Raw genomic sequence first — 63,907 nt, 5'->3', positions numbered from 1 at the left:
GGTTTTCTGGTTGGCATTTCACAAGGCAGAAAAGGCCAAGTCAATTTTCATAGTCGGTAGTCAGAAATTTTTTATGCCTTAAGAACAGTGTGATATGACTGGTAAATTTTAGTGTTTATACTTTGACTCACCAAAGGCCATATAAGGCTAATTTTTTGTAATATTCGTAAAAAATATGTGTTACACATCAAGTTATTGGCTTTAGTTGAGTTTTATTCTGTTATGAATTTTATTTTTAACTTTTTAGAAGATACAAAACGTCATTTTTTGTCTCAATTTTTTAAAATTTAAAAATGTCATTGACATTATATTTTTTTAATTATTAAAATAGAAAACGGCATTAATGTTTTATTTTTTTATTTTAAAAAAGAAAACGAAATCGCTATTTTGTTATTTTAACGAATTTAAAAATTAAAATTGCGGCGTTTCCACAATTTAGTACAACACACATAATGAATTATTTTAGGAGATAACATCATCTTAACCCAATATTTAAAAAAAAAATCTAAAAACTTCATAGTTATTTTGTTTTTCTTAACGTTGATTCATTACAAGTAGAATAACATGTCATATTTCTTCATTAAAAGTCAAACTTTATTTTATATGATATTATTTTTAACAAAAGTTTAACTTGCTCAAGTCATCTAGAATTAGATTTTTAAGGTAACAAACTGCAAACAAGCCTCAATAGTTATGTTGGAATGGATATGAATCCTCAACTGCATGTTATTCTGAATTCATATACACACTTCAACAATGACCTTGACCATGCTTCCCATTTTTGCTGTATGTATTAAAAAAAAAAACAATGTTCCTATGAATGGAAATCTTCCTTAATACGAATTGCATCAATGCACTATAACTAAAAAAAGTATATACAACTTCCTTCTGTTCAATGCTCATCATGACTATAACTATGAGTCCCATGTGTGCTTGTTTCATCTAAAAACACAAGCCAGAATGGTCAACAGGATTAGGATATCTCTCTATACATCTTCATTGAACTCGGTCTACACATCATATACAGGCATCCGTTCTTCGATGTTGACTCGGCATACGGGGCATCTCTTACATTTCTCACAGCAAGTACTGTCATTAACAAAAAATCAGTATGTCAATACATAGTAAGTATAAGATATTTTTGTTAAGTAACAACAACATGCAATTTAGTAAATAGATTCTTTATAAAAACAGCATCCTTTTACAAATTCAAAGGCAATATAGTTGTCAAGGAAATAAGTGAGAACATTATAAATTGGAACAGAGGGAATAATTGTTAGAGAAGATTGAGATGTCGTAATATTTCGAAGCAAAGACTATATTCCTTTTTGGTCGGGCTATGGTAAGAGAAAGTAATTAAATCAAAGGCAGTGATAGAAAGCATAAGAGAGGAGCGAGGACGAGTGATGACATTGCCAGGGATCTTACCTGCAAATAATGTGATGCCTGCAGGGAAGCAAGACAACATTAATCTGCTCTTCAAAGCAAACCCTACATAAGATCTTCTCCTGATAGATTTGTCAAATCAATTCAAAGTGAGATCCTGATATGGTTGAGAAATATTCAAGCATGCTGGAAAAAAATAACCTACTAAATGATAAAAACAATGCTCATCCATCAATATATAACTTCCTTTTAATCTTCAAAGGTTGATTCTGAACTAAACTACTTACACAACTAAGACATGGTGATTTAAATATTATAATGCAGAAAATAATAGATCAAGTTTGAGAGTGTTACATTTTGAAGTCTTTCATACTCCTCTTGGCTAAACTTTGTAACTTGTGTCTGCTCACCCAGTGCAGCTTGTAGCCTAAAAATCTGAGTTATAAAGAACTGTTATTACCGAGACGTATGAAAGGGATTCAAGCCTGCTTATATAATTGGTTTAACAAAAAATATAGCGGTTTAATTCATTCTTAAATGAGGAAAATATTGGCAAAAAGATAATGCTGTAAGCCTGTAACTACATATCAGATAAAGGGTTTTCACCTCCTCAACGAGATCTGTTCTAGGCATCTTCTTCACCGTATCAGGGGAGAAAGTATTGTACCTAAATAGTAAATTGAATCCCATATCATAAGAAAGAAATATCTTTAAGCATTTTATATACTACCACTCAAAAGAGTGAAGGTATAAGAATTAGGCACAAACACTTGAAGCATAAGAGCCGATTGACGGCACAAAAAGAATAGTACACACCTTATTGGAAGCACACACCAATAGTCAAAATAATATAGCTCTAGGTTCTTACCATCACTAATGAACATGAGTGAAACAATGTCTTAAGAACTATTTCAAACAGAACTGAGCAAGCTTGTAATTGAGGGGAAATTGGCACACAACCTAAAGATATGCTTTATAAACATGAAGCAGGGTAGTTTACTAACCCAGAAGTGCCGGAAAAATAAAGTCGAGCTTCTTCCTCCCTACTCCCTTCATCTATGGACCACCAACCCAGCAACCTGTTAGGAAATAAATCACAAAAAATAACAATTCTCCAAATCAGTTTGAGCAACATTTTTTTGTTGTTGTTCGGTAGAGATTAGAGAATTGGCGAAAGATGAAATTTTTTGTAGGCAAACAGATCAAAACCAATACCTTGCCCCACGATGGAAGAACCCGAAACAATCAAAGGCTTTTGATGCTACAGATGAGTAACTTCTAGGAATATCTCCAGTGTAGACTAAAAGAACTATCTTCTCTACTGATCTACACAATGCATATAAAACCCCAACACCTTGCAACAATAGAAGTGGGGAAAAAATGACCCTATTCGATATATCCCTTGCACTCGATGGTGTTCCCTAAAATTTAAATGAAATACATTGAGAAAAGGAATTAGAAGAGGGGGCAAACAATAAAAAAAGAAAAACGAAAGTGGAGGAAATCAACAAATGCTGAGAACATAATGACAAGGTTCGTGATAGAATCTACCATACCTCTAAATGCATGATAAGAAGAATTTGGAAAGCAATGAATGGAATTTTCATAATGTGACCACCAATGTTCTGCCGACTGCATAACCCGTATTGCTGGTCATCTTCATCACAGGAAACTACTAAGCCTCTTCTATTCCAATCCAGATATGTTATGGAACTGGAGGATGAACATGGTTCTGTAATATGGCAATCTCCATGGATTGTTGGATTATGCCATTTTGTACAAACAAGATAGGCAAAGCACTGTGCAACACTGCAAAAGGGTAAAAGGTTCTTATGAAGGGAAAGGCTCAATACTAAGGCCAATTGCAAAATACTAACACTAGTGCAAAATGTTGATTTTACCAGAAGTTAATAAATAAGTCCCACCAGCCTAAAGCAGCTACATCACCTGCAGGTAATTTAAAGATAGTTTTTAAAAAATAAAATAAAATTAAAAAAAAAGATAAACTTAAGTACTAAGTAGTATCAGTTGAACAGCGAGTTTTTTAAGGAGTGCAACAAATGCAACACAAAACAGTATCGATCTGAATATTAAGAACAGTCAACATAAAAAAATATATCAACAAGCTGTGGAAACTCCAAGATAACGGAAAACAAGCTAATTACACTATAAACAACAATTTTCAAGAGAAAATAAAAGACTTACCAGAAATCTTTAGAAGGGTGAACACTGTAGCAGCAATAAGGAAGACCATGGCTATTGAAATCCAGAAGTGCTAGAAAAACAGAAGTATACAATTCATTGTTGTCCGTTTTGGAAAATAAAAACAAAAGCAAGATCACATAATCTACTGAATAAAACACCTTTCTTTCATCACAGTCAAGTCTTATTAGATGAGAACAAAAGGTTTTGAACATTGAGTCTGTTCAATCATCCTTTTCCTTCCCTACACATCCATATGTGTCGGAGCTTGGAAGGAGAAAAGAAATACAGAGCAAGCATCATGCTTCCGCCAAAATATTTCTAGATCATCCCAATGCAAGGAACACACAATTCATACACATTACAGATGAGCATGATGAGGCCCTATGATAAAATAGGCCATTAATTGCATAATCTAGTAGTATCACAAGGGGACATTAATTTATTCTAGTTCAGAGCTTGCCACTAATAATATATCAACTAATGAATAGAATCTTACAGGAAGTGTTTCCCATACTGCTTCATCAGTCAAATTTTCGTCATCTCCAGGCATCAAAGCCCTACACATCCTATAAAAAAACATTTTTGTCATCCATGCATCCATTTGATAGATGATCATAAATCAGGTTAACATTTATTTGGGGGGATAGCGAAAGCAATTATTTCAAGAGAATGTACAAAAGTGGATAAGAAATCCTAAGATAGATACAACAAAGATTGCTAAGACCTGAATGGATAGATTATGTAGCAACTCACAAAGAAACAAACTAGTTATGAACTATAAATATTGGTAAACTCAAAAAGAGATAAGATAAAATACCTGATGTTATCAACCAAAATAGCTAGTTCAAAAGCTATCAGGGGCAAGAAGACAATCTTCAAATTTACAACTGCATCGTTTAAAAGCATAATTAATTATCTGATAAAATAATACCACAATTACCTTGATGTGAAGAACATAGTGATCAATAATATCCTTGATGGTTGTGCCACTACAAATGTTGCTTACCATAACTGCTCCCAAGATGTATACACAGAAGAATCTCAAATGCAACAAGTAATGGCGTTGCTACGACTGAATGAGAAGGAGCCCACTGTCCATACACAATTTTTATTAACATAAGTTACAAATACCTAGTACAGGCTGAGGTTTCCAATTTCCTACAAAACAAGTAATTTCCAATTTTTGAAAGACAAAAGGATATCTTACTTGGCGACCATGAGGCATTGAAGGAGCAGGCAAGGAAAACCTGCCTCGCGCTATCATGGCATGGAAAAGCCATAGAGGGGAAAATACAATCCTGCCAGAAAGAAACATAAAGATACCAACATGAATACACATGGCAACGCATATTTCCAAGTGTGACAAACTTGACAGTGCTGTTAGTTTGAACCAAATAGTAAAAAAGCTCAAGAGGAGATAATAAGTAAGAACTGAAGAATGCAATGTCACAATCTTCTCATTATGAGTTAAACTTTCTTCCAATAGCAAGCTGGTCAAAATCTAATTAAATTAGCTCACACATCATAAGAACATTCATTTTTCACATAATGATATCACTTAACCGGTGCAACTGAATCCAGATACGGAAGTAAGTGATTAGTTACAAAGGGCATCATGAAATATGACTCCTAATATGAACACATCATAAATGTAGCATAGTTTTAAGGTTGAAAGCCTTACAACTGTGTGACTAAGAAAGGAACACAAGGGAGAGCAAAATCAAATCTAAGCCAAGGAAAGAGTAATTGATACTCCTCCTTATATTAGCTGAACCAACAACACTCTTTCGACCAGAGTAAATGTTTTGACCATATTCACGGGATCTGGACTACAATCTGAGCACACATTATTATACCATACAATACATTGCATTTCACAATTTTGGTGAATAAACGTATTCAAGTTTCATTCCCCAATTAAAAAATCATGTATTCTACTACTGGTGGATTATCCTTCTCTTTAATTGGGACACAGGACATAGGAGTCCTCAACAACATCTAGGAGGAGGGGCCGGGGAGTGTGAGAAAAGGAGCCTCAATCTATAAATTCAACCAACAAAATTCTGTGCACCCAAAAAAAAAATTTTCTTTTTTTACATAAGAATCTCAATCAATGCCATATTCTTCCAGAATTACAACAAAAACGAAAATCCTCCATTCAAGCATTGCATAACAAAAGAGGGGAACAAATTAGCACAGAACCGTGAATAGTCTGAACGCAGAACAAAGTCAAACATTGAAATATGAAGCTAGACATGAAAATTAAAAAAAAATCTTAAAACAACAAAGCTGAAATCTTGTTGGCACCCTATAATTCGTTCCACAATTTTCTCAAATGGGTCATGGGAAAAAAAAAACAAATTTACCCAGCTTTAGAAAAGAAAAAGAAAAGACCCAAAAAGCGCAAAAATTGAGAATTGAAACTGACCACCATGAAGAGTGAAGAACATGGTCAAGCTTGAGAGCAAGCAGAAGAGAGAAGGTGAATAGCAAGGCATGCGCTAAGAGAGCTTTGAGGGACTTCGCCACCCTCCTCCAACTCATTACCCTCCTCCGAACCAGCATTTTTTCCGGCAACAAAAAAGAAAACGGAGAAGAGAAAACAGAAGGCACTTGTTGCTGCTGACACAAGCTGCTTCCTTTTTGTGTATGAGAGAGAGAGAGAGAGAGAGAGAGAGAGAGAGAGAGAGAGAGAGAGAGAGAGAGGAGAGATGAAATTCCTCGGAGGTTGCAAAGAGAGTGACTTTGGAACAACAAACTGAAGCTGAAAGCGTTAAATACAAAGATACAATACAAAAACAACACGAGATTTTTTCCCTCTTTTCTTTTTTTTTTTTCCAGTAATTTCTTTTTATGTTCCTTTCTTTTTCTTTCCCTTTTCTCTGAGTGTGTTTGTTGCTTTGCCTTCTGTTTCACGCCAAAATGTAAAGCAAATGTTTTATTGTGTGTGTGGTGCGTCACTGTGGGCGGGGAATACATACATGTATAAATGCCAATGGACCATAATGCCCATCAACTTTTCCTTTTTTTTTCAGGAAAGAAATCTTTAGTTAATCCTAGTGACTAAATTTTTTTCACTTTTGAGATTTTGTTTATTTAAGAATTTGTAGTGATAAAATTGTGAAAGAATAAGAAAAAAATAAAAAAAAATTATTAATTATTAATTAATTGAATTGAATTGAATTGAATTATAAATTATGAAGGTATTAAATATATATAGAGCATTTTTTATGAAAGATAAGAATAATGATAAGATAAGATAATAAGGAATAAAATTAAAATTGAATTTATGTATTTTATTGAGCTGAATTTGTGGGTCACAATACTTTTTTATTGTTATCATGGACTAAGATAAAAGAATAATTTAATATGTAATTTTTCATATTTAAGTAGGAGTTTAATTTTAATATACTATAAAATAATTTTACACATATATTTAAGGAATTATATAATATTAAATCAACCATAATAAATACTCTTTGTATTAATTACATAAATAATTATTCAGAAAAAAGAATATAAATCATATAATTATATGATTGTATAAAATATTTAAGTACTTAGTTTTTGAAACACGTTATTTAGATTATATTTTTATTTAGATATATAAAAATGTTCAATTAGAAATTAAATTTTTTTAATATTAACTATTTTTTATTTTAAATTATAAATTTAAATTTTCTATAAATAAAAATTTAAAATTAATTAATATTAATTTATTAAAAGTAATTCCTTATACTTATTAAAAAAATTGCGAAAAGTGAAATATACTTAAAGTGTACCAAAAGATAATACTTTTTTTTCTTGTTTTTTTAGAATTTTGTTAACTTGTACCATAAAAATATAGGTTAAGTATACGATAAAAAAATATTTTATAAAAATTATTGCAAAAATTAATTTTTTTATATTTTCAATACATCAAAAGTATTTAAAAATTTATTATTATATTTTTAAGGCCAATTCTATAATATCTTTAATTTAGTATTTAACTAATTTTTTATAGTAATTTTAAATATTTTAATTTTTTTACTTTTATATTTTAAAATTTAAAATTAATTATTTAACCTTTTTTAGTAATTAAATAATAATTTCTAGATACCATAATAAATACCTATTTTTAAAATATGTCTCACAAATTAGTTACTTTTTTTTTAAATTCCAAAATTCAAATCTTAAATGAATATGACTTACCTACTTAAACACTAAATTTGCTAACTTTGATTGGTCAGTAGATAGAGACATTTTAGTCATTGTAAAAGTATGGATCAATTGCCACCAGGTATGTAAATGTAAGAATATTGATTTCATGGAGACTACCAATTTTTTGAAAATGGTGTGAATAAATGGTTTTGGTTTGTTGCCATTAATTATTCTCAACGACTGGGGTAGTTCAAGACTTGAAGCAATTTTAAATGAATGATGTCATTCCAACGTTTATAAAAGATTAGGTGTTTATCATATTTTTCAATAGTATGATTTATAAGACTGGAAAACTAGAGATCTATACTGTTTGCTGTATTTAACTGAATGGAATTATTCAAATTCTTGCTCAAATCAATAATGAATTGAATTCTTTTTTTTTCTTTTTTGTTACATAATTAAAACTCAAATTGTTATCATTATATTATCTTATATCTTACAATAAGTAACATTCTAACGTTAAAAATGTTAGCGTGCTGCATTTTGATACTTTTTTATACATACCTCTTTCTTTTCAAAATGTTTTTAAAAAAATATTTTCATTAGAATTATACAAAAAATTAACTTTTAAGGACTAAAATTGTATTAATTATTAATTATTCTAATAAATTTAAATCATACCTTTTTTATATTGGTAATAGAAATAATAGTCATTTAATTATGGGATGAATCATAATTTATATATTTAATAATTAATAGAAATAATAAGCATCGCTCAAATTTTCGTAGTCAATTTTAGTAGAATAGACAATTAATTTCCTATGAATCAAGATTTGTTCATTTAATGTTAATAGACATACCTACCTAACTGATAAGATTTATTTGAATAATGATTTAGAAAAGTATCTGTGTGTCCAATTCTTTTTTCAATTCCTATTATTAATTTATGTACGATTAAATGTAATATATAGTATTTTTTATTATTTATGAGTGTAAGTTTTAAAACCACAGCATTTGATTAATTTTTTAAATTTATTTTTGTTCTTTGACCACTTTTATAGAATAGGAATATATATTTTTTTATCGAAAGTAATTTTTTAAGGTACAAATTATAATATTTTTTTACTTTTTATTAATATATCTATATTCTTATTTTTTTTATCATTTGATGATTGTTTTTATTTTAAAAAAAATTATCTTGCCTTGCAGTGCGATTGTCTTTTGTCATAATTATTTACAATGCACCAAATTCATTAAATATCACTTAGAGTTATATTTATTGGTTTAACAAAGATACAATGAACTCTATTTTACTAAAAGATGATTGAATATACTCATATATTATGACCAACATAATAGAATATGAGTAAAGTTAGTTTTTTTAAGAGAAGTTCGATTTTTTATTGAACAATTCATTCCAAAGAGTTTTATAGGCTAAGTTCAAATTCCATTTACTTCATACTTTATGCGTGTGCCAAAAAAATTTTAGAAGTAGAACATATAACAAGATTAAGTTTCCTGTTTTAGATTCAATTTTTGAATAATTGTGTCAGATTTGGAGATGCAATTTAAAATATTAGTACGTGTTAAAAATTCTTTTAAATTTTTTATAATAAAAAATATTTTCTTAATGTATTGTGATTTTTTTTATAAATTATTACTTAGCTGATGCGTCAATACAATACCAATGAGGAGAATAAAAGTTAGAATAAAAGATAAATAGGTCCTTGACCTTTTAAAATGCGGACATTTTTGTCCCTCAAAATTGGAAAATACATTTTGATCCCTCACGTTTTAAAGCGGCTGACAATTATACCCCTCCGTCCATTTTGGGCCGAAAACGGCAACGAAGCCAGCTGACATAGAAGGGTAGAGAATAACGTGTCTGTTACACTTGCTGAAGTGGATTGGGACAAATTATTAATGGACAAATTCGTCCCTTAAGTGTAAAACGACGCCGTATCCACCACCCCCAATATTTGAAGCTTCGCAATCCCCATAACACCCAAGATTGACTCCACATATTACAGAAAACCCTATCAAAACACGAACGCCCTTCTCCCTCCAAAAAAAGAACGACTTCCTACAGTTGAAAGGGATGGTGTGGTCAGTCGACGTGGTTGTTGTTGAAGGTTACGGCAAGCTTCGCGTGGAGAGGAAGCTGCCATCATCTACAGAGGTAAGGGTGATTATGAAGAGTATGTATGTTGTTTAATTGAGAATGCATGGGGTTGGGATATGGGGTGACTGCATGTTTTTTTGGGTAAAAGAATGAGGAAAAGCTATGCGAAGTTAACTGATTTCGAAATTTTGGACACTTGATCTAGGGTATAATCTCTGATTTATGTATTTGTGGATAATGTAGATGGATGATATGTATGTGGTACCTGTTTTTCACCACGGAGGCCGTTTTGGTAGAAAACTCAGTGGAACTCTTGAGTATGTTGGTGGAAAAGTTGAAAAATTTTCGAAGATGGACTTAGACTTTGTGAATTTTGGGAATTTGGTGACATTGTTCAAGGGTTTGGGGTATGCATCATACAGCGCAGTGTATTGGTTTGACCCAACTAGCAGTGATCTTAATGCTGGACTGCACATTCTGAGAGGAGATGCAGGCATCAATGAACTTCAAGAGAACAAGCTGAAGAATTCAACCACAGATGAATTCTACATATATTTCGACCATCCTGTTGATGAGCCACAGATAGTGGAAGAAGGGGCTGCGGCAGAAGCAGGGATGGAAGAGTTTGATGACCCTGTTGATGTGGACAGCATCACGAGAAAGCTCCAATCATCACCATCCATAGAAGATGATGGGCATAAAAGTGAGGAGGATGAAATGTATAAACCTTCTCTAACTGACTCGAAAACTTTTAGATGAGGATTATTTCAGTGTTGATGAGGAATATGGTAGGAAGAGAAAAGAAAAAAGTTTGAAAGGAAAGGACAAGGTTTTATCAAAGAAAAATAACAGTGTAAAAAAAGGGACATGAACAGAGTCAAGTAAAGTTAAAAACAGAGATAAACTAAAAAGTGCAAGTGATAGTGCTGACAAAAAGTGATGGGCCTACTGTAAAGACCAGAAAAATTAGGCAGTGTAAAATATTTTTTATTACTGCCTTGACTATAATAAATGTTATGATAGTGTGAATTTTTTATGCTAAAAAAACCTTTATAATTATGTTTGATTTTTAAGAGTAATAGAATTATTTTGAAATTACAAATTTTAAAATAAAAAATATAAATAAACATAATTTTATTAGTTTAAAACTTTAAATTGGCGTATTTGTATTTTTTTAAATTAGACATTTTAAATAAATGTATGTGCATTATTTTAAATTAATGTAGTAGTATTTTTTAAATTAAAAATTTTAAATAAACATAATTAGCTTGTATTATTTTAAATTAATGTATTTGTATTTTTAAATTAAAAATTTTAAATAAACATACTTATATTTTTTAAATTAATATATTCATATTTTTTTAAATTAAAAATTTTAAATGAAAATATTATTACTAATTTCATATACTTGTATAATTAATGAATGTTATATAAACGTATTGTTGCTAATTTTACTCTTCAACATGATTGCCTTTTTTCCGTAATCATAAATTTTTCTTTTGTTTTTAGTCCTGTACGCATAAATTATGAGAATCTCTGATGTATTTTTTTTTTTTTTTGGCGTAAAATCCATGTTGATGCCATGATTTATGCTCAAAGGAGAATTTGGCCACGGTCACACTATCCGTGCATGAATCGTGGTACTCGTATGAGTTTTATATATATATATATATACATATATATATATATATATATATATATATATAATTTTTTTAAAATCAATAACAGATCTACGATTTATATAAAAAAATGAGAGGACAAAAATATTGTCTTTTTTATTTTGATAGTTTTCATGCTTAGTTAGTTCATTTAAGTAATTTATCCAAAAAAAAACTATCATGTATTAATTAGATTATACACCAATCATGCATAATTAAATTTTTTTGTTCTTAAAATAGATAATAAAATTAATTTAGCATTAATTAATTTTTTTTATTTTAAAGTAGATCAATCTTGTTATTACTACTATTATATAAATTAATGTTAGAAATATAAACTAAAATTTTAGTAACTTACAATAAAATTGTGTATAAATCAAGACATTTGTTTATTATATGTATACTATATTTTTTTTATTTAATCCAAATATTTTGTTAATTTTTTATTATATATTTTTGTGAAGTTTTTGGATAAATAGCAAAAAATGTATGAGTTTAATTTAAATTAAATATGTAGATGAATATTTTTGCATTGAACATATCTAGGACATAACGCACGAGTACATACAACAAACTAGTCGAAATTAAAACGCAATTGAACTCCATTAGAGTTTTAATTATTTATCATTTTTAGCTCCCATTTAAGGAATACAATTTTAAGTTTTCATACAATTTGATTATGCTAAATTATAAAACTGATAAAATAAATACGAACTTTGGGCCAATTCAAATAATGCTGAAATATTTTCATTTAACATTGAGTTTGAAAGTTTTTCATATAAAATATTTTACTTTAAAATTTTTAAATATTATATTTAAGATGCTTAATTACAAAAATATTTTAGAATTAATTATAGTAAAAAACTTGTCTTTATAGTAGGAAAAGTGAACCAATATTTCATTTTAACTCGTTTAACACTTTAATAAATTATAATTATATCTTGTTAATCTAGTCTAGTGATATACGTTTTCTTCTATTTTATTTTGAAAGTATAATTTGACATGCTACAAGTGCTTTGTGGTTTATTCAACGTCAACATTTTAAGCTAGATTCTTGATAATGGGGGAATGCGTGAATTTATAAGGGGGAAAACAAAAAAAAAAAAAACCCAAAAAAGAGGGTCAGTGACTTAGTGTCATGTCCACCTACTCATAATTGATGCTATTGAATCCCACCTCTTTATTTATTTTCTTCTATTGTCCTATTCATGATATCGGATAAAAACAATCATTTTATGAAAGATTCTTTTTTGATACAGCGTCATCCAACTTTTATACGTATACATAACATAACAGGTGAAATGGATAATTCCAAGTTGGTATTATTAATTATGGAAGACCATACCTATATATTTATTGATTTATATATCAAGTTCGATCCAAAATCAAACTACTGATGAATTTTAGATGTTCTGAAATATCAGTATTTTAATAATTTTAATCATTAATTTTAATTATGAAAGAAAAAAAAAATATATATAATATGTTAGTTAAAATTAAATATTAAAATTATTAGAACATTAATGTTTTAAAGATATTTAATTTTTTTTCTAAAGTATAAAAAATTGAATACCTATGTCCTTGTCACTAACCCATCATTTTCTACTCTTTTCTTCTAAGATCTTCCTACCCTATATAGCGACTTATCTTTTTTTTTCCCCCTTAAAAAGGCAAAAGAATAAATCTTTTAATTTTGGAAACAATCCAAGTAATAGTAGGTAAAAATCTATTTATTCTAACAAAAACAGAGAATTCAGCAGAATTGATTTATCAGTAATCAGTATATATGCACGTTAATACATGTATACATCCAAACACATGGTTTAAGGATTACTGCCTAGAATGTCATATTCTATTATGATTTCATAAAACGAATAACTGTATAATCTTTTGTTTCCAGTTAGCATCTCCATTCAGAATCCTCATCCCCACCCCCTCAAAGGTCAAACTAACCACTATTCAGTTAAAGATTTATGATTTAATATGTCAACTTCATAATAGTTAATAAGTAAATTAATTAGATTCCATTATCTAATACGAATGTAGATGAGTATTCTTTGACTTCTAAATTACCCAATAAAAAACTAACCCTACCTACCCCACGCCCCAGTTTTGTATTCTTATCTTATCCACAAGTTATTTTCACAGTTACCAAGACCAAAAACAAGTTTATAGGTCAAAATAACTTTCGTTTCTTCAAATTTTCCAACCAAAATAAAAGTTTCAAACTTTACGACTAATGATAGATTTTGTTTCATATATCTATCATCAACATATTAATATTGCACGAGTATGGTGTTTTAAAAATGTGTCAAAATTATACGAATGTGTTGTTTGTTGAAACCATATTAAGAATTTAATTTAGAATATCTCTAAGCCGAATACCAATAATTAATTTTTAATTCTGTAAGAGCTCACTTTTCTGTAGCATACACGACGCTTCTAAAAGCTGAACCTATTACACCATACTTGAATTTCCTTTTTTTCTGTAATTTATCATTTCTTTTGTTAGATAAATTGGATAACTCCGATCCTAAGCATCACAAATTACGCACACTTCATATTCACCTATACACTTAAGAGTTCTATCTTTTACTTAGCCGTTTCCAAAGTTTGAATGTGAGTATAATATATTAAAATAAAGACACTATATTTTGTCACTCAACCAAAATCTTCGTTTCGCTGCCAGTAATTTATCATTTTGAACTTTGCAAGTTGCTTTTATTTTTGGGTTATTGGCATATATATAATCCAAGTTATAGTGGGTTAAAATGAAATTCAAAGAGCATGTCAATGACATTGGGCTGTCCATTGATGGAAGCACTATGCAAAAGGAAGTTTCCAACTTTTTTCTTATTCACGACCAAAAAACGTTTTCCTTAATGTTAAAAAAATATGTCCAAAAAATAATTGAAGGAAGTTGAACTTTGCAATCGGGGTGTGGACAAGAACAAACGAAGGTAAAGCATATGTCGCATGTATTTTAGAGTTGTCACCCAATATGATATATTATGAATTGACTAATACATAATTACCCTTTAATCGTAGATTTTTCGTGTGGGGGTGGTGGACAGTGGATACCACAAAATTGCAAAAGATTTAAAGAAAAACATAAAGGTAAAATGAAATGCAATAAAAAAAAAGGTATATGAAAAACTGAATGTGGATCTTTTCATTTTCTTTTTCAATTGAGAGTGTAATATATGATCGTTAATCCTTTAACATTTTTTTTATATCTTTTGTTGGTCTTATTTATGAAGTACACTGACAAATCCAAAAATTTTAAGCAATAAAGACAAACATGTATTATATGAAAATAACAAAAAAATCCTATAAACATATCAAAGCATATAAAAATATTAAATATTAACTAATTGTTTATTTATTCATTATAAATATTGATAAATAATATATAATAATGTGGTTATTAATTCACCTTTTTATAAATTAAATATATAATAATAAAATAATAATAACAAATAAATAAATAAAATTAATCAAGATGATAAATTTATCTTCTAATCAATAATAAAAATGAAAAAAAATATTTTTTTATAAATTATATACGATAAATAATATTTTAGAAAAAAATTATGCATTAAATATCTCATATCCTCATTATATATTTTATAAATTACTTAATAATTATTCAATCATTTAAACAAAAAAGACCAAAATTAATTTCAAATAATAATAATAATAATAATAATAATAATAATAATAATAATAATAATAATAAAAGTTAGTTATTTAAATAGATAAAAATATAAAATATGTTATTGATTCAATTGATTTTTAAATAATTTTTAATTCAATTTATGTTTGAGAACTAATCATCGAATACATGTCCAGTGTAAAATTCTTAATTTACTAGTAAATATTAAGTTTATTAGAAAAAATTTAAGGATATAAATTTCAACTAAATAAATTTATTAATTAAATAATGCGTGCTACAATAATATTTTGGTTTTTATTAAATTAATTTAATATATATTTTTATTTTATATTTTTAGATACAAATTAGAATTTAATTTTAATGTACTAATAGTATAAAATATTTTATATAATTATTTAATTACATCTATTTTTTTTAATAATCATTTACACAAACACAATCAATATAAAAACTAGTTTTTTTTATGATATGATATTATATAATTAGATACACATGTAAAACTATTTTATACTAATAATATATCAAATTAATTCTAAAAATTAAAAAATTATAATATTTATAAAATAAATATTTTAACACAATTTAATAGATATTTTTTTAATGTGGGAGCAAACATTTTTTTTAATGAAAATACATATATATTTATACATATATTTTTTTATATTTTTTCAAAATATTAATAAGAGCATTTGCTCCTATAAACTATAATATGATGAGAAATCATATTTTACTTTTCTCAAATAAAAAAAATTGAGAAACTCTAATCTTTAAAAATCTCAAATAACTTTAAAAATATCTAACATAAAAATAACTTTTTTACGTTGACTATTATAAAATAAATTATCGTTGAGCTATTTATTGTAATAGAACCTATTGGCTTTAGATTAGGAATTTTTTATTTTAATAAATAAAATAAATATTATATTTATTAAAATAAATAATTTTATGAGTATTTAGTGATTTAAATTTTTTTTGTCATATTTCGTTTACACTGTGAACGAGATAATTTTTCATGTATGAAAACGAGATATGGTACGTCAGCATGACACGTGTATATCTCGTTTACACTGTATACGTGGAAACGTCATCTTGTTTACACTGTAAACGAGATAATAAAAGACAAATATTAAGCATTTATAAAAGAATGTATAACCCTTTGAATTCTCCACACATATTTCATATCCTTTCTCTGTCTCATTTTTCTTACAAAAACAAACCTGAATGGCCAGTAACAATCCATTTATAGTTGTGCTTGTTTATCCCAATTGTCGTATGAGAAATAGCGACAACGGGGTGACATTTGAGTGTCAGGATCCGATATTGTTTCGCACTCAGCGTGTGGAGACGTTGTCGGATTTGAAGAGTTTGATATTGAGCAAGCTCGGTGGTACACAAGCGAGGGAGATAGGTAGGGTGGGTATAGGTTGCTGGCACCCATGGAAAATGGAGTATTTCGGTTTTGACTATTCCGACTTCATGGGGACGAGCATGTGCGACTGATGTTCGACATTCATGGGAGGATCATGTGTGAACAGATAATGGAGCTTTCCGCCAAGGTGGGTCACGGTGGTAGTGGGGGTTTCGTACACGAAACCTATGTGCAGGAGGATCGACCTTTCGCACCACCGCCCATTCATGTCGCGATTCCGGAGCATGAGGCAGAGGAGGGTGAGGAAGAGTCGGATGAGGATTACGTGGCGGACACTGCAGACAGTGAGTCTTCTGATGGTGGCAATGATGATGAGTTTGTGCCGAAGACACCTACCGGGGGTGTGGCACGCCATGTGCTGCCTCCACCTCACTCGATTCCGGCGCTATCGGCTGTGCCAAGTCACTATCACAGTCTAGATTTGAACGCCATGCATGAGAGGACCCCGTTTTCTAACACATGTGAAGTGGATTAAAACCTAAACGGCGGTGTAGAGTTTCGGGTCGGACACAGGTTCAAAAGCCGAGAGGCGGTGCTTCAAGGTGTGAAGAACTACAGTATTCGCAAGAGTGCTGAGTACCGGGTGATAGAGTCCAACCAGTTAAAGTACCATGTGCAGTGCCATCAAGGCGACAGTGGGTGTCAGTGGAGCCTCCATGTGGTCCTTCATCAAAATTTTGGATACTGGTAAGTTCAAATTTAATTGTGAATTTGAGTACTTTTGTATGATATGTTATGTAGGTTAGAGATATAGTGTAAGCATAAATTTTTTGTTGTGATTAGGGAGGTTCGGAGGTTTGGTAGACCACACAGCTGTCTAGCACCCACCATGTCTCAAGACCATCGTCAGTTAGATAGCAGTCTCATCTGCAGGGTCATATTGCTCCTGATTCAGTCCAATCCCTTTGTCAGTATCCCAGTCTTGCAAGGTGCGGTCCAAGCAAGCTATCACCTCAAACCCTCATACAGAAAGGTGTGAATGACAAAGCAAAAGGCAATTGCACGAATCTATGGTGATTGGGAAGAGTCGTACAACAAGGTGTCGAAACTGCTTCAGGCACTATATAGCTGTTTCCCTGGCACCATATGTGACCTACGCGTCAAACCGTACTACGATGGACACCTCATGGTGCGCAACTGCTGCATGTTCGACAAAGTATTTTGGACTTTCCTGTCATGTGTCGAGGCCTTCAAGCATTGCAAGCCGTTTGTATCCATAGACGGCACGCATCTGTATGGCAAGTACAGTGGAGTGTTGCTTATTGCGTTGGCGCAAGACAGGAACAGCAACATACTGCCAATTGCTTTTGCCATTGTTGAGTCTGAGAGCACCGAGTCATGGTCATTCTTTCTTACTAATTTGATGCGCCATATCACCCCACAAGACGGCTTGCTGGTTATATCCGAAAGATCTCAGGCCATCAAGGCCTCCCTAAGTTCCGATGACAGTGGTTGGCATCCCCCTAGGGTGTTCCATGCTTACTGTATTAGACACATGGCTGTGAATTTCATGAGTCGTTTCAAGTTAGTCGAGGGCAAGAGATACCTCATAAATGCTGCTTATAGTCCAAGTCAGGTCGGGTTTGAGTGGTACATGGATGCATCGAGAGGTGTCTCTCCGGCGATGGTGGACTGGGCTGATCGTTTTAGAAAGGAGATTTGGTTTCAACATTGCGACAGTGGGCAAAGGTTTAGACACATGACCATGAATCTGTCCGAGTGCATCAATGCTGTGTTGAAGGGGACATGCTACTTGGCCATTTTGGCCATTGTGCGGATCACGTACGAGAGACTACAGAAGTTGTTTGTTACGAAGGGTAGAGAAGCGCAGAGCCAGTTGGCGGCCGAAAACCGCTTCTCACAGAGACTCTTGGCCGCCATTAAGAAGAATAGGAAAAGCATTTTGAAGATGCGTGGGACCCATTGCGATAGATGGGCCTTCGTGTTTATTGTGGAAGAACTAGAGTCGCTCGAGGGATGGGGGCATGGTTGCTTTCGGGTTCGGCTTTCGGAGGGAACATGTGATTGCAGATTATTCCAGTCTCTCAACTATCCATGCCAGCACGCACTTGCCGGATGCGCTGCCGCAAGCATTAGGTGGGCCCCGTATGTACATCCAGTCTACAGCCAGAAAGCTGTGTTCAAGGTGTACGAGATGGAGTTTCCACCCATTCCCGACGAGTCCCTGTGGGCAGAGTGGCATGGGACGATGCTGCATCCTAACCCAGCCATGCGGCGAAAGGCGATCAGAAGACCAGTGTCCACCAGATTTCGAAACGATATGGATGACGTCGAGCGATAAGAGAAGCGGTGTGCCTTGTGTATGCAAGTCGGCTACACTAGACGGGGTTGCCCTAAACAACCCACTGGAGATGCCTAGGCCATTTAAGTTTGGATGTACTTTACTGCCGTTTGAATTTTGAATTGAAAATGTACTTTACCGTTGAAGATGTCACATTTTAGTTCTTTTTGTCACTGTTACATTCTATGTTTTAGTCATGCTGGAGATGACATTTCTTGAATTGGAGTGCCTTTTAAGTTTAATAGTTTGTCATGAAAATTCTGAATTTTTCGTAACTATGAAAATAAGGCAAACTAGTAAGTAACAATAAACATAACATCAATCCAACCAAAATAAAAATAACATCAATCCAACCAAAAAATAAATACATAACTCATAACTACGTACATATATACAATCCAACAAAAGTACAGAAAAAATACTCAGAAAGACATGGTAAACATCATCTGTGGTGGGGATCCTGGTAGTGGCGCCTGTGCCCGGTGCCACATGGTGGAGGCTGAGCCTGGCGCTGAGGTCGAGACAGCCTAGGGTCTCCGACTGGCATCGTTGGGGTAGCCGGCTGCTGGTGCGATGGGGCATGGTATGGCTGGCCCCCCCTCCGTCGATGGACCTGTAGCGTACTGATGTAGCAGTAGCTGAGGATGCGAAGGTGGCGCTGACAGAGGGGTGATTAGCGGCTGGGATGAGGTCAGATACATACCGTAGTCGTGGGAGGGCAGGGTCACATACTGGCTATCCGGCCGAACACCCGCCCCGAACGATGACGCGGAAGCCATTGATATCTGGGGAATCTAGGACGATGTGTGCGGGACTTGATGGGTGCTAGTACTCCCCGATACCAACCTCCATATCTGTGCGGAACGACTCGGCTATTCGATCCATAGTGACAAACGTGTGGTGTGAAGATGGAAGGCGTCATCAATGAGGATCTTGTCAATGATGATCGGATTTTTTCTAGTAAAGAATTCACAATAAATTCTCGTTGCTAGTATAGTTTCTAAACCAACAAAGAATCCTTTCATACAAAAATTTGGTTGTCAATAAAGCAAACCCAATAAAAATAAACCAAAGTATTTAAACCTCGGGTCGTCTCTCAAGGAATTGCAGGGAGGTGTAGTTATTATTAGTTATGAGATTGTATCTTTTTGGAGTTTTGAATAAGGAACAAGAAAAGTAAATTGCAAGAATTAAACTAATAGCTAATAAAACTCTTGGCAAGGTATGAGAATTGGAAGTCATATCCTAGCTATCCTTATCAATTGTGATGAGAATTGTCTATTACTACCACTTAGTTAACCTCTAACTATGAAGGAAAGTCAAGTGGATGGATCAATTTGATTCCTCAAGTCCTAGTCAACTCCTGAGGAAAGACTAGCTTTAGAGGGATCCAAATCAACCAGCAACTTTCAATTATCAATCAACAAAGGAGTTTGATAACTCAAGAGTCTTCAATTACTCAACCAAAGCCAAGAATATAGAAATCTACACTAAAATCCAACCAAGTATTTTATCAAACACTTGGAAGGCACAACATAAAAGCATAGAAAAGCAATAAGAGGTAATAAAATCCAAACAACCAATTGTAGGCATCAATAACACAAATAGAAGAAAGCAATCATACATATGAAATACCACAAATTGCATTAAATAGAAAATCATGTCTAACATGAGAATTCATAAACTAAAGTGGCAACATAGAGTGATCAATAAGGTAAATAAATAAACTAGAATGCTAGGACAAATAAAAGTAGAAGAGAAACTAAATTAAACTAAGATATAAATCTAAAATTGAGAGGAACTAAACCTAAGAATCCTAAAACCTAGAGAGAGGAGAGGGGCTATCTCTCTAGAAAACTACATCTAAAACCTAAAATTATGTGTATGAAAGTTGTGTGAATGAATGTGTGTGATTCCCCCACTCTGCAGCCTCTAATCTATATTTTTCGGGCTTGAAACTGGGCCAAAAATAGCCCAGAAAATCGCCCCTAAAAATGGAGTTTATCAGTCAACCATCTCCTCCTCCTCCTGATGAGTACCGGATGAACCGTCCTCATGCCAACCAGGAGGTGATATGTCCTAGTCTTCCAGAGGTTGATGACTGCCGTTCCCAGATGCATGCCAAGCTCCATGAGACGGGGGAGGAGGAGGTGGTGGAGGTGAAGCCTCTCTGTCCTGTGCGATGTCTCCATGCTCCTCTTAATGGGCATACTCCACCTCCTCGTCAGACTCAACACCGACCCCAAACGTCGTGGACGGCCCCTCTCCTTCCTCACCGGTACGCCAGGTCGACATTCTTTATGGCCTCTGTCCCTCCGAGCAGGTTGTCGATCATCCCTACCCTCCCTCGCACGTCGATGTCGATCCGGCATGCCTCGAGGAAGGGTGAGATCGTCCTTGGGCTGGCTGGCAGTGGATTATACGTCGGGGGACAACTCCGCTAGCCTCGGGTCCTCCAGTACCTCCTGCCCCGACAGATGCCTAACACGGCAAGCCCCACGCCACCAGTCATAATACTCTAGGGTCAGCCTAGTATCGAAGGTGTGGTGCATAGTGATCCAACGACCAGGATCAAACCTCTGGTGCCATCTATCGTACCACTCCTTCAGCTTCAGCGACCATCATACATCTTCACCATGACCAGTGGTAGTCAGGTACCTGTCAATGAAAACGTTGTGTTAAATACTTCCTTACTTCATAATAACTGAACTCTAACAACAAATAAGTAAGTGAAAATATAACATCAATCTCACCTATCAAGATTTACCGGAGTGTCTCGTGCCTGCTGCTTTCCATTGAACTGCCGTTTCACCCGATCAACGTGGTGAAACCGGACGATATTGAAGCACAATAGCAGGACAACTGACAACCATGTCCCCCACTCCTCCTCCTCACGAAACCAGGGCGGACACAAAGCCTGCATGGCAGGGTCATCGTAGACACTCCATGCAAACTGAAGAGAGAAAGTGTTTGACATAATACAAATATAATTATTATACGAAATCTATCTAATTATCCATATAACAAGCATACTAAAGCATATGATGTCTATCTAATTATCCAAAATAAAAACATAAGTATTTTACAGCTAGTCTCGTCGAACCGTAGCCGGTCGATCGAAACCCTCTAATGCAGGACCCTGGCCTCATGCTGATCCTTACTTTGCTGCGGCAATCCAACCAACCTAACACATCGCAAGAGAGCATATATGGTTTGTTAAGTAACATACTAAAAGAATTGACAAAATCATTTAACTCAAATATATAAATAGACATTTCTCACCTTGCAGCCAGAGGATATTGGTAGACCCATCTATCTGGTGGACACCACTGAGAAAATCTCTGATAGATCCAGGACATCAACAATGGAGTGCAGCCAGCGATATCTGTGACGCCCCGCTGTGCTGCCGAACAAAGTGACTGATACGTCCAGGCTAGCACAGTGAGCCCCAGGAAAACGCCATACATTCCTCAAAGTCCCGGAACAACGGTAGCCAACGAAGGTGCACCAGATTGTTGGACTTGTCGGTCATCAAATACCTTCCGATCAGTAACATGATATAACACCTGACGTACTATTGGAGGGTCTTGGGATTGTCTGTCGGGGGCATCTGGCAAACACGATCCCGCAGCCATACAAGCTTCAGCGTGAAGGACTCCTTCCTCTGCTTCGCCTGCTGTGCTGCCACGGGAGGCCTGTCGCCGAGCAGCTGCTCCACCAATGCCCACGTCTACGTGTGGTACCACCCACCAAGGTCACGAAGGCACCCCCACGGGGTTACCGTATGCGCGTAGGCCTGGGTGGTACGTCACGTCCTACAGGGTGATAGTGACCTCACTCCATGGGAGATAAAACGTGTGCGTCTCTAGACGCCATCGCTCCACCAGTGCGGAAATCAGGGAATTGTCAAAAGTAAAATTCCTGAGGGACACCGTGTCGCCGAATCCAGCCTCAGCCAGATATGGGAAGATGGCGTCTGGTGGAGGAAAAGTATGGCTCACTCGCCGGGGCAGTAGGAGGTGAAGCCTCTAAAGAATAAAAAAAAATAGCCTTAAGAATACAATATTTTAACTTTCTAGCCTACACATGTCTCTACATTACATATTCGATAATAGGCAAATCCTAACTACAGCGTTATAAATACTAACAACATAGCACAAGAATAACGGAGTTCCAAACTAATAATTATGTCATACCAACCTAGCACAAGCGAATACAGTTCTAAATTCCTCCTACAGACCTAACTCCTAATTCATATAACTACGTTCCAGTTTTTCATGACTACCCTAACAACTGCCACATCCTTAAATTAAACAAACATAACAAAACTAACCTCGAAGTCGGCCGTCCCGGCGTAATGTGTCGTCTCATTCAACTTGTTGATGTCTCCGTCATTCTCCGCTTGGCGCGCCATCACCGATTCGGTCAAAGGTATAGTAAAAAAGGGTTAAAATAGGGAACAAAGAGGTTGACAAAGTCAAACTGGGGCCCGAAACTAAGCTGTAAATGATTTCTATATATAGACGCGGACAGGCCATATGTAAACGAGATATGGCAAAGGAATTTAAATCGATAAATACTCGTGAAATTATTTATTTTAGTAAATATAATATTTATTTTATTTATTAAAATAAAAAATCCTTAGATTAGAAGATCCCAGAATGTCAAAGAAATTATTGGAAAGGTTAAGAAAAAATTATATCTTTTAAGCCATGTTTTACATCTTAAATCAATTAAATGAAAAAATAACATTTATGTTAACAAATGGCCTATTAGCTCAGTTGGTTAGAGCGTGGTGTTAATGTACCGTGCTCACTAGTTGCATAGGCGAACAAAGATTATCAAGATGGCTTCAGATTAGGCCCAAATATTATTTTTCATGAAGTAGCCCGATGACCCCGACCAAAGTTTATCAAGATGGCTTCAGATTAGACCCAAATATTATTTTTCATGAAGTAGCCCATGACCCCGACCAAAGTTTGAGCAAAAGCAAGGTAACGAATATTATGAAAAGAGAAAGGGATTTTGAAAGCCCACTCACTGTAGTGATCATCAAATCAAAACTAACAAAATGACCCATATGCCAAAGAAAAAAATACACCGATAAAATGACAAATAAATATGAACATAAATCAATCAATGTGGCACAAGTCCGTTTAAGTTCGAATGCCAAGACAAAAAAAAAAAGTTCGAATGCCGTCTTCTACCATAATATTCTACCATAACAAAATATGAACATAAATCATGTATCTATAAGTCTATTACGGTGTTACCACGATAATATTTATTGTCGTAGTGCAGTTGCACGAATGCAATTGTGATTGGAAGTATATATATATATATATATATATATATATATATATATATATATATATATATATATATATATATATATATATATATATATTGACAGATCATGCACTAATCGATTCTATAAGAATGTGCATGTACTTAACTGAGAAAGAAGAAAAAAAGGTAAGGAGTTTTTCGCTTTGAGTTAAATGTGCTTTGTAGTCACTGCTTTGTGGCGTTGTGGAATGATATATGTCTTGTCAGGTCTGTTCTTGTAGTGTGTATATATATAGCCACCTTAGGTTGGATTATGTTAGTGACAAATATTATGATTGATATGAGAGGGGCGGATTTGGTTGGAAGAGTCTAGATGGGACATGTTTTGTCACCATAAATTTTAGAAGATTAAATTTAATGATGTTTGTATAGTTTTCTAGAGTATTTGAGAATGTTTTAGATAGTTTGGAACGTTCTAGAATGTTTTAGAAGGTCCCGTGATATTTTAGAAAGTTTTAGAAGACTCTAGAAGGTCATAGAATATTCTAGAAGAGTCTTGATGTATATAAAAGTATGAAGAGTAGTATGCAATAATCTAGAAGTATTTAAATAATTTTGGTAGGATAGATATTTATAATGAAGGTTTTGGATGATTAATCTAGACCGTTGATTAGATTTAATCTTAACTATCCATTATAGAGGTAGATGACTATAAATAGGAAGTGAGAGTTAGAGTTTGAGTGTGTAAGTGATTTGTAATAAACACTTGAGTAATAAAATGTTTTTTCCACCAAAGCTTCCTTTCTCTTGTGTTCTTAGCTTTCTTGCTAAATACTGAGGGTTAGACTGACTTGGTCTTAACTTAAGAGGTTGAGTAAGTCTGAGTGCTGGCACAGTAGCATTGGAGTGTGTCCAATGCCGTGACAATTTGGTATTAGAGCAAGGTTCGAGAGGGAGTACAAGTAGTTTGTGGGTATGACTTCTAGTGTAACCATGGAGCATGTTGAGTTTCAAAGGGGAAGGGATATTATTCCTTCTCAATAGGGAGGCAAGAAGGCCCGTTCTTCAAGTGAGTCTAGAGGTAAGGACTATAACTTCTTAGAAGAGAGAGTTTCTATGTTGGAGAATGTTCTATTCTCTATGGATGAGCGCTTCCAAAGGATAAAACATGACAAGAAGACCCTCGAGACTCACATGTTAGGAGAACTAGATGCTTTCAAAGAAAGTATGCTCCAAATCGAAGAAAAGCTTAAGAATTCCTTGAAGCTATTTGAGGAAGTTCGAGTTCGGTTCGAGGAGGCAAAATCTCGACCAACCATTATAAAGGAGACGACAAAGATTGATCTCCCAATGCCAAAAGAGTTTAAGGGCGTGATGGATGTTCGAGAGGTGGAGAACTTCCTATGACAAATGAAGAGGTACTTTGAAGGCCACGGGGTGGTCGAAGAAGCAATAAAGGTACGCACTGCAGCTCTCTACCTTTCTGATAATGCTACTTTGTGGTGGAGGAGAAAGTGTGTAGATATAGAAAATGGTACTTGCAACATAGCCACATGAGAAGATTTCAAAAGAGAGTTGAAAAGACAATTCTTCCCTGAGAATGTGGTCTCTAAATCAAGAAAGAAGTTGAGAAAGTTGAAGCACAAGAGTACGATTAGCGACTATTTAAAGGAGTTCACTACTCTCACGCTTCAAATCACCAACTTAGCATTAGATGATGCATTGTTCTTCTTCATTGATGGAATCCAACCTTGGGCAAAGCAAGAACTTCAAAGAAGGAATATTAACGATATTGATAAGGCCATCGTAGTGGCCGAATTACTCACTGAGTATCATAGGAGAGACTCTAAAACCAAGTCTTCCTCCAAACCTTCTACTAAAGGTGGGGGAGACAAGAGGAAGAATTTCTCAACCAAGAAGGAAGAGAAATACTCTTCAAAGAAAGAGTACGAGAAAAAGAAGAAGACTTTCGTGCCCAAAGGAGGATGTTTCGTGTGCAAGGGACCACACCAAATGAAGGACTATCCCAAGTTAGGGACTCTGGCATCTATTGACGAGGAACGAGAGGTTCAATCTCAAGTAACTGAGTGTATTGGATCTATCCAACTCATGACTGCTATGAAGGGTAAAGAGGCAAGCACTGCAGAAAAGAAAGGCTTGATGTATGTCAAAACCTTTATCAATGAAAAATCCGTCATGACTATGATCGACACTGGTGCTACACACAACTTCATCACGCCTGATGAAGCAAAGAGACTTGGGTTGAAAATCACCGAAAAGAATGGCTGGTTCAAACCCATGAATACCAAAGGTGAACCCCTTAAGGGAGTAGCAAAAAGGGGTTAATGAGATGACTCTTAGTTCTTGGAGGGACTTTGTAAATTTCTCAGTAGCACCCATGGACGATTTTAAAATAGTCATCGGGCTCAATTTACAAAGGAAGGAAAATATAATACCTATGCCATACTACTAGATATTATGTGTCATGGAGAAAGGGTCTCCATGCATGATCCTTGCAGTCTCTAAAACTGGAGGACTACTGATACTTTCTGTTATACAACTCAAGAAAGGGTTCAAGAAGAGAGAGATTACATATTTGACTATATTACAAGAGGAGTCAACATCTGAAAGAGAAGACGTTCCTCCTAAAATCAAGAAAGTCCTTGAAGAAAATAAGGATGTGATGCCTCCAAATTGCCAAAACAACTACCACCTAGGAGGAATGTAGATCACAAAATTGAATTGGAGTCAGAAACAAAGCTGTCTACCTCAGCACCTTATAGGATGGCACCGCCAGAACTTGAGGAGTTGAAGAAGCAACTCAAAAATTTGCTAGATACTGGGTTTATCCGTCCATCGAAGGCACCTTATGGCGCACTAGTCTTGTTCCAAAAGAAGCATGATGGTTCGTTGAGACTATGCATCGACTATCGAGCACTTAACAAGGTAACCATCAAGAACAAATACCCTATTCTTTTGATAGCCAATTTGTTTGATCAACTTGGTGGAGCTAAGTGGTTCTCAGAGCTGGATTTGAGGTCAGGATATCACCAAGTGAGGATTGTCAATGGTGATGAGTCTAAGATCACGTGTGTCACGAGGTATGGATCGTATAAATAGTTGGTGATGCTTTTTGGCTTGACCAATGCTCCTGCGACCTTCTGTACCTTGATGAACGAGATCTTTCGACCTTATCTTGATTGGTTTGTAGTGGTCTACTTGGATGATATTGTTATCTATAGTAATACCTTGGAGGAACATGTAGAACACTTACGAACCGCGTTCAAGATCTTGCGAGAGAATAACCTATATATGAAAAAGGAAAAATGTTCCTTTGTAAGGGACAAAGTCCACTTCTTGGGACACATCATTAAAGATGGAACTCTCTGCATGGATCAAGGAAAGGCAAATGCTATCAAAAAGTGGGAGCCGCCAAACAAAGTATCTGAATTGAGGTCATTCCTTGGGTTAGCTAATTACTATCGGAGGTTTATCAAAGGATACTTCGCTAATACTGCACCATTAATTGATCTTCTAAAAAAGAATCACTCTTGGAAATGTTCAAAGGAGTGTCAAAAGGCCTTTGATGAGTTGAAGGCTGCTATCACAGAAGGAGTAGTACTAGCACTGTCTGACTACTCAAAGGTATTTGAAATCCACACTAATACTTTTGACTATACTATTGAAGGAGTTCTGATGCAAGAAGGACATCCTATTACCTTTAAAAGTCCCAAGTTGAATGCTACAGAGAGACAATACACCATCCAAGAGAAGGAGATGACCGCGGTGATACATTGTTTGAGAACTTGGCACCAATACTTGCTTGGTTCACACTCCATCGTCAAGACAGATAATGTGGCTACAAGTTACTTTCAAACTCAGAAGAAGTTAAGCTCCAAACAAGATGTCACTCGTTCTTACCTCGACAAAGCTGCAAAGAGGATGAAGAAATGGACAAATAAAAAGAGGAGGTCTGCAAGCTATCAAGTGGAAGACAAGATAATGATTAAACTTCTTCCACAATAATTCAAAGCCTTTTGCAAGGTTCATAAGGGTTTAATCTGCAAACACGAAGGGCCATTTGAGATCATTGGACGTGTTGGGAAGATCCATCCCTATATGAAGATCCATCTCGTCTTGCATGTGAGTATGCTTAAACTATATTATGAAGACCAAGATGAATCGAATAGAGGTGACTCGAGTCGTGCTCCACCTATGGTGATTAGATCCTTTGATAAAGAAATCGAAGAGATCTTAGCTAATCGCATCGTGCGACGAAGATAAGTACCACCAAGTATCCAATACTTGATCAACTGGAAAGGACTCCCGATAACCGAAGCTAGTTGGGAAGCTTGTGAAGCCCTGGGACAATTCCAAAAATACCTAGATCGTTATCATGAATAGAACACGACGAAAATGTCTGCACATTAGGTGGGGGAAGAATGTCACAGTAAATTTTAGAAGGTTAGATTTAACGGTATTTTTATAGTTTTCTGGAGTGTTTGAAAATGCTCTAGATAGTTTCAGAACATTCTAGAATGTCCTAGAAGGTCCCGAAATACCTTAGAAAGTCATAGAAGACTCTAGAAGGTCATAGAGTATTCTAGAAGAGTCTTGATGTATATAGAAGTATAAAAAGTAGTATGGAACAATCTAAAAGTATTTAGAAAGTTATGGTAGGATAGATATTTGTAATGAAGGTTTTGGATGATTAATCTGGACCGTTGATTAGATTTAATCCTAACCATCCATTAAGGAGGTGGATGGCTATAAATAGGAAGTGAAAGTTAGAGTTTGAGTGTGTAAGTCATTTGTAATAAACACTTGAATAATAAAATGTTCTTTCTACCAAAGCTTTCTTTCTCTTGTGTTCTTAGCTTTCTTGCTAAATACTGAGGGTTAGGCTGACTTGGTCTTAACTCAAAAGGTTGAGTAAGTCCGAGTGCTGATACGATAGCATTGGAGTGTGTCCAAGGTCGTGACAACTTGCTCTACCCCACTGGGTTTTAAAACATTTTTATGTAGTATATAATAATAAAATTTATTTATTCTATTATATAATTAAATTTGATCCTATTATGTTATTGAATTATTTTGTTAGATTTAATTTTACAAATATATAAAATTGTTTATGTTAAATTAATTTTAAGTTAAATAAAATTATTTTATTAAAATTGTTTTAAAAGTATATTAGAGAATTAATATTTTTTATTAATATTAGTCAATATTTTAGATTAATATTTTATTTTTATACTATTAGAATATAGAATTTAGGATTTAGAATTAAATATTTAGAATTTAAAATGTTGAGAACAAATAATAAATTTTATTAGTCATAGCATTATTCTTATTTTAATATTAAATTTAAAATAACTAACAAAACTATTAATATTATATTGAGTATTTGATAAAAAAATCAAAATAAATAAGTAACTCTAATCTTAATTATCCCAAAGGTCTAAATCCAATCTTCTGTTGCTATCTTTCTCTATTTTTTTACCTTTTGTATTTTTGATACAAATTTGTATGAAGAGATAAAGAATTAAATGAAAATTCAAAAGAAATCAAATAGAAATCTCTAGAATTAGAGTCAAAGAGAAAAAATAAAATTTTTAATTACATTATTAATATCTCATATTATTACATTATATTTTTATTTATAATATAATTTTTTAATTGGACTATGGACTATAGGCTCAATATTGATCCTATTAATTTTTTAATTTATTCAATTGTTAAGTATTTTGTTTAATAATTATATTATAGTATATTTTTTTATTGTTTGGTTTATGATTATTTACAATAAAATTCTATTACTATTTTTTTACTAGTTTACGTATATTTTGTATTCATATTGTACTTCTAGATTTTTATGAAGTTGTGAATTGTATTTTTATAATAATATTATATTTATTAATTAATTATTTAGGTTTATAATTTTTAATAATAAAAAATATTTAAAATAAATATCTCCATTAAAAAATAATTATATTTTATAATAATAAAATATAATTATAAAAATTATTGATATATTATATATACTTTATTCTGATTAATAAAATTTTTAGAGATATGACACATATTTTAATTAGACAGCCACATTAATTAAAAACTTTTTTAACATAGATAAAATATATATATATATATATATAGTTATCTAGATTATTTTTTTATTAGTTTATTGTTGATAATAATTAATTATAGCAAGAGTAAATAAAAAATACATAAAATTAATTATAAAAGATTTTTTTTTATCAAATTATATATAATAAATATGTTGATACTTGCATTCTACATTCTATTAGACTAAATAACAAATTTATTGTACTTAATGATCGAATTGAATAAAATAAATATTTGAAGATGAGATTGAGATGCTAATTTAACTTCAAGCATCCATTTGAATATCAACTCATAATTATTCAGCTAACTTAAGTAAACTTCCTTATTTTGACTTGTTAACGTAGGGTTCTTTCTTTATCCTTTATTGGGATAAAGTTAAGGCTACAAAAGAGCAAGCCAGAGGCCCCAGGAGGCTTGAAGAGATAATGGCATCGTTACCACTGAGTCCTTGGATAAGCAGAGCCCCAGTCGCTTCCTCTTCGGCATCTCTCGTCTTCCACGCTGCTTCATCGCCAGCATCACTCTCTCTCGCTCGCTCCTCCCCTCGCCCTCCCCTCCTCCACTGCTCCTTCATCTCCTCCTCTTCTTCCTCCCTTTCCTTCCCTTCTTCTCTCCTCTCAGGTAACTTCTTTTTCTTTTTCTGTCAGTTTCTTTAATTCAAGTTTGCTTTTTTTTTCTTCTGTCAATTTCTTTAATTCAAGTTTGCCGTTTAGCTTCATAGTTGTTTTGAGATTGTAACTGCCTAACTGGAATTGTCTTCCATTTGTGAAATCCAAAAGTGAAGCCGCGTTTGTGTTACTTATGAAAAACAATGAGATTTGAGATGCATAAATTTCTCAAGCGTAAGTACAGTAGGGAGTTACTCTTCTTAGGGAGGATTAATGCTCATTTTTATCCCGAAATTTTGAATAGTCAAGATAGCCCCTGTTGAAAACAAATGTGAGTCAAGTTTGTTACTTTCGTGGATTATTTTCACATGTCAAAACTTTAAGAACCAAAGTTTGCGCTATTCTTCTCGGGTGTATTTTTCTAGGACAGCATGTTATGTTATTACTAGGGAATAGTAGAGTTCAATTATCAGAGGAATTAACTTTGATTTTACGATGTGTTTTGATTTAAATTTCATACATCTAGAATTTAGTTGGAATTGTTTTGATTTGATATTTAATAGCTGAATTCACGATTTTACACTTATTAGTTTATCTAATTTGCCAACTTTAGATACAAGTGATAATGCAAATTATTTAACAACATGAAATTGGTTTAGTCAAATTCAAGACATAGTCATGGTGGAAGATCTTTTAATCTAGCAACAAAAAGTACGAACAATTTGGCCAAAGCCAATAAGGTGCTTTTAACGGTATTTAACTCATGTACTAAATCAAAGCTTGTTCACATTGTCGCTTCTGTTCTTAATTTGTGTAGCTTCTAGTTTATCTTGATCTCAGCTAACTTCTTAACATTTCCAGGTTTGTTGCTGGGATTGGAGTTGACATCTGATGTTCGGGCTAGAAGAGAAAAGGGTCGTGGCCTGGTTGTGAGGGCAGGCAAGGCTGCTCTTTGCCAGACTAAGAGAAACAGATCCCGGAAATCATTGGCTCGGACCCATGGTTTCCGCAGAAGAATGAGAACAACAAGTGGGAGAGCAATTTTGAAGCGTCGACGCGCTAAGGGACGAAAAGTTCTTTGCACCAAGTCCCACCCAAATAGTGGCAAATAGAGGCATGAAGGCATGAAGGCTTATAGTTATTTACTTTCTGTTGGTAAATTTGTTGATTCCTGTAAGCATGTCTAGATTTCAAGGTTTTCTTCCATAACAGTGGTTCTGTATCCTTTAAAATATTTGAAGATTGCATTTTATGTCTCAACATTTTGTTTTTGTCATGCATAATTCTTGTTAAGTTGCACTGTTGTTACAAATTTGCTTGCTGCAACATTTTTTATAATTATTTCTGTTTATACAACTTTTTATGCTATGTTAGCCTTAACATTACTGTTTAAGTATATGTGTGGGTGGAATTGGCATTTATGCATTTTTCTTACCATATTTTTTCTCCTTAATTATGACATTATTTTTTATGAATAATCACAATGCATCCATACATTAATGAGTGTTGTGGAGTGTAGACAACCTTCTAAGATTGGACAATGAGATTATGTTACTTGAAAGCTTGAAGAGGAATGGTTAATGGGTGTAGATTTTTCAATATCATCATTTAAGCCTTCTTATCATTTTGTTCATGCTTGCTTGAATGTTTGTAAAATACTAGAGGGTCAATTCATTTTTAACTTATGAAATCTAAAGCTATATATTATTTAGAATTTTAAACTAAATCAATTATTTAGAATTTTAAATGTTTGCTGTATTTAAGTTTCAGGAATATTAGTATTGTTTTCGGTCATCAATTAGTCGTCAATGTTAAAAATTATGGGCAAAAAAATATTTTTGGATTATTAGACTAAAGAAATTGGGTTAATAGTTAAAAATGATGATAAATAATAATAAATTTTGATGATTCTCTAATATTTCTTTTTAAATTTTACTTTTGTAATTGACTTATTGTCCTTCGCATGTTGTAATTTTGCTAATATCAATAGATATATGATTAACAAAGTCAAATATAGTTTTCTCCAACATGTTCACAAACTTGGATTGGTTTTCAGTAGAGGCATTCTATAACATTCCTTCAACGGTTATGGTTTGATAAGTTTCTATTAATTGTTATTTTTCTCAATGTTATACTGTTCGAGATCATTTACTAATTAGTTTTTGATCGGTTACTTTTGTGCTGAACAGCTTAGAACTGTGGTTGTTCGAGTTAATAGTTCTCCTATTGGATTGCCTTTTAAATACAGAGATGTAAAATCAGTGCTTTTTATTTAGTTAGTTCCACATTTGATGTGTAGTTTTCACTCTACTCATAAAAATTTGAAATTAATAGAAGAGTTGTCATAGTTTTATTCAACCAAAATTTTTTATATTTCTAATAAGACGGTTAAATTGCAACTTTTCTAATAAAAAATAGTTATCTATATTATTTTTTTATTAGTTTAATATTGATGATAATTAATTATAATAAAAGTACATAAAGAGTACATAAAGTTAATTACAAAATATTTTTTTTAGTTTTTTATTTTTATTCGTTTAAAATTTTTTAAAATGAGAAGAATCAATTTTTCTGTCTCTCTCAACTTTCACTCTTTTTTTTTCTTTTTTGATTCATCAAACTATTAATATCACATATCACAGTTTAAATAGTTTAGGACATAGAGTTTTTTTCATATTTTAATAATGTTAGGATCAAACAAAAACATGACCAAAGCAAAAAATAAATAAATAAATAAATAAAATTAAAGAAGTGGATGTGTATATATATATATAAATAGAGGGCAAAAAAATGACAAATTTTAAGTAATGTTCAATGTGATATACTTGCATATAAACTATATAAATGGAGACCCCAACAATGCAAGTCAACGTTAATCAAATCTTAAAACTTTGTCGAAGATGTTCATGGTATATATCAAGTTAAGCCAAACACTTAGTAACTAGTGGTATCATTGATTATACTGTTTTCAATTATTTCATTGTTTGTGGTGTCATGTTGAATAATTTGTACATATGAGTAGCTTAAACTTTTATAGCAGCTAGCACCATGTGGCGATGAGAATGATGAAATTAGCCACTACCTTAACAAGTTTTTATAAGGTCGACAATAGTGCGTCTACCAATGAAATAATAATCTTTAGCATGTTTTACGTACGTTTTTTAACATTTTCAATAAGATGTTCCATTTAATTTTTTTTTGTTGACTAAAACATGTTTCATTTGTATAAATATCTTTCTTTTTTATAATTTATTATTTTCATTAAAAAAATAATTCAACTTTGCCATGTTAGTGATATATAGTAAATTTGTTATTATTTTAAATTTAAATTTTTTTATTTTATCATTTTATTGTTCATTCGATTACAACTGTAATCACTTTCAGTTAAAATTGTAATCGATTTATTTATATATAATAAACTCTAATAGAACTTATATTTAAGTTCAATAATACAAATTTGTATCAAGAAATAGAGAATTAGGTAAAAAAAAAAAAGTAGAACAGAGATCTTAGAATTAGAGTTAAAGGAAAAAAAAAGTAGAGTTTCTAATTAAGGCAATGCTACTGTGAAAAAAGTGATTTTTTTCTTCATATGCTGAAATGTGTTGAAAAAAGAAGAAAGGAGAAAGGAACGCGTGAAATGTTGGTTCTCTCTTGTTGGGCAGATGCCGTGGCATTTGCAGAGTAATATGAAATATAGGTAAGACTATAGTTTATTAATTGGAGTTAATTTTGCATATAATAATAATTCTTGAACTCATTTTTTAAATAAAAAATAGAGTTGACTTTAAAATTTTATGAGACTTATCATGATAATAAATAAAACAACAAAAATAATACATAAAAAATATGAGAGTATTTTATTTAACAAAAAAATAGCTTAAAAATTACTATTATATTCAATTTTATTAAAACTGAAAACATTCTTATTTGTTTATTATTATTAAAACAAAAATTATAATATTAAAACATCATAATATTAAAACAAAAATTATTATTATTATTATTATTATTATTATTATTATTATTATTATTATTATTATTATTATTATTATTATTAACGAATGTTATATCAAAATCATGAGCATCAGCATGTAGGTTCCAAATTCAAGTAGTAGTATCGGGTCCCTTAGCTATTGTTCTTGAGAAATGGCTGAATTTTGCCCATTCCTCGAAAGAAATTTTTATGGGATCTCTATCTATCAAAATCTTTACTTCTGGTTCTGGCGAACGAATAATCATTGACATGACCTTAATCTTTTAAAGATCAAATATATTATTATTATTATTATTATTATTATTATTATTATTATTATTTATAAAATTATAATATTAAATAGACCAAAATAATTTAATTATTATTATCTACAAAAATAAAATTGTTCTTATTAGCATTAGCAATAACAATAATATCAACTTAACAACTCAATATATTTATTAATAACACCAATCAAATATTTTAATTTAAAAAATACAAAAAAAGTTTATGTTACGTCAACAATAACAATAAAATATTTAAAATTAAATATATAGACTTTTAATTATATTTAACGTAAGAAATTGAATACTCAATAATAAAAATATAATATTTTTTACTATTTACACTAACGGAATAATATAATATATATATAAAGAATAAAATATACCTAATGAGAGTAATTTGGCCGTGTCAAATGTTTATTTGAAAAAAATTTGGGGAAACGGTGAGAAAATGTTTGAAATTATTATTATTATTATTATTATTATTATTATTATTATTATTATTATATTTTTGTAATAATTCTTATTATTTTTTTTTGTTAGTCCTACACATTCACAAAGAAAGAAAAAAATAGTTTTTATAATTTAAATTTGGCTTACATTTTATATCATTCTGCAAATACTATTTCATATCATTCTACAAATGTCACAGAATTTGTCGGATAACAGCAAACTAACAATTTATGTGTTTTCTTTTTCTTCCTCCAACACATTTCAGCAGGTGAGAAAAAAAAATTCTTTCCTCACATTAGCATTGACCTTCTAATTAACTCATGGATAGTTGGATACCCGGCATTATTACATTATACTCTTATTTATAGTATAATTTTTTAATTGGGCTATAGGCCCAATACTAATTCCATTATTACCCTACTTTTTAAAACAACTTTGCCTTCAAAGTCGTAGAAAAAATATAAATTCTAATAAAAATTATAAAAACTAATTATAATCAATAAAAAAAACAAGTAATTTTAAAATAATATTTTTTATGCTACTGCTTAAAAAAAATTTACCACCAGACTCCTATTATTTACAAAAAAAATAGGTCTTCTATATATATAAAATAATTTTCTGTAACACTTGATCCACTTATGAATTTGAGTTATACTTAATACTGCAAGTAAAAGTTCAATCCACTAAAGGCTCACCTCAAATTTAGGAGTCTTGTCCTCCATTCCACCACAATTCAGAAGCAGAGAGCCATGTCTCTTTTCTCCTCTCTTCCTCTCAACTTTGTGTTGTGTGATGCTATTTCCGGAAGAACCGCCACTGGCGAGCCAGGCACCATCGTCCGGCTCCAGTGGCTCTTTCTCCATCTTCCCTCGATTTCGTTCTTTGTTACTTTCTCTCTATCTTCAGTCGAAGCCGCCACTTGCCATTGCACTAGAGCACCACGCGCGTCTCCCTTACGCTCAGTGAAAGCACCAACCTCAGCACTGCTCTCAGCTCTATCGTCGTCGTGATATAGACTTAGATCTCAGCCTTTCATATGCATAATTCCACCAACCACTGTTGCCAGGAGCTTCAGTGGGCGTGCCACGAGAGGAGAAACATGACGGAAAGTGCCGGGACGAGACACTACACCACAAGAGGGCAGCCCGATTCTCCCTACCTGTGAATCTCCCTTCCACATCGTGAGGACTCCGATCTTTGTATCGCAGCCGTTGCTCCAATCCACGCCGCTCTGCACACTGTCGCTGCCTTCCATGGCGGTCTCTTCCTTCCTCTTTTCTAGATCTATGATATTTGAATTTTGGTATGAACTTTTTAATTGTTGCTGACATTGTATTGCCACGATATTGTAATTACTAATTGATAATTGACATTGATGATTGCTACTTTGTTGCTTGATCTGGAATTTCTGGAATTGGACCTTGAAATTTTGATTGAATTTCTGTGTTTGAGATTTGAATTTCTACTTGATATGTACTTTCTGTTGATTCTTCTTGTTGTTGTTGAGGTTGAAATCCAAAATTGAAATATATTGAAAACGATTTTGATTTAAGTAGCTTTAAAAAAAAGAAGTATGTTTTGAATGTTTTTAAAGATTATTAAAGAAAATCGGATTCTTATAATTTTGTTAACTTGTAGTTTTAAACTCATTTGATTTCTAATAATGAGAAGAGATTTGATTAACTAGCCAAAGACTTTAAAGTAGAAAATTGAGTATAAATTCAAGGATTTGGGAATAGGAAAGTGGGTTTAAGATTTTTAATAAAATTAAACATAAGAGTTAAAAGGAAGAAAGTTATTTTAAGGAATATGATGAAAACTGTGTGCTGTTGATTTGGAGGCGAGTTTAGTGAGTTGTTTGAAGGTTGTCTTTGAAATTGAGGTGTTAGGTGTGATTTAGTGACAATTGAGTTGTGTGAGATCCGGTGATGATTCTGGTTAATTATAGTGATGTGGGGTGATAACTGTGATTGATGACGTAGGTTATGATATTGATGACAAGATTCGTGATGAATGAGACATGATTGAGAATGATGTGGATATTGATGAATTATGATTGAAATATTCATATGGCTTATTTATCTGAATTATCTGAGATACAAGTTTTCTTGGATAAAGTACCGTGACTTGCCACCACGTGTTTCAGGTTGAGACTCGATATTCTGTTGACCCTACGACATAAGGGTGACCGAGAACGTATAAATTCCCGGGAATGGTACCCCCATTGAGCGATTTGATATATATATATATATATATATATATATATATATATATATATATATATATATATATATATATGTATATGAGAAAAAGCTATGCATAGACTCATGGGGATGTGCATCGGGGGACTGTCCAATGGTTAGCTACCAGGACATGTTGGTTTGACTGTATAACCGACAGATGAGCTCATTAGCCATAGGACAGGCATGCATCATATGCATTTGTATGTTTTGATTGAGTGTGTATTTATTTTGGTTTGCTTAACTACTTAGCCATGTTCATCTACTACTTGTTTTACTTGCTGTACTTGAATCCTATCTGTGATTTTTTTTGTTTGTTTGTATGTGTATGTTTATCTGAGAAATTCTTTTTGGTGGAGGCGTGATGAGGATGGTTTCTGGTATGTGGTAATGAAGGTTGAGGCAAGTGGACTAGGTGTTGATTGAGTATTCTAATGTATATATTATTTGGATAGGAGTGAGCGAGGTGAGTTGGGTAGAAAGTCACTAGGCACGTCTTTGGTCCTTTTTGTTTCATTAAACTATTCATCTTTGTAAGTTAAAAAAATTTCTTTAAACACCTTTTAAAGTAAGTTTTTCACCAAACTTTTTCAAAAGATTACTTCAAAAAAATTGTTTTATAATGGAATTAATTCTATTTGCAAGTATTTTTTTATTTTGATGGTATTCCCATTCCTACTAAGAATATGTGGTTTGTTCTCACCCCAATATCTTTCACCCTTTTAATGATACAGGTTTGAAGACTCAGTTTGAAGCTGAGGGTGATTATTGACTTTATTTATAAGTTACTTTCATAGAGTTTCCTCACTGGTTGTTTAAGATTTTTATTTTATACAGAGGGATAGGTGTTGTATTTGAATTTTATTTTAATTTACTTGTATAAGATTTATTATTATTAGTAATTATGTGATTATTATTAGTTGGTGATATTTGATATATGATTTTTAGTGAGTTGAAAACAATTATCTGGCATTTTATTAAAGATTGAAATACGATTTCGAACTAAAAGCTCAATGTAACATCCCAACTTTTTGAATCAAGTCATTTTTTAATAACTAATTAATTATTAAAATGGTAATGATTTAAGATTTGAATTTAAAATTTAAACATATGAAAGCACTAGTGGTAGTAAATCTCTAACCGATAATAAACAACCCTTTAAAATATAGTCATAATTAATTCTACATTTATTAGATTTGAATGATATTTAGTTATATGAAAAGATAAGAATACTAGCTCTATTGCTTAAGTTTAGTATAAAATCAAATTCAAATTAAATTAGGTAGATAAATCGGTTACAAGTTCATAGTAGAAAATCGCGCTCTTATCAGCCAACCTGATATACTAACAGTATTTCAGAAATATCTCAAGTTGTGGTTATTTAATTGACTTAATTTAAGATTCATTTTAAAGCTAATTCAATTCTCTATAAAATTGTCTCTAATAGCTATTTCCAAATTCTAAATGTAGAAAACGTTATAGGGCTCACAAAGTGACGATTCAGATTGAATATTTCACCTAAATGCCTCCTAACATAATCTGCACATACCTGAGAGCTATTTGATCATTCCTTTCTCATTCTATTTCCTTTTTCTATACAAAACATTCTAGTATACACAAAGTATAGCTATGGAACAAGTCTCTCTTCACTAACAAACTGCATCTATTTGCATCGGAATACCTATCGGAACTTTACTCGAGGTAGGGGGTTTTATGCTAATTTTTATATGTCATATATAGATGTTAGCATTAAATGTCATGATATAATGTCTCTTTCCTTCATACGCATTATGCATTATAATAACAATCTTATGTGCATTAAAGAACTGAGGGAATGATCCTTCGATAAGGGAATGTGACCCCCAAAGACAAGATAATCGAGATGATCCTTCGATAAGGGAAGGTGATCGGCAAACTTTTGGAAATATTCGGTAAGGGAAGGGGACTCCCATCAATTTTATAATAATAGGTTGTCATAACTTCCTTCTTGTGTATGTCTAAATAATCTTGATTGTAAATTGAATTGAGGGAATGATTTTTCGGTAAGGAAAGGTGCCCCGAAAGACAAGATATCGAGATGATCCTTCGATAAGGGAAGGTGATCACCAAAATGTTTGGGATAAGAATCTTCGGTAAGGGAAGGGGACTCCCACTTTTTATACCGGTTTGATCTCAATACCTTCCATAAAAGTTACGAGAAAAAGTAATGAAAAATGCAATAAAAAGTGTGTTCATGGTTGTTCTTCTTTTATCCTTTTTTGATTTATGATTATGTTTATTATTGCATTCAAAGATCCTTCTTTATTCAAAGTTCCTTTTTTTATGATGTATGATATTGTTTAAGATCTTTATTTTATTCAGATTTATTCTGTTTGACTTATTTATGACAATATTACTATTCTTCTCTTATTTATTATTTATTTTGTCTTGCTTTATGGCCTATGAGAACATCATACCAAGGTTTATGAGTTTACATTTATATGTTTTAACACTATAGGCATTTTGTATGCATCACACATGTCATAACATAGGTAAATGAGAAGCATCTAAAGGTCAAACCACTCCGACTAACAAGGACTTTTGAAAAAAATAATTAAACAACATTGCATTATCACTGTTTTATTTTAAAACTCGGAGTGGTTGGGGATGGATACGATGACACCATATAGATAAACTATTGAGAAACTTTTGTTTCTCACCCCTCTCTCCGTACCATCTTCATGTACGATGCAGTACAAAGTAATACACTACTCAGTTGAGGTGAAAAGACAAATGCACTAGTGAGAGCAAGCCATCGAGGACGTAGATATAAAACATTAAGCGTTTACCTTAAGAAGGAAGAATATGCGATTGTTTTAGTCATAGTTATACAAATTAAAAGAATTAGGATTTTCGGTGTGTCTTGTTTAATTTTTATTGAGTGATTGCAAATTGTAACTATGATGTTTCTTGTTATAATTATTTGGTATGAGTAAAGCTTGTTATTGTTATGCCTTCATAGTTTAGCACACCCATTTTTTATGTTAGTATTTCCAGATCCACTTATATTTTTCAACTAATAACTATTCTAACAAAAACTAGTTATTCAATACTTTTACACATGTAAATTATTTTATAAAAATATTTTATATTACTTTAAAAATTTCGCAAGGTTTTGAATATCAGCTACTAAATATAATCCAGGTAAAGCTTAACTCAGTTAAAAAACATTAGGGTATTACACTCAATATTAAATAACTAATAAGGAAAACATGTTAATAACGCCTTATTTTTGCTACGATCATGACGTATTAAAAGTTGAGTTGTTACAATAGTGTTCAAAATACATCAATCAAATCAAAATTTGATTTTTTATGTACTAAGTGTAGCCTTAAAAAATTATCAAATCAAAATTGACCTTTATATATATACTTATATATATCAGAAACAAACAAAAGATATTTTACATCTTATTCCTTTTATTGTGATCAAAATCACAATAAAATTAAATAAATAAATAAAATTAAATTAAATATTTGATTATAAATATAACTTTTATATTAAAAGAATGATAATTTAATCACAATTAAATAATTAAAAAATAACTATTAATTTATTAAAAAATCATCTCAATGAAAATAAATACATCATATGCTTAAAAAATAATTTGAATTAATCCTATTAATTCAGAAACTTTAAGAAAATACGAATAAAAATTTAAACACAAAAAATCTGGCTCTGATATCACTGAAGATTTACCATGTATTCATAACACGCAGCGGAAGAAAAGAAGGTAATCCTAAAGATCTATTTTATGTTTAAACTTTATTCCAATAATATAAAATATATAGATCAGATCTAAATACTTGTGTACGCCAGTAAAAATCTTTTTCTCCTTCGATGGTACGAAGGCGCTATGTGTATCCACATCGAGGCTAACTGTTGCTGTCAACTCTTTGACCAATGGATATGTGATCTAAATTAAGAATCTCTTTGCAACTTTTTGCACACCATAAAATTCTTCTCCAAGAATTAGGCTCACATACATTTTTGTGTGTAGAGGTAAAGGAATAAAGCTTTTATTATTCTCTCACTTTTTCTCTACTCTTGGCATACATATATATAATATTTGTTACTAATTTTAAATTTGATTCTCAATTCAAATTTGAATCATATTTTGAAATTCCAAATATGAATCTTTCAAATTTTATGAATCATATCATAGCAATTTAAAACATAATCGATTTGGATCTCATCCAAATTTATAATTCAAATTCAGAAATAGAATAACTAATTATTCTCAAATCTCATTTAATATTCTCAATTATCATATTATTATTATATTATTGGTGCTAGCAAAGAATACAATAATATTCCATTTGAATTAATATAATTATTTATTTGATCAAATTAAAATAATAATTAAATAATTTTACAACAAAGATTAGAACACTCGTTAGTGTGTGACTCCATACGTTCAATACTAAGCGGGTAGTAAATTAGTCATACTAAATTTACTAATCAGGGTTGTCGTCTAGCAACACTCCTCAACGACCCGATAGTATGAAATAATATATTTTTACTAAGAACCTCAGAAGAACAAAGTATAATTCCTTCCATCTTTTTCGACTCTTGGTTAACTCTTAGAGTATGGTTTAATTGTCATTATCAAACTAACTTGTTATTATTATTATAATGAACTGTGAATGACTTAAGAAATTTATTTCTTTATTCATTCAATTCCCTTAACCAAGGTTTTATTCATCTCAATCATTATAATCATAGAGCTCAAACTCTTTATCGAGAGTTGATGGATTCCATATTAACTAATCATTAATTCTACAAATATTTAAATCATACCCAATATCCATTCAACTAGCACCCTAGGGTATTAAGTATCCGGAATCAAAGTACAATAAATATATTGTTAATTACTATGATAGTCGCAAGTCAAAGGAAACTCTATTACTATGTTCATCTTAAAAATATCCTATTGACAAATATGCGGTAATTATAACTATTAGAAATTCTCAAATTGAGTCAATTCAATTGTTTCACTCTATATGCACAATCTATATATATAATTTAATAAAAGAGATCTATTAATCTCCATCCAATGAAGACCATTATATATATATATATATATATATATATATATATATATATATATATATATATTTGTGAATTATAATGTCTTTTTTAATAATTCTATGACCAAGAATAATTTAGATTAAATTATAAAAGATTTATCTCTCAATATTATGATTACTATCATAATGATAAATCTCTAAATTTAATCATAGGCTTTATTATATTAATATTTTAATTTAATAATAATAATAAATTATTTGACACATGATTGATTGAATTATAATCATACTACTTATCCCAAACAGTACGTACGTTTGAATTTACAAAGCTTGCATGTATGTGTATAGCATTATTTTCTCGTAATCTTTAATTAGTGTACTCTTTTAATTTTTATATATAAGATTGAGAAAAACTTGATCTAAAAGCACTAAAAGTATATTTCTAAGAAAATTCTTAAACTAGCCTCAAATTAAATACTTCATGTATACCATGAAAAGTAAAAGTAAAACTTATTCTACCGCATATTAAATATGAAAAATTCTTGTATAAGTAGTGTGCATATTTATCACATGCACGTTGTATTGTAAACCGTCTTACCTCAAATTATTAGTATAACTGCTTGTATATAGATGAATTACAATAACGAGTCACCAAAAAAAAAAGAATTACAATAACGTAAATAAAATTAATGATGAAATTCATATTCGTTATTGTAAAATATAATAAGAGTTAATTAATTTTAATTCACTAATAACGTATGAAAAAAATTTATATGGACATCCTAAATAATTTTTAAATAATAATTTAAAAATTAATTATTTTTATTGACATCATAATAAATAATTGAATAACTATTTAAAATTTTTTTTATACTATTGGTATATTAAAATTAAATTTATATAATAAAAGACAAAATGTTAAAGTTGTACCCATATATAGTTCAATTTATCCTTAGTCATATATCCTGTATATCCGTATATATCACAAATATTTGATAACAAAAAAATTAGTAAAAAATAATTAAAATTTATTTTATTTAGTATTTATTAATTTATATTTAAATTGTTAGAAGATTAAAGTTAGTTTACTAGTATCTACTTAATTTTATAAAGATTATTTCTTATAATAAATATAAAAAATTAATTTATGTTTAAATTGTTTAAAGAAACGCATATATTTTATACAAGAAAATTAATAAGAAAAATTAAAGACGAAATGATCGTTTATACTTTGTAATAATACTTAGGATGATGGTCAACAACTGGCTACGTAAAAATATAATAATTCTGAAATAATCAATAATCATGAACTTTAAAAAGGTGCTTTTTGTTGAAAACTATTTTTTAGCTTAAATTTGCTAAATTTTAATCATATAAAAAACTTAATTTTATGCACTTTTAATATAATATCTTTTATATTAACATTTAATTAGATGTTATCGTTACATAGAAAACATAATTTTTGTAAACAATTACATATGAAAAGTTAATTAGTTATTCCGATGATACTTTAATTTTAATCATACACTCAAAAAGTTAATTATATATATTCTTAAAGAAATGAAATAATCGTTTTAAACTTATAACTATATTTTTTAAATAAAAAATTGTCCTATATATGTATGTATGTTAACCACTAATAGTCTCTTCACATCGTCACCAATAATTTAGAAATCCAGAAAAAAAAAATGCAACAGCAAAGCACATGCATGAAGGTTTCTCTTCCCACTAAAAAGATATCCATTACTTTCCCTGTTTAATAAATTTCTCTCTATCCATTGTATCCAACCACTCATAATGTATATATAAGCTGTCAACCATTACACATACACTAAACACTAAACACATCATATTATCATTACCTCATTCCTTCAAATATATGATGATGTTGATATATAGAGGACACAACAACATACATTGTAGTAGTAGTAGTAATCACATTTCTCAGCACACCATGAAAAAAACACCCCCAAAAACAAAAGATTACAATATAAATAATATAATTCAAATCAAAAGATATATAAAAATATATAACAACAAACTAAACTAGGCCTTTAATCCGCTAAAATTTTATAAAGACCTTCAACTTTAGTTAATAAACAGGTGAAAATTCAGGTACAATTATTTTCGTATAAAATTGATTTATACCAATACAACTACACATGAGTTTTCACCTAATAAATAACCGTTGCAATCTTGCAAATGCAGTAAAATGGCAACCGCAATTTAAAAGCGTTGGATCTAAGATATGGAGGATATGATATTAGTCCTTTGTCTCTTAACACTTGCAGAAGAAGAACCAGGCTCATTCCCAACACCGCCATTACTTTTCTCCATAACTGCCTTCAAAGCTTCCTGTATTGAACTAATGCAGTATTGGTAACTATTATTATGGTCATGTTGATGATGATGATCCTCATTGGCGGTTGATGATGAGTAGTAATCTTGTTCAGCGGTGATGAACAAGACGTTCTTGACACGGCCACCGAGTGTAGTGATATCTGCTTTGAGGGTTCGAAGCTTCATTGATTTCAAGGTTTTGATGAGTTCAGGCAAGAGATCGGACCTATCTTCGCAGCACAAAGAGGCTTTAATTACCAATTTGCCATCTTCATCAGATGCATCGTCCACAGTGAGCTCGTCGGATTCTGTTGGAACTGAACTCGTCTCTGCGATCATTGATGTTTGCCGTTTCAGTTCCTTCACATGTTGAATCACTTCTGCTAGCAATGATGCTTTATCTGTCTGAAATTATTATTTCATACAATTGTCAATATGTAATAGATGAAAATTTAATTAGGTACAATTTTTAATGATAATTTGACATGTTTAGCTAAATTATTATCTAATTATATTTAAATTTAAATAAAACGTGTAAAACATTATATGAGAAGTTGAAAGGAAAAACAAAAAAAAAGACCTAAAAAATTAAATCCATATATATTTTAATTTATTTGGTAACATCAACTTTAAAATGTGATGAGAAGTTGGTAGGTTATGGCATGATAGAAATAGAAATATTAGTGGTGGTGGAAGCAAGAGTGTGTGAGTGACAAGGGTGCTTTTCAATTGAATTCTCGAAGGTGAGTTTGACTAATCAATAATGTGTATTAGCATTAGAAGAGAAGCTTATTAGCTTTTTGAGACTGCTTCTTGGTTCCTCTTTATCGTATCAACCCTGCGACATTAACGGTACCACCTGCCTTTACCCTTTTAATTAGCTTAGCTACACTTAATTACTTTTCCTCGGAACTACCACACAACAAAGAAACACAAGAGACACTCTCCAAAACACATAATTAAAGTTATATTAACTAGAGAGCAATCATACAGAAAGCCTACCTCTATCTATAGTATATATATATCAACCATGAGTTAAGTTACTAACCAATTCCGTGTTTTTTTAAATAGTTTCTGATATTTTAATTACATCAATTATATTTTTAAAATTAACAAAAATATACCTAAATTTTGTGACAATGATTAAGGAACAATAACAACAATACAGTAACAGTTCTTGAAAAGGTTTTTATAAATGAATGAAATAAACACACATCAAATCCTTAATGAATCTGTGTTTTAACATCGAGATTATTAAGAAATTGAATTGATTTGATAGAAGAGAAGAGAAGAAAGAGAAAAGAAGAAGAGTTACTTTGGTGGTGCTAGGCAACAAGCTTCTGAGCTTAGAAAGATGATTATTGATCCTCTCTCTACGCCTCCTCTCAGCTTCACTGTGGCTTTTGGAAGCAGCAAGAGCCTTAGCCTCCATGATTTCCTGAGCAGTCATCTTGCTCAGTTCAGCTTGCAGATCAAATGATGAAGTAGCACCCTCATGATGATGATATGCTGCTGCAAACTGCATGGAAGATGATGATGATGGATGAACCCTTCTACTGTTGAAGAAGCTTGCATATGGTGAAGCTTGTTGTTGTTGTTGTGGAGGCACAATAAACGATTCATGGTTGTTGAAGGGTAGTTCTTGTATTGATGGCATGGACCATGGTTGCTGCTGCTGCGGCTGCGGCTGCTGATGCATCATTTGATCAGAAGAAGACAACATGTTCATATTCATGTTCATCATGTTCATATTGTTGCTATTGATGAAGCCTCTTCCTCCTCCAAAGATCATTTCATCACTCATCATCATCATGTTGTGTTGATGCATCATATTGTAAGAAGATGAAGAATAAGAACACTCCCCTTGATGCTGATTATGATTTATCTCCTGTTTCATTTCCCTTTCATATATATATACATATATTGAAAAACTCTATTCAACAATAATATTACAAACTCCAATGCTTTATATAACAATATCTTTGTGCAACTGTGCCTGTTGCAAGTCACAATAATAATATTAATATTAAATTAGTAAATGAAATATGTATGTATATATGGAGATTCAAAATGTCAGTAGCTTATAAGGTAGGAATGTAGGTGTTTTGTATTTTTTATTATTATTTATTCTGGTTTTGTCTGATGTGACTAAGAAAAAGAAGGGATTGGAAGAAGAACAAAAGCTTGGAGAGGTTTTGCTTTACACTTGCACAAGGAATAAAAATGAAAAGGGTATTCAAGGGGGTTAGTGAAAAGCTAAGAGACATATTAAAAAAGAAATAAAGTGGGACACTACAAAACCTCCTTTTCATGTGTGATCATTCATTATACTCTTCTAATTCTTCCTTCTAATCCTATCATCATCATGCTTTGCCCATTCAATTAATAATTAATTAACCCCCTACCATATTTGTTTATTCAAATATATATAAATTATATAAATATACGATACTAAAATGAATGAATATTAAATAAGATAAAATTTAACTGTTTTTACTACAAAAAAAGGATAGATAATGGTGGATATTTAAAAACGGTTTACAAAAATCGCTGTTAAATAAAATTTGGTAACGGTTGGTGCAACAAATTAAAAAAAGATTTCTAAAAACTTCTTATTTTGCAGCAGTTCTATTTTAATTGCTGTAAAATGTTAATTTCACAACGATTTATTGCAACAGTCAATGTCAAATATTTTATTAACAACAATTTTCTCTCAACCGTCATAATATGTTTTTATCTCAAATTTTTATGTTTAAATTTTGGCTATTTTTTGTTATTAAATATTTTTAAAAATAAATATATACAAGTAATTTATGATTTTTTTTAATTGTTTATCAAGGAGGGAGTTTGGATCTCTCTCTATCTTTCTGGCTCAGTGTCAAATCTCTTTCACTTGGTGGGTGTTTTTCTGCCACAAACCTTTGTGCGGGGTAAGGTGGTGACCCTTTTTATCCTTTTACCCTTCAACAAAACTTTCCTTTTCCTTTGTGCTTTGTTGCTCTCTTTTTGGTTCCTTCATCGTTTTTTTGTTATTTGCTTTACCTTTCTAAATTTTCTTCTCATCTCTCACTCAAACTAGCTTTTTGAGTGCTGCTACTCCACTTTCCTTTCCTCTTACGGCAATCTCTGACCTTATTATGCTTATGGATATCTTTTTAATTATGATCATTTTATGTACTTAATTTTCGAATGTAATATAAATATAATATTATAATATTAAAAATAATATATAAAATAATTAATTTTTAGTTAGTCAACATTAGTTAATTTTTTTATTAAAAAAAATTAGAGTTTAAGATTTATAATTTAAAATGTAAAGTTAAAAATTAATGATTTAAAATTTAAGACAGATAAAATAATTTTTAAAAAAAATTAATATTAATTGAAAAAACATTAATTCTCTATCATTATTCTTATAACATTTATCGTGTGTAAATGAGTATTCTAATTAATTCTTGAAGAGTACTTTGAAAATGGAAAACATGTATTGCATATAGCACACTAAAATATTATTAAAACAAAAACGTGAAGAGTGTTTACACTTTACACTATTAATAAAGTAATCTACACTATATTGATATGTTTGAAATTTATTTAATAAGTTAAAATTAAATTCTTCCATTAGACAATTTTTTTTCCCACTTTTATTCAAACTGTAGTTCAATGTTCAAAAATTATGTTTATATAACATATATAATGCATAAAAAATATTTCATAACTCAATCATAATTTTATATAGCATGCGCCATCCATAAATGGAATTTGAATTAGATATATCCTATGATGAATTTTTGTCTTCTAAATTAAGCCACAAGAATCCTCGTACAGATCAAGAAATACACAATTTTACAACACTTCAGACCTAAATATATAGGCACCACATGGTGATCAATAATTTTATTAGTAGGTGTTTTAATTTTAATTAAGACACTTGGTATAATAAGTAAAACTTATAAGTGCCCTAACTCATCAAACTTGCTAAGTTGCTACGTATATATATATATTCTGTGCACAGTAATTAATACATAGAATAATGTATTATAGAAGTAAAATCTAATTTTTGATTGTTATAAAATATAAAGTGCATAATGACTTATAACTTTGTCTATGTGAGAGAGAGAAAGAACCATGGCGATGGCAAACACAAGCACTGTTGAATAAACACACAACACAGATTGTCGACCGACCAAGGACTATATATAAGACTGATATAGTATCATCATCATTATTAATAGCTTAGCCAAACTTTTTCTTTTCGTTTCTTTCCCTTTAAGAATGGAATTAAAGTTTCATCAAAATTTAACTTTCCTATATACGAGAGTAATATTTTATATATTGATAATAACTATAGTATATATAGATGAGATACTATAGATTATAATAGAGCTAGGTTCTAGTGGCAACCTTAATTTTCCCACTGAAGTTAAGGTATATTATATTTGACTAATCGTACAACTAACATAATAGTTTTCCACATCAATTTTAATTAGTTACTATATAAACTAGCGAGCAAGATTCATAATTACTAATTAGTATAGTAGTAGTTAATAATTTAGGGTTTGTGGGGTTAAGGCATATCATTTTCAATGGTGGTAAGGTACCTCGGTCAATGCAAGCCCCTCCCACGTTCTTCTATACACTTGCTATGTCCACGCCACCCTTTCTCCAAGACTATGTAATCATTGTGTCTTGGAACACACTCCACCTTCTTCCACAGTTATTCCATTCCACACACACCCCCCTCTCTCATACTCATATTTGTATATGTGTCTGCCTTTAATTTGCCTTGGTTTCAGTCCTAACTAGCTGCACTTATTTATATTTATTTTATTCTCTTAGTCACACATTATGATTTGTAGATAATGACATAAATACAGTACATAATATGATATGATACAAAATATATAGATATATAATTTTAAAATTTTATAAAATATAAAAATATACATATATATATAAAATATAAAATATTTTTTAAATAAATTATAATAATATTTTAATATTTTATTAATATTAAAATATAAATTAATTTTTTAATTATTTTTAGTATTTTTTAATTATATAAAATATATAAAATATTTTGTTTTAATAAATAATAATATATACTATTTTTAAACTCATTTCAATAATACTTGTTAAGAATAAGATTAGACACGTTGGCACGCGATGATATTTAAGTGTATTCAAATGTATCTAAATTTTTTTTATTAAAATACGGTTGGACACAGCAGACAACAAGATATATGTGTCAAACAAATATTGATGAGTATTGTGTCTAAAATATGTTCAACACGTGAATACGATAATCTAACAAAATATCCGTAATTTATAAGTTACATTGCTTTTTACTCTTTTACATTATAATACGTTTGAATTTACAAAGCTTGCATGTATGTGTATAGCATTATTTTCTCGTAATCTTTAATTAGTGTACTCTTTTAATTTTTATATATAAGATTGAGAAAAACTTGATCTAAAAGCACTAAAAGTATATTTCTAAGAAAATTCTTAAACTAGCCTCAAATTAAATACTTCATGTATACCATGAAAAGTAAAAGTAAAACTTATTCTACCGCATATTAAATATGAAAAATTCTTGTATAAGTAGTGTGCATATTTATCACATGCACGTTGTATTGTAAACCGTCTTACCTCAAATTATTAGTATAACTGCTTGTATATAGATGAATTACAATAACGAGTCACCAAAAAAAAAAGAATTACAATAACGTAAATAAAATTAATGATGAAATTCATATTCGTTATTGTAAAATATAATAAGAGTTAATTAATTTTAATTCACTAATAACGTATGAAAAAAATTTATATGGACATCCTAAATAATTTTTAAATAATAATTTAAAAATTAATTATTTTTATTGACATCATAATAAATAATTGAATAACTATTTAAAATTTTTTTATACTATTGGTATATTAAAATTAAATTTATATAATAAAAGACAAAATGTTAAAGTTGTACCCATATATAGTTCAATTTATCCTTAGTCATATATCCTGTATATCCGTATATATCACAAATATTTGATAACAAAAAAATTAGTAAAAAATAATTAAAATTTATTTTATTTAGTATTTATTAATTTATATTTAAATTGTTAGAAGATTAAAGTTAGTTTACTAGTATCTACTTAATTTTATAAAGATTATTTCTTATAATAAATATAAAAAATTAATTTATGTTTAAATTGTTTAAAGAAACGCATATATTTTATACAAGAAAATTAATAAGAAAAATTAAAGACGAAATGATCGTTTATACTTTGTAATAATACTTAGGATGATGGTCAACAACTGGCTACGTAAAAATATAATAATTCTGAAATAATCAATAATCATGAACTTTAAAAAGGTGCTTTTTGTTGAAAACTATTTTTTAGCTTAAATTTGCTAAATTTTAATCATATAAAAAACTTAATTTTATGCACTTTTAATATAATATCTTTTATATTAACATTTAATTAGATGTTATCGTTACATAGAAAACATAATTTTTGTAAACAATTACATATGAAAAGTTAATTAGTTATTCCGATGATACTTTAATTTTAATCATACACTCAAAAAGTTAATTATATATATTCTTAAAGAAATGAAATAATCGTTTTAAACTTATAACTATATTTTTTAAATAAAAAATTGTCCTATATATGTATGTATGTTAACCACTAATAGTCTCTTCACATCGTCACCAATAATTTAGAAATCCAGAAAAAAAAAATGCAACAGCAAAGCACATGCATGAAGGTTTCTCTTCCCACTAAAAAGATATCCATTACTTTCCCTGTTTAATAAATTTCTCTCTATCCATTGTATCCAACCACTCATAATGTATATATAAGCTGTCAACCATTACACATACACTAAACACTAAACACATCATATTATCATTACCTCATTCCTTCAAATATATGATGATGTTGATATATAGAGGACACAACAACATACATTGTAGTAGTAGTAGTAATCACATTTCTCAGCACACCATGAAAAAAACACCCCCAAAAACAAAAGATTACAATATAAATAATATAATTCAAATCAAAAGATATATAAAAATATATAACAACAAACTAAACTAGGCCTTTAATCCGCTAAAATTTTATAAAGACCTTCAACTTTAGTTAATAAACAGGTGAAAATTCAGGTACAATTATTTTCGTATAAAATTGATTTATACCAATACAACTACACATGAGTTTTCACCTAATAAATAACCGTTGCAATCTTGCAAATGCAGTAAAATGGCAACCGCAATTTAAAAGCGTTGGATCTAAGATATGGAGGATATGATATTAGTCCTTTGTCTCTTAACACTTGCAGAAGAAGAACCAGGCTCATTCCCAACACCGCCATTACTTTTCTCCATAACTGCCTTCAAAGCTTCCTGTATTGAACTAATGCAGTATTGGTAACTATTATTATGGTCATGTTGATGATGATGATCCTCATTGGCGGTTGATGATGAGTAGTAATCTTGTTCAGCGGTGATGAACAAGACGTTCTTGACACGGCCACCGAGTGTAGTGATATCTGCTTTGAGGGTTCGAAGCTTCATTGATTTCAAGGTTTTGATGAGTTCAGGCAAGAGATCGGACCTATCTTCGCAGCACAAAGAGGCTTTAATTACCAATTTGCCATCTTCATCAGATGCATCGTCCACAGTGAGCTCGTCGGATTCTGTTGGAACTGAACTCGTCTCTGCGATCATTGATGTTTGCCGTTTCAGTTCCTTCACATGTTGAATCACTTCTGCTAGCAATGATGCTTTATCTGTCTGAAATTATTATTTCATACAATTGTCAATATGTAATAGATGAAAATTTAATTAGGTACAATTTTTAATGATAATTTGACATGTTTAGCTAAATTATTATCTAATTATATTTAAATTTAAATAAAACGTGTAAAACATTATATGAGAAGTTGAAAGGAAAAACAAAAAAAAAGACCTAAAAAATTAAATCCATATATATTTTAATTTATTTGGTAACATCAACTTTAAAATGTGATGAGAAGTTGGTAGGTTATGGCATGATAGAAATAGAAATATTAGTGGTGGTGGAAGCAAGAGTGTGTGAGTGACAAGGGTGCTTTTCAATTGAATTCTCGAAGGTGAGTTTGACTAATCAATAATGTGTATTAGCATTAGAAGAGAAGCTTATTAGCTTTTTGAGACTGCTTCTTGGTTCCTCTTTATCGTATCAACCCTGCGACATTAACGGTACCACCTGCCTTTACCCTTTTAATTAGCTTAGCTACACTTAATTACTTTTCCTCGGAACTACCACACAACAAAGAAACACAAGAGACACTCTCCAAAACACATAATTAAAGTTATATTAACTAGAGAGCAATCATACAGAAAGCCTACCTCTATCTATAGTATATATATATCAACCATGAGTTAAGTTACTAACCAATTCCGTGTTTTTTTAAATAGTTTCTGATATTTTAATTACATCAATTATATTTTTAAAATTAACAAAAATATACCTAAATTTTGTGACAATGATTAAGGAACAATAACAACAATACAGTAACAGTTCTTGAAAAGGTTTTTATAAATGAATGAAATAAACACACATCAAATCCTTAATGAATCTGTGTTTTAACATCGAGATTATTAAGAAATTGAATTGATTTGATAGAAGAGAAGAGAAGAAAGAGAAAAGAAGAAGAGTTACTTTGGTGGTGCTAGGCAACAAGCTTCTGAGCTTAGAAAGATGATTATTGATCCTCTCTCTACGCCTCCTCTCAGCTTCACTGTGGCTTTTGGAAGCAGCAAGAGCCTTAGCCTCCATGATTTCCTGAGCAGTCATCTTGCTCAGTTCAGCTTGCAGATCAAATGATGAAGTAGCACCCTCATGATGATGATATGCTGCTGCAAACTGCATGGAAGATGATGATGATGGATGAACCCTTCTACTGTTGAAGAAGCTTGCATATGGTGAAGCTTGTTGTTGTTGTTGTGGAGGCACAATAAACGATTCATGGTTGTTGAAGGGTAGTTCTTGTATTGATGGCATGGACCATGGTTGCTGCTGCTGCGGCTGCGGCTGCTGATGCATCATTTGATCAGAAGAAGACAACATGTTCATATTCATGTTCATCATGTTCATATTGTTGCTATTGATGAAGCCTCTTCCTCCTCCAAAGATCATTTCATCACTCATCATCATCATGTTGTGTTGATGCATCATATTGTAAGAAGATGAAGAATAAGAACACTCCCCTTGATGCTGATTATGATTTATCTCCTGTTTCATTTCCCTTTCATATATATATACATATATTGAAAAACTCTATTCAACAATAATATTACAAACTCCAATGCTTTATATAACAATATCTTTGTGCAACTGTGCCTGTTGCAAGTCACAATAATAATATTAATATTAAATTAGTAAATGAAATATGTATGTATATATGGAGATTCAAAATGTCAGTAGCTTATAAGGTAGGAATGTAGGTGTTTTGTATTTTTTATTATTATTTATTCTGGTTTTGTCTGATGTGACTAAGAAAAAGAAGGGATTGGAAGAAGAACAAAAGCTTGGAGAGGTTTTGCTTTACACTTGCACAAGGAATAAAAATGAAAAGGGTATTCAAGGGGGTTAGTGAAAAGCTAAGAGACATATTAAAAAAGAAATAAAGTGGGACACTACAAAACCTCCTTTTCATGTGTGATCATTCATTATACTCTTCTAATTCTTCCTTCTAATCCTATCATCATCATGCTTTGCCCATTCAATTAATAATTAATTAACCCCCTACCATATTTGTTTATTCAAATATATATAAATTATATAAATATACGATACTAAAATGAATGAATATTAAATAAGATAAAATTTAACTGTTTTTACTACAAAAAAAGGATAGATAATGGTGGATATTTAAAAACGGTTTACAAAAATCGCTGTTAAATAAAATTTGGTAACGGTTGGTGCAACAAATTAAAAAAAGATTTCTAAAAACTTCTTATTTTGCAGCAGTTCTATTTTAATTGCTGTAAAATGTTAATTTCACAACGATTTATTGCAACAGTCAATGTCAAATATTTTATTAACAACAATTTTCTCTCAACCGTCATAATATGTTTTTATCTCAAATTTTTATGTTTAAATTTTGGCTATTTTTTGTTATTAAATATTTTTAAAAATAAATATATACAAGTAATTTATGATTTTTTTTAATTGTTTATCAAGGAGGGAGTTTGGATCTCTCTCTATCTTTCTGGCTCAGTGTCAAATCTCTTTCACTTGGTGGGTGTTTTTCTGCCACAAACCTTTGTGCGGGGTAAGGTGGTGACCCTTTTTATCCTTTTACCCTTCAACAAAACTTTCCTTTTCCTTTGTGCTTTGTTGCTCTCTTTTTGGTTCCTTCATCGTTTTTTTGTTATTTGCTTTACCTTTCTAAATTTTCTTCTCATCTCTCACTCAAACTAGCTTTTTGAGTGCTGCTACTCCACTTTCCTTTCCTCTTACGGCAATCTCTGACCTTATTATGCTTATGGATATCTTTTTAATTATGATCATTTTATGTACTTAATTTTCGAATGTAATATAAATATAATATTATAATATTAAAAATAATATATAAAATAATTAATTTTTAGTTAGTCAACATTAGTTAATTTTTTTATTAAAAAAAATTAGAGTTTAAGATTTATAATTTAAAATGTAAAGTTAAAAATTAATGATTTAAAATTTAAGACAGATAAAATAATTTTTAAAAAAAATTAATATTAATTGAAAAAACATTAATTCTCTATCATTATTCTTATAACATTTATCGTGTGTAAATGAGTATTCTAATTAATTCTTGAAGAGTACTTTGAAAATGGAAAACATGTATTGCATATAGCACACTAAAATATTATTAAAACAAAAACGTGAAGAGTGTTTACACTTTACACTATTAATAAAGTAATCTACACTATATTGATATGTTTGAAATTTATTTAATAAGTTAAAATTAAATTCTTCCATTAGACAATTTTTTTTCCCACTTTTATTCAAACTGTAGTTCAATGTTCAAAAATTATGTTTATATAACATATATAATGCATAAAAAATATTTCATAACTCAATCATAATTTTATATAGCATGCGCCATCCATAAATGGAATTTGAATTAGATATATCCTATGATGAATTTTTGTCTTCTAAATTAAGCCACAAGAATCCTCGTACAGATCAAGAAATACACAATTTTACAACACTTCAGACCTAAATATATAGGCACCACATGGTGATCAATAATTTTATTAGTAGGTGTTTTAATTTTAATTAAGACACTTGGTATAATAAGTAAAACTTATAAGTGCCCTAACTCATCAAACTTGCTAAGTTGCTACGTATATATATATATTCTGTGCACAGTAATTAATACATAGAATAATGTATTATAGAAGTAAAATCTAATTTTTGATTGTTATAAAATATAAAGTGCATAATGACTTATAACTTTGTCTATGTGAGAGAGAGAAAGAACCATGGCGATGGCAAACACAAGCACTGTTGAATAAACACACAACACAGATTGTCGACCGACCAAGGACTATATATAAGACTGATATAGTATCATCATCATTATTAATAGCTTAGCCAAACTTTTTCTTTTCGTTTCTTTCCCTTTAAGAATGGAATTAAAGTTTCATCAAAATTTAACTTTCCTATATACGAGAGTAATATTTTATATATTGATAATAACTATAGTATATATAGATGAGATACTATAGATTATAATAGAGCTAGGTTCTAGTGGCAACCTTAATTTTCCCACTGAAGTTAAGGTATATTATATTTGACTAATCGTACAACTAACATAATAGTTTTCCACATCAATTTTAATTAGTTACTATATAAACTAGCGAGCAAGATTCATAATTACTAATTAGTATAGTAGTAGTTAATAATTTAGGGTTTGTGGGGTTAAGGCATATCATTTTCAATGGTGGTAAGGTACCTCGGTCAATGCAAGCCCCTCCCACGTTCTTCTATACACTTGCTATGTCCACGCCACCCTTTCTCCAAGACTATGTAATCATTGTGTCTTGGAACACACTCCACCTTCTTCCACAGTTATTCCATTCCACACACACCCCCCTCTCTCATACTCATATTTGTATATGTGTCTGCCTTTAATTTGCCTTGGTTTCAGTCCTAACTAGCTGCACTTATTTATATTTATTTTATTCTCTTAGTCACACATTATGATTTGTAGATAATGACATAAATACAGTACATAATATGATATGATACAAAATATATAGATATATAATTTTAAAATTTTATAAAATATAAAAATATACATATATATATAAAATATAAAATATTTTTTAAATAAATTATAATAATATTTTAATATTTTATTAATATTAAAATATAAATTAATTTTTTAATTATTTTTAGTATTTTTTAATTATATAAAATATATAAAATATTTTGTTTTAATAAATAATAATATATACTATTTTTAAACTCATTTCAATAATACTTGTTAAGAATAAGATTAGACACGTTGGCACGCGATGATATTTAAGTGTATTCAAATGTATCTAAATTTTTTTTATTAAAATACGGTTGGACACAGCAGACAACAAGATATATGTGTCAAACAAATATTGATGAGTATTGTGTCTAAAATATGTTCAACACGTGAATACGATAATCTAACAAAATATCCGTAATTTATAAGTTACATTGCTTTTTACTCTTTTACATTATAATACGTTTGAATTTACAAAGCTTGCATGTATGTGTATAGCATTATTTTCTCGTAATCTTTAATTAGTGTACTCTTTTAATTTTTATATATAAGATTGAGAAAAACTTGATCTAAAAGCACTAAAAGTATATTTCTAAGAAAATTCTTAAACTAGCCTCAAATTAAATACTTCATGTATACCATGAAAAGTAAAAGTAAAACTTATTCTACCGCATATTAAATATGAAAAATTCTTGTATAAGTAGTGTGCATATTTATCACATGCACGTTGTATTGTAAACCGTCTTACCTCAAATTATTAGTATAACTGCTTGTATATAGATGAATTACAATAACGAGTCACCAAAAAAAAAAGAATTACAATAACGTAAATAAAATTAATGATGAAATTCATATTCGTTATTGTAAAATATAATAAGAGTTAATTAATTTTAATTCACTAATAACGTATGAAAAAAATTTATATGGACATCCTAAATAATTTTTAAATAATAATTTAAAAATTAATTATTTTTATTGACATCATAATAAATAATTGAATAACTATTTAAAATTTTTTTTATACTATTGGTATATTAAAATTAAATTTATATAATAAAAGACAAAATGTTAAAGTTGTACCCATATATAGTTCAATTTATCCTTAGTCATATATCCTGTATATCCGTATATATCACAAATATTTGATAACAAAAAAATTAGTAAAAAATAATTAAAATTTATTTTATTTAGTATTTATTAATTTATATTTAAATTGTTAGAAGATTAAAGTTAGTTTACTAGTATCTACTTAATTTTATAAAGATTATTTCTTATAATAAATATAAAAAATTAATTTATGTTTAAATTGTTTAAAGAAACGCATATATTTTATACAAGAAAATTAATAAGAAAAATTAAAGACGAAATGATCGTTTATACTTTGTAATAATACTTAGGATGATGGTCAACAACTGGCTACGTAAAAATATAATAATTCTGAAATAATCAATAATCATGAACTTTAAAAAGGTGCTTTTTGTTGAAAACTATTTTTTAGCTTAAATTTGCTAAATTTTAATCATATAAAAAACTTAATTTTATGCACTTTTAATATAATATCTTTTATATTAACATTTAATTAGATGTTATCGTTACATAGAAAACATAATTTTTGTAAACAATTACATATGAAAAGTTAATTAGTTATTCCGATGATACTTTAATTTTAATCATACACTCAAAAAGTTAATTATATATATTCTTAAAGAAATGAAATAATCGTTTTAAACTTATAACTATATTTTTTAAATAAAAAATTGTCCTATATATGTATGTATGTTAACCACTAATAGTCTCTTCACATCGTCACCAATAATTTAGAAATCCAGAAAAAAAAAATGCAACAGCAAAGCACATGCATGAAGGTTTCTCTTCCCACTAAAAAGATATCCATTACTTTCCCTGTTTAATAAATTTCTCTCTATCCATTGTATCCAACCACTCATAATGTATATATAAGCTGTCAACCATTACACATACACTAAACACTAAACACATCATATTATCATTACCTCATTCCTTCAAATATATGATGATGTTGATATATAGAGGACACAACAACATACATTGTAGTAGTAGTAGTAATCACATTTCTCAGCACACCATGAAAAAAACACCCCCAAAAACAAAAGATTACAATATAAATAATATAATTCAAATCAAAAGATATATAAAAATATATAACAACAAACTAAACTAGGCCTTTAATCCGCTAAAATTTTATAAAGACCTTCAACTTTAGTTAATAAACAGGTGAAAATTCAGGTACAATTATTTTCGTATAAAATTGATTTATACCAATACAACTACACATGAGTTTTCACCTAATAAATAACCGTTGCAATCTTGCAAATGCAGTAAAATGGCAACCGCAATTTAAAAGCGTTGGATCTAAGATATGGAGGATATGATATTAGTCCTTTGTCTCTTAACACTTGCAGAAGAAGAACCAGGCTCATTCCCAACACCGCCATTACTTTTCTCCATAACTGCCTTCAAAGCTTCCTGTATTGAACTAATGCAGTATTGGTAACTATTATTATGGTCATGTTGATGATGATGATCCTCATTGGCGGTTGATGATGAGTAGTAATCTTGTTCAGCGGTGATGAACAAGACGTTCTTGACACGGCCACCGAGTGTAGTGATATCTGCTTTGAGGGTTCGAAGCTTCATTGATTTCAAGGTTTTGATGAGTTCAGGCAAGAGATCGGACCTATCTTCGCAGCACAAAGAGGCTTTAATTACCAATTTGCCATCTTCATCAGATGCATCGTCCACAGTGAGCTCGTCGGATTCTGTTGGAACTGAACTCGTCTCTGCGATCATTGATGTTTGCCGTTTCAGTTCCTTCACATGTTGAATCACTTCTGCTAGCAATGATGCTTTATCTGTCTGAAATTATTATTTCATACAATTGTCAATATGTAATAGATGAAAATTTAATTAGGTACAATTTTTAATGATAATTTGACATGTTTAGCTAAATTATTATCTAATTATATTTAAATTTAAATAAAACGTGTAAAACATTATATGAGAAGTTGAAAGGAAAAACAAAAAAAAAGACCTAAAAAATTAAATCCATATATATTTTAATTTATTTGGTAACATCAACTTTAAAATGTGATGAGAAGTTGGTAGGTTATGGCATGATAGAAATAGAAATATTAGTGGTGGTGGAAGCAAGAGTGTGTGAGTGACAAGGGTGCTTTTCAATTGAATTCTCGAAGGTGAGTTTGACTAATCAATAATGTGTATTAGCATTAGAAGAGAAGCTTATTAGCTTTTTGAGACTGCTTCTTGGTTCCTCTTTATCGTATCAACCCTGCGACATTAACGGTACCACCTGCCTTTACCCTTTTAATTAGCTTAGCTACACTTAATTACTTTTCCTCGGAACTACCACACAACAAAGAAACACAAGAGACACTCTCCAAAACACATAATTAAAGTTATATTAACTAGAGAGCAATCATACAGAAAGCCTACCTCTATCTATAGTATATATATATCAACCATGAGTTAAGTTACTAACCAATTCCGTGTTTTTTTAAATAGTTTCTGATATTTTAATTACATCAATTATATTTTTAAAATTAACAAAAATATACCTAAATTTTGTGACAATGATTAAGGAACAATAACAACAATACAGTAACAGTTCTTGAAAAGGTTTTTATAAATGAATGAAATAAACACACATCAAATCCTTAATGAATCTGTGTTTTAACATCGAGATTATTAAGAAATTGAATTGATTTGATAGAAGAGAAGAGAAGAAAGAGAAAAGAAGAAGAGTTACTTTGGTGGTGCTAGGCAACAAGCTTCTGAGCTTAGAAAGATGATTATTGATCCTCTCTCTACGCCTCCTCTCAGCTTCACTGTGGCTTTTGGAAGCAGCAAGAGCCTTAGCCTCCATGATTTCCTGAGCAGTCATCTTGCTCAGTTCAGCTTGCAGATCAAATGATGAAGTAGCACCCTCATGATGATGATATGCTGCTGCAAACTGCATGGAAGATGATGATGATGGATGAACCCTTCTACTGTTGAAGAAGCTTGCATATGGTGAAGCTTGTTGTTGTTGTTGTGGAGGCACAATAAACGATTCATGGTTGTTGAAGGGTAGTTCTTGTATTGATGGCATGGACCATGGTTGCTGCTGCTGCGGCTGCGGCTGCTGATGCATCATTTGATCAGAAGAAGACAACATGTTCATATTCATGTTCATCATGTTCATATTGTTGCTATTGATGAAGCCTCTTCCTCCTCCAAAGATCATTTCATCACTCATCATCATCATGTTGTGTTGATGCATCATATTGTAAGAAGATGAAGAATAAGAACACTCCCCTTGATGCTGATTATGATTTATCTCCTGTTTCATTTCCCTTTCATATATATATACATATATTGAAAAACTCTATTCAACAATAATATTACAAACTCCAATGCTTTATATAACAATATCTTTGTGCAACTGTGCCTGTTGCAAGTCACAATAATAATATTAATATTAAATTAGTAAATGAAATATGTATGTATATATGGAGATTCAAAATGTCAGTAGCTTATAAGGTAGGAATGTAGGTGTTTTGTATTTTTTATTATTATTTATTCTGGTTTTGTCTGATGTGACTAAGAAAAAGAAGGGATTGGAAGAAGAACAAAAGCTTGGAGAGGTTTTGCTTTACACTTGCACAAGGAATAAAAATGAAAAGGGTATTCAAGGGGGTTAGTGAAAAGCTAAGAGACATATTAAAAAAGAAATAAAGTGGGACACTACAAAACCTCCTTTTCATGTGTGATCATTCATTATACTCTTCTAATTCTTCCTTCTAATCCTATCATCATCATGCTTTGCCCATTCAATTAATAATTAATTAACCCCCTACCATATTTGTTTATTCAAATATATATAAATTATATAAATATACGATACTAAAATGAATGAATATTAAATAAGATAAAATTTAACTGTTTTTACTACAAAAAAAGGATAGATAATGGTGGATATTTAAAAACGGTTTACAAAAATCGCTGTTAAATAAAATTTGGTAACGGTTGGTGCAACAAATTAAAAAAAGATTTCTAAAAACTTCTTATTTTGCAGCAGTTCTATTTTAATTGCTGTAAAATGTTAATTTCACAACGATTTATTGCAACAGTCAATGTCAAATATTTTATTAACAACAATTTTCTCTCAACCGTCATAATATGTTTTTATCTCAAATTTTTATGTTTAAATTTTGGCTATTTTTTGTTATTAAATATTTTTAAAAATAAATATATACAAGTAATTTATGATTTTTTTTAATTGTTTATCAAGGAGGGAGTTTGGATCTCTCTCTATCTTTCTGGCTCAGTGTCAAATCTCTTTCACTTGGTGGGTGTTTTTCTGCCACAAACCTTTGTGCGGGGTAAGGTGGTGACCCTTTTTATCCTTTTACCCTTCAACAAAACTTTCCTTTTCCTTTGTGCTTTGTTGCTCTCTTTTTGGTTCCTTCATCGTTTTTTTGTTATTTGCTTTACCTTTCTAAATTTTCTTCTCATCTCTCACTCAAACTAGCTTTTTGAGTGCTGCTACTCCACTTTCCTTTCCTCTTACGGCAATCTCTGACCTTATTATGCTTATGGATATCTTTTTAATTATGATCATTTTATGTACTTAATTTTCGAATGTAATATAAATATAATATTATAATATTAAAAATAATATATAAAATAATTAATTTTTAGTTAGTCAACATTAGTTAATTTTTTTATTAAAAAAAATTAGAGTTTAAGATTTATAATTTAAAATGTAAAGTTAAAAATTAATGATTTAAAATTTAAGACAGATAAAATAATTTTTAAAAAAAATTAATATTAATTGAAAAAACATTAATTCTCTATCATTATTCTTATAACATTTATCGTGTGTAAATGAGTATTCTAATTAATTCTTGAAGAGTACTTTGAAAATGGAAAACATGTATTGCATATAGCACACTAAAATATTATTAAAACAAAAACGTGAAGAGTGTTTACACTTTACACTATTAATAAAGTAATCTACACTATATTGATATGTTTGAAATTTATTTAATAAGTTAAAATTAAATTCTTCCATTAGACAATTTTTTTTCCCACTTTTATTCAAAGTGTAGTTCAATGTTCAAAAATTATGTTTATATAACATATATAATGCATAAAAAATATTTCATAACTCAATCATAATTTTATATAGCATGCGCCATCCATAAATGGAATTTGAATTAGATATATCCTATGATGAATTTTTGTCTTCTAAATTAAGCCACAAGAATCC

General features: G+C 30.6%; 6 protein-coding genes and 2 long non-coding RNA genes across 8 annotated transcripts; 3 read left to right on the top strand and 5 right to left on the bottom strand.

Annotated features, from left to right (window-relative positions):
• Positions 1–691: 691 nt before the first annotated feature.
• On the bottom strand, positions 692–6,539 carry LOC112712716 (uncharacterized). Its single transcript, XM_025765650.3, has 14 exons — positions 6,020–6,539; positions 4,799–4,889; positions 4,598–4,682; positions 4,409–4,478; positions 4,088–4,157; positions 3,592–3,661; positions 3,288–3,333; positions 2,943–3,195; positions 2,602–2,807; positions 2,391–2,465; positions 1,993–2,053; positions 1,741–1,821; positions 1,429–1,508; positions 692–1,089 (listed from the first exon to the last, which is right to left on the bottom strand). The coding sequence occupies exons 1-14, from the start codon at positions 6,154–6,156 to the stop codon at positions 1,011–1,013; spliced, it is 1,404 nt and encodes a 467-aa protein (XP_025621435.1). The 5' UTR covers positions 6,157–6,539; the 3' UTR covers positions 692–1,010.
• Positions 6,540–17,595: 11,056 nt separating this feature from the next.
• LOC112709655 (uncharacterized) lies at positions 17,596–18,918 on the top strand. Its single transcript, XM_025761534.1, has one exon. It carries the CDS (start codon positions 17,596–17,598, stop codon positions 18,916–18,918), a length of 1,323 nt encoding a protein of 440 aa, XP_025617319.1.
• A 1,621-nt stretch (positions 18,919–20,539) lies between these two features.
• On the bottom strand, positions 20,540–24,228 carry LOC140175016 (uncharacterized). The gene is made up of 4 exons (XR_011865191.1): positions 23,252–24,228; positions 22,201–22,946; positions 21,672–22,102; positions 20,540–21,576 (listed from the first exon to the last, which is right to left on the bottom strand). It is a non-coding gene; the product is annotated as an uncharacterized lncRNA (long non-coding RNA).
• A 6,316-nt stretch (positions 24,229–30,544) lies between these two features.
• Positions 30,545–32,198, top strand: LOC112712714 (large ribosomal subunit protein bL34c). The gene is made up of 2 exons (XM_025765649.3): positions 30,545–30,951; positions 31,800–32,198. Exons 1-2 carry the CDS (start codon positions 30,756–30,758, stop codon positions 32,048–32,050), a joined length of 447 nt encoding a protein of 148 aa, XP_025621434.1. The 5' UTR covers positions 30,545–30,755; the 3' UTR covers positions 32,051–32,198.
• Positions 32,199–36,446: 4,248 nt separating this feature from the next.
• Positions 36,447–38,810, top strand: LOC140175015 (uncharacterized). Its single transcript, XR_011865190.1, has 2 exons — positions 36,447–36,954; positions 38,626–38,810. It is a non-coding gene; the product is annotated as an uncharacterized lncRNA (long non-coding RNA).
• Positions 38,811–44,738: 5,928 nt separating this feature from the next.
• On the bottom strand, positions 44,739–47,544 carry LOC112712713 (transcription factor bHLH30-like). The gene is made up of 2 exons (XM_025765648.3): positions 46,616–47,544; positions 44,739–45,705 (listed from the first exon to the last, which is right to left on the bottom strand). Exons 1-2 carry the CDS (start codon positions 47,195–47,197, stop codon positions 45,202–45,204), a joined length of 1,086 nt encoding a protein of 361 aa, XP_025621433.1. The 5' UTR covers positions 47,198–47,544; the 3' UTR covers positions 44,739–45,201.
• A 4,587-nt stretch (positions 47,545–52,131) lies between these two features.
• Positions 52,132–54,938, bottom strand: LOC112712712 (transcription factor bHLH30-like). Its single transcript, XM_025765647.3, has 2 exons — positions 54,009–54,938; positions 52,132–53,098 (listed from the first exon to the last, which is right to left on the bottom strand). Exons 1-2 carry the CDS (start codon positions 54,588–54,590, stop codon positions 52,595–52,597), a joined length of 1,086 nt encoding a protein of 361 aa, XP_025621432.1. The 5' UTR covers positions 54,591–54,938; the 3' UTR covers positions 52,132–52,594.
• Positions 54,939–59,525: 4,587 nt separating this feature from the next.
• On the bottom strand, positions 59,526–62,332 carry LOC112712711 (transcription factor bHLH30-like). The gene is made up of 2 exons (XM_025765646.3): positions 61,403–62,332; positions 59,526–60,492 (listed from the first exon to the last, which is right to left on the bottom strand). The coding sequence occupies exons 1-2, from the start codon at positions 61,982–61,984 to the stop codon at positions 59,989–59,991; spliced, it is 1,086 nt and encodes a 361-aa protein (XP_025621431.1). The 5' UTR covers positions 61,985–62,332; the 3' UTR covers positions 59,526–59,988.
• Positions 62,333–63,907: the final 1,575 nt, after the last annotated feature.

The sequence above is a fragment of the Arachis hypogaea genome, chromosome 9, assembly GCF_003086295.3.
Source record: "Arachis hypogaea cultivar Tifrunner chromosome 9, arahy.Tifrunner.gnm2.J5K5, whole genome shotgun sequence".
Taxonomy (NCBI): domain Eukaryota; kingdom Viridiplantae; phylum Streptophyta; class Magnoliopsida; order Fabales; family Fabaceae; genus Arachis; species Arachis hypogaea.
The sequence above is the reverse complement of the archived record's forward strand: the minus strand, read 5'-3'. Positions and strand labels throughout refer to the sequence as shown.

Bases quoted from the DNA above. Each gene is read 5' to 3' on its own strand.
- LOC112712716 (XM_025765650.3), bottom strand. From the start codon at position 6,156: ATGCTGGTTCGGAGGAGGGTAATGAGTTGGAGGAGGGTGGCGAAGTCC. The intron at 4,479-4,597 runs GTAAGCAACATT...TAAACGATGCAG, and splicing joins ACATCTTGGGAGCAGTTATG to TTGTAAATTTGAAGATTGTC. The intron at 2,808-2,942 runs GTATGGTAGATT...TTTAAATTTTAG, and splicing joins TTCTTATCATGCATTTAGAG to GGAACACCATCGAGTGCAAG.
- LOC112709655 (XM_025761534.1), top strand. From the start codon at position 17,596: ATGACAAAGCAAAAGGCAATTGCACGAATCTATGGTGATTGGGAAGAG.
- LOC112712714 (XM_025765649.3), top strand. From the start codon at position 30,756: ATGGCATCGTTACCACTGAGTCCTTGGATAAGCAGAGCCCCAGTCGCT. The intron at 30,952-31,799 runs GTAACTTCTTTT...TAACATTTCCAG, and splicing joins CCCTTCTTCTCTCCTCTCAG to GTTTGTTGCTGGGATTGGAG.
- LOC112712713 (XM_025765648.3), bottom strand. From the start codon at position 47,197: ATGAAACAGGAGATAAATCATAATCAGCATCAAGGGGAGTGTTCTTAT. The intron at 45,706-46,615 runs GTAACTCTTCTT...TAATAATTTCAG, and splicing joins TGTTGCCTAGCACCACCAAA to ACAGATAAAGCATCATTGCT.
- LOC112712712 (XM_025765647.3), bottom strand. From the start codon at position 54,590: ATGAAACAGGAGATAAATCATAATCAGCATCAAGGGGAGTGTTCTTAT. The intron at 53,099-54,008 runs GTAACTCTTCTT...TAATAATTTCAG, and splicing joins TGTTGCCTAGCACCACCAAA to ACAGATAAAGCATCATTGCT.
- LOC112712711 (XM_025765646.3), bottom strand. From the start codon at position 61,984: ATGAAACAGGAGATAAATCATAATCAGCATCAAGGGGAGTGTTCTTAT. The intron at 60,493-61,402 runs GTAACTCTTCTT...TAATAATTTCAG, and splicing joins TGTTGCCTAGCACCACCAAA to ACAGATAAAGCATCATTGCT.